At 33.1% G+C, this 55,104-nt stretch overlaps 5 protein-coding genes and 4 pseudogenes across 5 annotated transcripts; all 9 read right to left on the bottom strand.

Annotated features, from left to right (window-relative positions):
* Positions 1 to 2,283: 2,283 nt before the first annotated feature.
* On the bottom strand, positions 2,284 to 3,736 carry LOC137817559 (fasciclin-like arabinogalactan protein 12; annotated as a pseudogene).
* A 1,475-nt stretch (positions 3,737 to 5,211) lies between these two features.
* Positions 5,212 to 14,353, bottom strand: LOC137817553 (nucleolar complex-associated protein 3-like). The gene is made up of 10 exons (XM_068620840.1): positions 14,181 to 14,353; positions 10,289 to 11,359; positions 10,030 to 10,193; positions 8,698 to 8,836; positions 8,178 to 8,354; positions 7,969 to 8,105; positions 7,405 to 7,734; positions 6,550 to 6,689; positions 6,315 to 6,412; positions 5,212 to 5,815 (listed from the first exon to the last, which is right to left on the bottom strand). Exons 2-10 carry the CDS (start codon positions 10,427 to 10,429, stop codon positions 5,339 to 5,341), a joined length of 1,803 nt encoding a protein of 600 aa, XP_068476941.1. The 5' UTR covers positions 10,430 to 11,359; positions 14,181 to 14,353; the 3' UTR covers positions 5,212 to 5,338.
* LOC137817558 (uncharacterized) lies at positions 10,689 to 11,213 on the bottom strand. The gene has a single exon (XM_068620843.1). The coding sequence runs from the start codon at positions 11,211 to 11,213 to the stop codon at positions 10,689 to 10,691; it is 525 nt and encodes a 174-aa protein (XP_068476944.1).
* Positions 14,354 to 21,146: 6,793 nt separating the features above from the next.
* LOC137817560 (fasciclin-like arabinogalactan protein 12) lies at positions 21,147 to 22,423 on the bottom strand. Its single transcript, XM_068620844.1, has one exon. It carries the CDS (start codon positions 22,324 to 22,326, stop codon positions 21,322 to 21,324), a length of 1,005 nt encoding a protein of 334 aa, XP_068476945.1. The 5' UTR covers positions 22,327 to 22,423; the 3' UTR covers positions 21,147 to 21,321.
* Positions 22,424 to 23,076: 653 nt separating this feature from the next.
* On the bottom strand, positions 23,077 to 32,535 carry LOC137817561 (nucleolar complex-associated protein 3-like). Its single transcript, XM_068620845.1, has 10 exons — positions 32,367 to 32,535; positions 28,476 to 29,546; positions 28,217 to 28,380; positions 26,885 to 27,023; positions 26,365 to 26,541; positions 26,156 to 26,292; positions 25,592 to 25,921; positions 24,737 to 24,876; positions 24,502 to 24,599; positions 23,077 to 24,002 (listed from the first exon to the last, which is right to left on the bottom strand). Exons 2-10 carry the CDS (start codon positions 28,614 to 28,616, stop codon positions 23,526 to 23,528), a joined length of 1,803 nt encoding a protein of 600 aa, XP_068476946.1. The 5' UTR covers positions 28,617 to 29,546; positions 32,367 to 32,535; the 3' UTR covers positions 23,077 to 23,525.
* Positions 28,876 to 29,400, bottom strand: LOC137817555 (uncharacterized). Its single transcript, XM_068620841.1, has one exon. The coding sequence runs from the start codon at positions 29,398 to 29,400 to the stop codon at positions 28,876 to 28,878; it is 525 nt and encodes a 174-aa protein (XP_068476942.1).
* A 6,885-nt stretch (positions 32,536 to 39,420) lies between the features above and the next one.
* On the bottom strand, positions 39,421 to 40,427 carry LOC137817562 (fasciclin-like arabinogalactan protein 12; annotated as a pseudogene).
* A 1,169-nt stretch (positions 40,428 to 41,596) lies between these two features.
* Positions 41,597 to 44,461, bottom strand: LOC137817556 (nucleolar complex-associated protein 3-like; annotated as a pseudogene).
* Positions 44,462 to 47,009: 2,548 nt separating this feature from the next.
* On the bottom strand, positions 47,010 to 50,013 carry LOC137817557 (uncharacterized; annotated as a pseudogene).
* Between the last annotated feature and the right edge of the window lie 5,091 nt (positions 50,014 to 55,104).

Raw genomic sequence — 55,104 nt, forward strand, 5'->3', positions numbered from 1 at the left:
AGTTTCACATTATTAAGAGACCAAAACTCAAAAATATTGAAGATTAACTTACCCATGAGTACATATGTTTTTAGGACCATACCAATTTATGGCCAGAGAGGTTCTAATTATTAAAAGTTGACTAAGGTTTTTTTTTCTAATATTGAAGGTATATAAAAAAGTGGAAATCACATATGTAGTGAAGTTAACAAAATTAAGATGAAAGTCAAACCTGACTTTGACAAACTTGTAATTTTAAGGACACAAATTAACTTTAATGAAATTTGATAATCAATAAATTATGATTAAGAGATTGCTTTGTTAAACATGGACCAGACCAAAATAGTAGGAAAAATATGTAAAAAATACAAATAATTTAACTATTGAAAATAAATTATTACATTATATATTTGTCTATTATGCAAAACTAATACTAATGCAAGATGATATATTCATGATATATGAATCATGAAATGACACATCCAAATTAATTGATCATACCACCTCATTTAACGCATGAAAATAGACAAGATGAATAATATGTCTCTTCTTTATTGTATTTTAATAACTCATTTTACATCATGGATTTGACACTTTATGAAATCGAGTTTATTTCTGGTGGTCAAATTTATCTAGTGAAAGGTCTTTACAAAATTTGAATGTTATATGACATGTAATAAAACAAAATTATTAAATAAAAACTAATTTTAAAAAAAATTATTAAATAAAAATAATTTTAGAAAAAAAATAATTAATTATTATAGTAATTAAATTAAAATTATTTAAAGATAAAAAAATTATTAATTTTTAAATTAATTTTTATTATTAATAAATAATTTTTAAATATACCAATGTTTTAAATATTAATTTTTTAATATTAGTATCTAATTAGCTACCAATGTTTTAACTATCAATTATTTAGATTCTAAATTTGGTAGATTCTAATTTTGTAGCTATTTAATATTAATTTAAAAATTATTTTTAATAGAAACTAATTTAAAAATTAATAATTTTTTAATTTTTAAATAATTTTTAATTTAATCAATGTAAAAATTAATTTTTTATTTTTAAAATTAATTTCTATTAAATAATTTTTTATTTATTGCAGAGCTGTGGTACAACAACTAGATGGTAATAATGAACCATAAGTAGTAAATGAAGATAAAGATGATGGTAGAAGAGTACAAGAAACCCCCACAAAAATAAACATGCTTAGTTAAAATTGGATGAAATTCAAAATATACAAGATTGCATTTCCAATAAAAATGCTCCCAGAGAAGCCAGTGGTGCACATTAGAAAAATAATATGACTATTAACAAACAACAAGTTATTTGAAAAAAATACTATAAACTAAATAATCACCTTTTTTTAACTAAAACTATTCACTTAAGAAAAGGTATGGTTTCATTCACTTGAACCTAGACTGAACATAACATAAGGCAAATAACATTTGTAATGTTACTCCAGTCTTATAAGGTCTCAGCCTCTCGGTGGTCTCGGCCAAGCCTTCCTAGGTCTCGGCCTCTCGGCCAAGTCTTCTAAGGTCTCGGCCTCTCGGCCATACCGGTACACTTGCCCCCAGGCTCAAGGGCAGATGTGTTAGATATGTTCGATGAGTCTTTAATGATGGGTGTCGGTCGTTTCCATTGATCGTGCGGCTATTCCATTTCTCGAGTGTGACGTGACCCTAGGTGTGATCAAATAAGTTGGATTGGGCAGTCGGCCTTTTAATTGTGATTTTAATCGAACAAGAACGGGCGATCGGCCATTTAGTTGTGATCTTTAATCGAACAACTAGGATAGGTGGCCAGCTTACTTGCGATGTTAATCGAGCAAGTGTAGCGGGCGGCCGTCCATTACTTGCGTGATAGTCGAGCAAGAGGGCCGTCGGTCAGCCAATGCTTGCCGATGTTAATAAGCAAGTTTGGTTGGCGACCGGCCGACACTTGCGATGTTAATCGAGCAAATTTGGTGAGCGCTCGGCCGGCACTTGCGATGTTAATCAAGCAAGCGGGGGTTCGGCCAGTACTTGCGATGTTAATCAAGCAAGCGGGCGTTCGGCCAGTACTTGCGATGTTAATCGAGCAAGTTTGGTTGGCAATCGGCCGGCACTTGCGATGTTAATCGAGCAAGCGGGCGTCGATAAGAGCTCAACATTTGAAAATCAAGTCCAGCTCTACAAATAATCTAATCACTCCAAATCCAGAGCTGAGAAAATCAAATGTAAAACTATTCGAAGTAGACAAAAAGGTTAAATATGCATAACATTGAAGTAGCCAACACAGAAGATACACAATCTCAGATATATATACTGATAATTCACCACTATAGTACTCACTCAAGCCTTTCAATCATAGCACACTTGAATATTAACTGAGTAGTATGTAACGGCTGGGTGTTTGAAAATTCATCATGATGACAATGTAAGCACAAGAAGTACTCCAAGAACATGGAACACCCACTTTCCTTGTAAGTTGATTTTCACAGTGCCGGAGTTGTGTTTGTGGAATTAATCTCAGATGATTCTGAGGAATCTGGAGACACTGGCTTCTCCTTATCCGCTTTAGGAGCCTTTGCAGAAGGTTCTGGTGCCAAAGATGGTCCCTTTGCTGGTGCCTTCGCCACTGCAAAGAAGTCCATAGGAAGAAGCACCTTCCCCACCTTGTAAATAGCGAGATGTTTATCTGTGTATACAATGCCAGTGATGGTGGTGTTAACCTCACCCGTTGAGATGTTCACACTCCCTCCGTAACTTATCACATTCAGTTCCACTTTCCAGGTTTAGCCCCTGCAAGGGTTCTCACTGGGTTGGTTAGAGTATCAAAGTTGGAGCTTGACACGTAGTCAGAAAGAACATGGAACTGTAAGAGCTCCAGCTTTTGGCTGTCAGAAAGAGAGTTGAGGAAGCCTGCTTTGAGTTCAGAGAAGGAACTGTCATCAGGTGCAAGAATGGTGATGCCACCGGATTTAGTAGTGAGGAGCTGTGCATTGAGTTGGTTGATCAATTGGGTGGTTTTCATGAGGCGGATAAGGATGTTGAATGACTTGGCCTGCCTCAGGATTCCAACAATGTCAACAGCTGCAGTGTCAGGGGTGGAATCACTTGGTGACTGTGGCAATGAGGGAACCAAAGGTTGTTTAGGAGCCTCAGTTGGTGGGGTAGGGGTAGGTTGTGGTGGTTTGAGAGGGGCAGAAGTTGGAGATAATTGGGCTAAAGTGGTGGTGTAGTACAAGAATGAAAGTAGCAGTGCTAGTGAGAAGGACAAACCAAATTGCTTTTTCACCATTTTGGTCTTGTTAGATGATAATCGTGTAGAAGATATTGGAAAGGAATGCAAATGGTAGGATTTGTGTATGCAATGTGCACTTGATGCATTGATGGTATGGTGGAGGAGATGGTTTTTATATAGCATGTCTGAGAGTGGGAGACAATGAAAGGTAGGTGAGAGGTTTTGTTTGAAAATCTTGAAATGTGATTTGTGATCATACAATGAGTTAATAGCTGGCAAAGGAGATTGATGTGTTGCATCAGTGAAGATGTATGGATGTAAGTTACAAACTAAACTGTTAAAGGGTTACTTCATCAGATGCTTAACCTGCTGCATTTTTGGTTTTTCTTTTCTTAGTAATGAGATGGGAAGGTTAACAATGTGTATAAACTGTTCTTGCTAAGAACATTCTTGATCAGGTATTTAAGCTATATGAATAGGGCAGCAACAACTCTGTGAGAAGACATTTTAATCTCACCGGTGCATATTTTTCTTATGAATTTATCATAATAGTACAACTTTGAAAAAATTCTAAAAATGTTAGTTGTGGCTAGAATGAGATTAATTTTGTAAATGTTATTAAGCACTAATAATATAATTTACATGTTCTTTATGTATTACGTAACTCATTGATTTAGGTATTTTTAAGTCATTTATAATTCTTTCTAAAAAATTTTTTACGCAAAATTAATAAAGATACATGGTTTCATGATATGAAAAGCAAAAATGATAATGATCAATCATTTTATATAAAAAAAAAAAATAAAGTAAATGTAAAAGTCCATAAAAAAAAAAATATAAATTATCATGTTATCTTTTTCATAATATTCGTAATTTTTTTCATGGAATTTAAATAAATAAAGATTTATTATTACTATTTAAAAAAAAAAAATAAAATTAAATATGAAAAAAATATGATTAATTATTATAATATTTATTTTTATATTTTATCTTTTATAAGTTTAAATTTATTTTTTTTTTTTTTTTAAATATTAGAGTTATTTAAAGTTTATCATATTTAAATTTATTAAGCTCGGTTGCTCATTACTCTAAAAAAAATGTTAGAAAATCACATCAAGATATAAAAATTATAATAAATAGGTAAACACAAACCTAAATAAAAGTTCAATATACAAATGTCTAATCGTTATGAAAGTACACAAGGAGCATGGAATTATAAAATATTTCCCTTTAATTAAAAATAGCACATTAACTTTTATGGATTTGCTCATCAAGTTAACAAGTATATAGAACGAGAAAGTAAAGGTACATTCACCATTAATCATTAAAATACTTTATAAATTTAACTAAGAACCAAAATAGTAAATATACTTGACTTTCTCACTTCATAAACATTCCTTCAGAGTAGTCAACTCCAATTTTCATACAAAGAAAAGACAGTATTACAAAATTGATTGCGCCTTAAACAACTATCCATTCATGAAAGGCAGTGAATAATACAAGATCCCAAACACTCCTAAATAATGATAGCCTCTAATTGCAACTAGTAATTCAATTGAAAATGTATCTCCTCCCAATCAGGCACTCATGAGCAGTGTTGTCAAGATCGCGATTAATCGCCGATCTTCCGATTTACGATCTTTCCAGGCAAATCGCGTCAGATCGGAGATGGGATCGGACATTCTGGATCGGAGCGATCCAGCGATCCAAGGGCTGGATGGACGATTCATGGGCCCAGCGATCCATGAGCGGCCCAAATAGAAAACCCTAAATTAATAAAACCCTAATTTAAAAACTGAAACCTAATCTGAAACGAAACCTAATTTTTCTTAACTTGTGCGCTGATTGTGCTTGTCGCGCACTCTTCTCGTTCCCCTCCGCACCCGGACACCCACCTCTGCTCTCGCGCCTCCCCTCGCCTCTCCCCCGCCCCCGCAACACTGTTTCGTTTTTTTTTTTTTTTTTTTTTTTTTTTTTTGGCTTTTGGCCAATAATCTCCACTGGAAAATAACTGTAACTGCATAACATAAAAACTGGACACTATGGATGCAATAAAGATAAGATGCAACAATTGTTAGAACCTATAGGGCCGTAGACATCACAATGCAATGGCTGATCACCTCCTTGTCTATGATCGTTTCTTTTGTTTCTTTTGTTTCTTATATTGTTCATATAGCTGCAGCGATAGTGCAGTCCTGTCCAGCTCCTTTCTCAACCTTTCATTCTCCTTGATGTCATGATGAACCATAAAATGGGAAATAAGTTTCCTCTGCAACTCATTGTCATCAAATGAACTCATTACAGTAGTAGAACCAATGGAAGGTGATGTAGCAGGGCCATTTGTTCGTTTCCGCTTGTTATTTAATTTTATACTGCCACTTTGCTGTGTGAAACATAATTCCTGGTCCAGAGACATTTCCTTATAAGCTAGCTGAGGAGAGGTCTTGGATAAAAGGACCTGGTTATGTGCAGTACTCATACTTGAAATGCCCGAGGCCAGCGTTGATATAGCTGGATGATAATGGCTGGACAAAAGATTGAGTTCCCAAAGTACTGAGGCAAGGGCACCACTTAAATTGGGGTCTGTGGAATATGGTAGATATTTCTGCACACCAAAGTGGGAGAGACAGTCCATAAAAACACAAGAAAATGGTCCACAACAGAATATCTTGTCATCAAATTCACACGTTTTGCATTTTTTCCATAGACTGACTTCGACATTAATATTCACACATATAAAGGAATAGCTTCAGGAAGATGCAGGCTACTACTTACGAAGCATTCTCCACCTTTCCCATTTCCCTTTTAGTTTATACTAGGCTGTTGTTTTTTCATTATCATTTATCTCTATACAAAAGGTCTTATGCTTGGTATGTAAGGATTTTGCACTAATGCATAACTTTGTTGTATTATCACATTATTAGCCGATGCACAATCCACAAAAGAAATGATAGAGCACTTTACAATAATAGATCTTTTTAGTGTCACCTCTAGCCTCTTGTTTTGGCACACCCAGTTTAATTTCTTTTATTGTGACTGCTTGTAATAAATAAAGCAAAGAATCTGCACTTAATGCAAACAAATAATACACGAAAGATGCTTACAGGAATTGTGCCAGAAACAGAGCCCCCTCCAATGTCATTTTCCAACAAATTTCTGCACTTAACATTCTTCTGAAGGAGATTCTTTACGGTGACCAAGGCTGAAATGGGGGATTCAAAGGAAAACTAAATTTAAGTATGTCTCTCTTTTCATTTTAATTTCTATTTCCTGTGTTTTATTACAGAAGGTAGTGTTGCATACAAAATGGAAGGTTGATATAAGAATGCTAAAACATACCAGCCATGGAATCTGCTGATCCAACACACAGTGATATTGTTGCTAATCTTTTTATAAATGCAGCAGTCTTTTGCATGTCATGTTGCTTATCATCGCACAACATTATCTTCAAAGCTTCTGCTAAAACCTCTCCTTGATCTCTGTTTCATAAACAAAACACAAATTAACTGGAACAAGTTAAAAAAAATAAAAACAAACTGAGAAATTTGCTAATAAGGTGCATTTCCCTGTACAACATTAAAGTTGAAACAAGGAAAAATTAAAAAAAACAAAAATTTAATAGTACTTTATGTTTCCATGCTTCCATTTAATGCCATATATATACATGTGTATGTATGTGCACGCTATGGAACAAAATCAATTTTCGGACAACAGAACTAACTGATTCTAAAAGCACAAGATGTTAGGTGAAGGCCCGGTAATCATTTTTATCCCCATTTCTCTAATATATTCACCCATGACAAGGCCCCGGAGCTTTAGGTGTCAACATGTTTTTGGTTACAATATGTTTTTTCATGTGTCCATATATGCAAGCAAACTCTACATTGGGACAAATTAAATATTTAATTAGAAAAGTGAGAGCAGAAAAGTCTGAATTCCTACTTATTCTAAAACCTTAAGAGACCCACAGGATGTATTGCATCTCTAACAATACAATTTGTTCTTATAGTCACTAAATTTATATGCATACCTATGCATGTAAACTAGCATCTAAGACAACATACAAAAACAAGTACATCAATATCCACAAAAATTACCTATCCTGCAAGTCTGGTAGATTTTCAGCAACAGAAAATACTGGTCATAAGGAAAAACAAATTGAAAAGAAAAAGTAAATTGTATTTTAATACAAACCTTCCAGGATTGTATTCAAGTACAAGATTGTAAAGGTGGATAAAGAAATCCTGTAAATCAACATTTAAGGCATCAAGATTGTTCCGCATCACTTTAAAAGCAACTATGCAACATTGGAGACGTTCCGATACGGTCAAACATTTAGAACACTTGTCAGAAGTGTTGCCTGAGTAGCTACTTCCAGAAGCAAGTGCTTTCAGATGGTTCATTAAATCACCCATGAAATCAAGGTCAATAAGATGTGAAAATTTTGCCAGTCCTTTCAGACATGGAGCAAGCAAAGGGAGAGGTTCCACAGCAGTAGATAATGCCCCGGCATTTGCTTCAGGCCTGAGCAAGAATTATCATCCATCATGACAGAAAGTGATTAATTCTCATTCAAAAGCTACTTAGTATTCAAAACAAATAAAAAACTTAAGCAAGAAATATTAATAAAGAAAAATATAATCAATCAATAAATAAATAAAATATCTAATTCAATGGAGAACAGGGTTTATAAAATAAACCATAGAAAACTAATATTTCCTATGCATATATAGTAATACTTGTTATATAAAAACACACCTGACACGTATGGACTGCATTGTATGCTTCAAAATGCGAAAGTATGTCTCAAAGACAACTGAGAGTGTTGCAGTTTGCATCTGTCTCCTCTCCATAACATCTGGGGCAAAGGATGCAGCCTTGTAATCGGCTTCAACCTACAGAAGGCATAACTATAATATCATCTGAACAAAAAACCATAAGTGACTTTTATGGGGAAAAGTAATAACCTCCTCTCTTGTTTTGGAAATCGATTCTTGCCTACTTCTCTTTCTATCATTTTCCACCAACTGATTTGATGCCTCCATGTTTTTCCTTTTCTTACTATTCTTGTTTTTTAATTTCTGATCCTCTTCTTTCTTTTCATACTTCAAGAGATCCTCATTAAATGAAAGAGACAAGAAAACCTGGAAAGCCATTGCAACGAAGATACATTACTAAATAACTCTGTTAAACATTCCACGCAAATAAAATAAAATAAGTTTCACTAAAACAGGAACAGAACAAAACACAAGTTGTTGGTGCCTTTTTAAAAGAACTGTTTTAAATTAGAACATGTCTAAAATATTTATCATAAGTATTCAAGTTCTCTGCAGGAAAAGACTTAAAAAAAAACTACTTTAAACAAGCAGGCCCTTGATGATGTCACCACACAAAGTAAAGTAGAAATTTATTGGAAAAAGAAACAGAAAATTGACAAAATCTAGACTTCAAGAAAAAGATACAAATATCAGAGGAGCAGGGTTGTACATCAACAGAATCTGGGTGAAATTGGCAATTATGAGCTTTAACATGATCAGCAATCAATCGAACAGCCTCCAGGGTAACTTCACCCCCATGTTTCCCTTCATTTGTAAAGAGTGATTTAATTGTTGAACAACAAAGCTTCCTGTAAAATGAAAAAGGAAATTTCAAACAGATACATAGTAGTAACTGGTAAGTATCATGAAATAAAAATAAATAAATCACTATCCATATGCAAGAAGAAAGTAACTCATAACTTACAAGGTATTGTCTTACTAAAAGATTCAAGGGTCAATGTGACATGTGCACATTAAAGAGGGGCAAAACAGACCTTGGATAGGTCATCTGCAGGGAGACACATGGCTGCTGATCCAACAAAATGAGGGAAGGAGAAAAAGTGCAAGGCCCAAAATAACTAATTCTAAGCTGAAGGATTTCAAATGGTCTCAACACTATTATATAAAATTTGGTTATACATAGCGGAATTCTGATCTCTCTCTGGGACAATTCTATTCTCATATAGTATTTTCTATCTCTGTACTGCTACTATGAGGTAGCCTTCCTCATTGTAATTCATATCCATCTTAAGTAATAATATTCATTAGTACTGTTATAATATTCATTAGTACTGTTATATTGGTAATGTTAGTCAATGTTAAAAATATAAGCCATGTAAACAAAACTTTGTCTTTCCACCACTTAATAAACTGAAATTAGAATCATGCCTGACTTTCAGAACCCAGCTTCCACAGAAAAGTGAATGATGCCACAACTTACAATTATAAAATGAAATATTACTAATGAAACTTGGCAACAAGTTTCTGAGGCAAAGTTCATTACGACTACACACCTGAAGCATGTATTATTTTTAAACAATAGTCGTTTAAATGGAAAAAGACGATGATGTTACAAATTGCTAAGCCCTCAAAATCCAACTTCAAGAATATCGATATTCACATTCTACAATTCTTTTTTTACGAGGTATGCTTTCCAAAACATGGTAAAATATTTTGTATACTCTCCACTCCAACACTAGCTAAATGACAAGAAAACAATAGGCATACATTATTCCCCTCATAAATGATTTAAAGGAACATCCATAAAGAAAAGTTTTTTTTCTGTACATTTATAAATTCGAATGGCTAGTATATTATAAAAACTTTTATGCATACACTATAACTATACAAGGCAGTCAAGCACTTTTAGTTTTAATCCCATAAGAACCCCATTACCATAAACATTTTTCTTATGTCTCCAATGACAGCATACATACCCACAAAAATTCCGGAGAAAGCTTATTATAATGAAAAATGGTGAACAGAAAATATACACCAGAACCTTATAGCGTCATTAGTAGAGCTTATGTTTCTGACAGTAGCATCCAACAAACTTTCCCGGTAGTTGAAATGGGGATTAGCATCAAGCAAAGAACAAATACAACGAACCGCTACATGCTGAAATAGAGGCTTATTCTCTAAGGCCATCAATCTTTGCAAGTACACCTAACAACATGACAAAAGTAAAAAATAACACATCTTAGTCCCACAAATATTGAAAAAGTTAGTATTTTATAAGAATTTCAAATAACACATCTTACCTGATTGCTTTCAGCAGAAAGAATGGAATTTTTATCTGCTTGGAGAAACCTTCCAACTAAATCACAATCTCGAAGCACATGATCAATGATGGCATTAGATTTGCTCTCCAGACATGATGATATGATGCTTTCAATAGGCATTGATAGGGCATATTACACTCACCAAAATTGGGTGCAAATGGATGACACAGTGGCAAAGAAATAAGAAGATAAGTAAATGAGAAACATGTGATTCTACTTAAGCAGAAACAACAGAGTTTAAGTTAAAAATTTATTAGCATAATCACCACTAATGAACAAAACCCTATGAAACCCATCACACCTCACACCATTCTGTTACACTTAAACAGACCAAACATGTTAACAGCTACAACCAACACCTAGAAAACATCAATAACAACTATCTAGTAGAACTACTACCGGACCTCATGCTGGACCAGGGGAACTTAGCATGATCGGCACTCTCGTGGCGGCGGCCGAAACGTCCATTCTGTTGGGCCCTGAAGGGCTGTTGGGCCTCCTTCCTGTCATCGAGCCAGTGAGTACTGGCATGGGTCTCTTCCTCGACGACGCTGGACTTGGTTTGCTTGTTGAGCCTCTTCTTATCCTCCTCGATGATTCGGATCGGGTAGAGATCGGGCGAAATGGAGAGCGGGTTCTTGAGAGTGACATAGGCTTTTTTGTAATCGGGTTTGGCGATCAACACCCCGCCCCGTTTCTTCTTCTTACCCTCCATGTTCAGCGTCTGAACCTTCTCCACCTCGAACCCGTAGAGGGATTCGAGAACGCGCTTGATCTCGATCTTTGAAGCCGAAGGAATCGTCTTCAGCGCAATTTCATGGATGTTGGTGAACGTTTTCGGCATCAAAAGCTTTATGGGTAGGTTTGCGAACTGCACCACCCTTCCTCGCACTCTGCTTCCCATGCTCGCTCTCAACGTCTCTCACCACACCACCTGCGCAAAACTTTCCCCTCTTCTCTTTTGCCCTCAAATCAAATACTATTTTTCTGGCCGAAACCCAATTTTCACATTGGGCCTGATTTGTTCTTTCCAGACCCGCTAATTACTTCCTGCACATCATTTCACTCAATTAACTTTTGAATTTCCAATATTACCCTTTATTTCAGAATTAAAAATATGAAATTAGAAAATATATTATGGAAAAGGAGATCTGGAATATATTTTTTTAGAAAAAAAATTCAAAAAAAAATTCGAAAATAAGAAACTTATTCTATAACACAAAACATACATTTTTTAAAAACAAAATCCAAAAACATTATATAAAAGAGATTTCAGAATTCGTGTTCTGAAAACTTAAATCCAAAAATCCAAAATACATTTTGAGTTTAACTTTCCATGCCTATATAAAAACTAAATAGGATATTTTGATGATTTTGCGTGAATGATGAAGTGTAGATCTAAATTTATTTGGTGCAAGAAGCAATTGACTCCCAAGAAGAAGGCCCAGTGGTGCACATTAGAAAAATAAATATGACTATTAACAAACAACAAAGGTTATTTGAAAAAAATACTATAAACTAAATAAATCACCTTTTTTTAACTAAAACTATTCACTTAAGAAAAGGTATGGGTTTCATTCACTTGAACCTAAGACTGAACATAACATAAGGCAAATAACATTTGTAATGTTACTCCAAGTCTTATAAGGTCTCGGCCTCTCGGTGGTCTCGGCCAAGCCTTCCTAGGTCTCGGCCTCTCGGCCAAGTCTTCTAAGGTCTCGGCCTCTCGGCCATACCGGTACACTTGCCCCCCAGGCTCAAGGGCAGATGTGTTAGATATGTTCGATGAGTCTTTAATGATGGGTGTCGGTCGGTTTCCATTGATCGTGCGGCTATTCCATTTCTCGAGGTGTGACGTGACCCTAGGTGTGATCAAATAAGTTGGATTTGGGCAGTCGGCCTTTTAATTGTGATTTTAATCGAACAAGAACGGGCGATCGGCCATTTAGTTGTGATCTTTAATCGAACAACTAAGGATAGGTGGCCAGCTTACTTGCGATGTTAATCGAGCAAGTGTAGCGGGCGGCCGTCCATTACTTGCGATGATAGTCGAGCAAGAGGGCCGTCGGTCAGCCAATGCTTGCGATGTTAATGAGCAAGGTTGGTTGGCGACCGGCCGACACTTGCGATGTTAATCGAGCAAATTTGGTGAGCGCTCGGCCGGCACTTGCGAAGTTAATCGAGCAAGCGGGCAGTCGTCCGGCCAATACTTGCGATGTTAATCAAGCAAGCGGGGGTTCGGCCAGTACTTGCGATGTTAATCAAGCAAGCGGGCGTTCGGCCAGTACTTGCGATGTTAATCGAGCAAGTTTGGTTGGCGATCGGCCGGCACTTGCGATGTTAATCGAGCAAGCGGGCGTCGATAAAGAGCTCAACATTTGAAAATCAAGTCCAGCTCTACAAATAATCTAATCACTCCAAATCCAGAGCTGAGAAAATCAAATGTAAAACTATTCGAAGTAGACAAAAAGGTTAAATAAAGTCTTAAGAGTTGTTCTAGCCAAAGGTGTAAGGTACCCTTAAGCTAGAGCACTTCTAGTATATTTCAATGTAAAGGTATTTTCTTCTGTTCTGGTATTAAGGTTGCTCTTAGAAAGTAGCTATAGGTATTTTTTTCGTGTCCCCTTAATGATCTGTTAAATGCTATAAGTGTGGGAATGGTTTAAGTCTACATCCCCTTTTTTCGGATAGTGCTACATAGCATGCCAGGCAGTATGGCACACCCAAGGTTCGTGCCCCAAATTACCATTGTGTATGGAGGATCCTGCTATAAGCGACACTGCTTTTGGGGACAGTTACTGCTACCAGGTCTCAAACAAATGCTGACTTGGATAATATCGAGACTGTGAACCTCCATTTCACATTTTCAGGTAACCCTCGAGAACCTATCAGACCACGGACCAAATCATGGCAGGAAAATACTAAGCATTCGACATAGAGTGATGCATAACTTACCGAACAACCCAAGAATCTAAGTAAAATTTTTGAAATAACGAAATAAAAATAATTCATGGATTTTTAAAATCAAAAGTATAGAGAAAAAGTCTAATTTCAGTAGACCATCCTCGACAAGTAGACAATCTGCTAAAATAGAACAGATTTTTGAGAAAATTCATATCCTTAACAAAGATTGGAGACAAAAGACTAGATCTTGTAAAAAAAAAACTACTTTCATCAGCTTCAGTCCATGAATCAGAAGATCGATAGGGAATCCACACAATCTTATAACTCTTCCTCAACCACTCATTCAGAGGATGATCACATTCATATGTTTGCTGGTCAGTAAGAATATATCCACTGGGTTAATTAGTTATGGTTTTGTGATCAACAACAGAACTATCTTATTTTTCAGCTCAGACACACCTAACTGTAGACAGCAGAGGATTAATATTAGAAGATTAATTAGGCTAGAAAGAATACCTTCACAAGTTGCATCTTTAGAAATACTTTAGGGTTTAGGGTTTAGAGAGAGAGAGAGAGTTGTATAATTAATAAAATCAGAATTGTTTTTATTACTTATATCCCAATATGTACAGGGAGTTACTTAAGAAATACTTTAATATTGCGAGAAATGAGAATAGACTATTACGTTTTGTAGATGCAAAGGAGAAGAAATTGAATGTGTAATAAACCAAGACCTGTCTCTTCAAACATGAGTCAGATCAAACACGTATTCTGCAACAAGAAGATTCATGGAGGCCGCCAAATAAAAAACTAACTCTAACCAACAAAAAGCAACGGGGTGTCGGCAAGTTCAGACCAGCTAAAGCATTTACCACATTACATCCGCAACAACATTATAAACATTACAATTGTAGAGAGAAAACAATTCTATCTGTAAATATGATAAAGGAAAGCATGGAAAACTTACTGGATCAAAGTTTTCCCTCAAGATGGCCCTACTTGGTTATTGGTTCCTCATTTCAGCAATCAATCCCAACAGTTCAGTTCGTTCCTTCAATGCCCTCAGCGCACCAATAAATCCCTAGCATGACCTACATTTTAGAGAACTTTCTTGGGCAAAAGCAGCAAGAACTAGAACTACTTTTGTATCCCAGTTATACTTCCCTATCAAATCAAGCAAATTTATGATCCTTGAGTTAATATAACCTTCACCAGAGCATTTCAGAGTTAATAACATACGTGTAAGCGTAAATTGAACGCACTAACATTGCCTAAACAAGGAACATGAAGAAGCACCTTGCATATATCATTCTTCTGAAAGGAAGTGGAATATAAATTAGAAGTCACCTGAAACAGGCCAGTAGATTCATAATCCGAAAACTTCAATAAATGTGATGTCATCTACGCCAAACTCAGTTAATAGAAGTCACCTTGCATATATCATTCTTCTGAAAGGAAGTGGAATATAAATTAGAAGTCACCTGAAACAGGCCAGTAGATTCATAATCCGAAAACTTCAATAAATGTGATGTCATCTACGCCAAACTCAGTTAATAGAATTCCTCCTTTAGTTTAAATGTTCAAATTTGTTTCGCCTGGCTATCTAGATTTTACGAGTTCACGAAGTTATTCCGGTTGATTTTACAGCTTTTAACAACTAAATATTGTTTACTCCATTTTCAATCACTTCATGAAACTTTTGACAAATAGCACAGATATGAGGGGTTTTGGAAGGATAGAGAAGAGGGTATTATGAAGCTACACATGAAAAATACTATATGTATTTTGGTGTGGATTTGGACAACCCAATTCAAAGCTGTCCAGCTTCCATTCAGCCTTCAGAGATAACAAGATTCCTACAGATAAACTATATCACTGTATCAACTTTATTAAAATCAATGTTCAGTTGAAAATGGAGAAAACACAGCAACTGCAACCAGTAAGAGTTTAGGGTTTAGGGGACTTGATGCATCAAATAAGACAGGCCCTCTGAGCATATTTGCTTAAAAATACTGTAGCATGAATCTGAGACATTGTTGAGATCTGAGTAGTGATGTGTGGAAGGACAGCTTTAACTCCGTTTACCTCTGCATAAGACTGAACATGTACTGAATCTTTTATCGAGGTTACTAATGTACTGTGTACCTAAAAACAATATTTTGTAAGGTTGGCATCGTTGGTTTTTTTTGTGTACAAATAATGATGCTCTTATGATGGTCAACTATTATTGTAATAATCAAAACCAAGATTTGGACCCCATTTGCCAACTTGCTTTTTTTCCATGGTGCTCTCACATGCTGCTTTCTAGGTGTCTCCACGTCACCAGTTCTCAATAAATTGAAGAAAGGTATAATAATATATAGTGTGTTTGATGAGTGGACAAACACATTAACGCGTCACCAATTGTTGATAATGTCTGCCAATATTTATTGATCTCAGGCAATGTATCTGTCATTCGAATTTAACCACATTTGATCTTGTGCTACTCTTTTTGCTCCATTTCCTTCCACCCTCAACCAACTACTTCTTACTAGATAACATGCATCTACCCTCTACAGTTTTTTAGTCATTCATATACAGATCAGAAGAAAAATTTGTCATTGATTCAGCTTATTTTAACAAAAATAAGTTCTTTTCTGTCAACTTTATTGAAAAGCTTAGAGGGATTATTTCTTATAAATATCTAAACATGCACTTCATATTCATCCCAAAAAAAGTATATGAAAATTGTAGTGCAATGCAAATCATAAAATCCATTGTTACTTTGTTGCTGTTTAGTACTCCAACCCTGGAAAAGAAGAGATAGTTATACCTTCTACCAATACCCTCAAAAGCAAAGGGAAGCATATATTTAAATACTGGTATGTGTACTATACATATCAAAATAGCAGCAACAAAGACCTACGAAAAGACTTACAAAAAACTAAATGCAGATTTCAGCATTGCTCAGGACCTTGTTCAGCATTGCTATGTACCCTTACTTTGTTGTATTTAATACCCTCATAAGTATTAGGGTGCATACATACATATTTAATGTGAAATTAAAGAAAAACTTAATTAATATAAAATAAAATTATAGTATTTCAATTTTGAATACCAAAGGTATATTATAATTTTTAATAAAGTATTCTTATAAAAGTCTAATTAATATCTCACAAAGGAGAATTTTAATTAAATTTATAGAATATTTAAGTTTTGACTATGATACTCTTTGTTTTTCTTGGTGTTCTCTTTAATATAAAAAAGGATTACAATTAAATTAACGAGACGAAAGGTCTCAATGAAAATAGAAAAATTCAACTAATTTTTTTATAAAAAAAAATAATTTAATGATTAAAATTTTTTAAAACTACATTCAATTTTTTAAAAGTTTACAAAAATAAAGTTTATAAGTAAATTATTATTACTGTATATTAGAAAAAGTGTTATATATTTCTTTTACAAAACTTATATTTAAATAATATAAAGTGTTACATAATTTTTTAGTATAACTTTCGTTTTTCTGGCAAAGTCTGTAACACGTGTAACATTCAATTTGCATAAAAAAATTAACATAGCGAGTATCTTTTATTTCTAACGTATCAAGTAATTTTATTATTAAACTTTAAAATAATTAATATTATATATTAAAAATTTAATTTATTTTTATTGTGATTAAAATAGTTTTATTTGACTAAATTGAAGGATTCTATTAAAAATTAATTTATTGGAAATGTTAAAATATTAAAACAAAATGATATTCATGATTATATTAATAATTAAGGCAATTTTTTAATAATAAACTTTGAAGACTTTATAGTTATTATTGTTGAAAACGCATATCCTAATTTTAGATAATACAAAAAAAAGGTTTTTTTTTTTTCTTTAGAGCTAATTTTGTTTTTTTTTTCTTTAGAGCTAATTTGATTAAAGTATTACTATCTATCAAAATGATGAACATGTTCAATTGTCGATTTTAAGTATTTAATCAAGAAATTTCTCTGACTGCAAGTTAATATTGAATATTTAAATTTGTAAGTAACCATTTTCAACCATTAGAAAGTATTTAATCGTACTTACCTAGATTAATTGATATAAACATGCTCTATTGTACATAAAAAATTCTAGAATAAAAAAAATCATGGTTTTGAAAAAATTTCAAAAAGAATTTTTAAAACTATAATAGATATGCGTAAGTTACTTTACTTATTTCCAGAGATATATCTCTACTATTTTATTATTTATTCATATATTTTAATCATCAAATAGTTAAGTGAACTACTTTTGTGTTGTATTATATATCTTCTAGTCACAAAATTTAATTGAACTTCATTTACTCATCAGTTTAGTAATTAATTTGAAACAACATCATATAAGGATATGTATTAATTATTATATTTAATGTTTTGAAATATTCTAATTAAGTTATGATATATACTCATATATTATTGACCAAGAAAGGATATGTATTATTCGGAAAAAAAAATGTTGCTGAGTTCTAATATACATTTAATTTAGAGTAAATTATGAAAGAAAAGTTGAAGAAAAATATTTTCATTTAACATTGAAAATGATACAAACATATATATTATTTATTCTTAATCAACTGTATAATAATTATAACTATTAATTTTTAATATTTAATTAGCATTGTTATTGTCATGTTTTTAAATAATTTTTTTTCTAATCAAATTTTATATTATAAATATGTATAGCACCGGGTACTTGCTGTATTTATATAAGAAAAAGACATAATAATTAATAATTATGCTCATGAAATTATTATTTATGCATGGATTTATTTAAATCACATCCTTCATGACTCATTCTTGTTATCATATTATAATACTTCTATTTTTAGATTTAATTTTCTTTTTTATTTGATTTTCTATTATAATATTTTTATTTATTTCATATAATATCTAAATTAGTATCTATTATTGATAAGTAGTTTTTAAATTGATACCTAATTAGTTATCAAGATTTTAGCTACCAATTATTTAAATTTTAAAACTGGTAGTTAAAACCTAGGTAGCTAATTCGATACTAATTTATAAATTATTTATCAATAATAGAAAGTAATTTATTTATCAAAAAATTTCTTAGTGTCTAAAATAGTATTTAATTTAGTTAATATAACAACTAATTATTATTTTTTTCTAAAATTATTTTTTATTTAATAATTTTTTTTAGTGATTTTTTATAAAATTTATGTAAATTTTTCTTAATAATATAAATATTAATAATATTTACTAATAATATATGTTCAATAATCTCAAATTCTGAAGTTTTCTTTTTTTTATATATACTTTTTTTTTTGTCAAAGTTTGGTATATTTGTAACTTATCCCCAATCATTCTAATTTTCTTAATAGTATAATAGACTAACTTTGTTCTCGCAGGTTTTCATTTACTTACCCTAACTCAAAATAAAGGAGTCTTACACTTGCAAAAAAAAAATATTTGCAACAATTAAAGTATTATGTATGAAAAACATTGATAATATTGCATTTGAAGGATTTACACTTAACATTGCAATGATATAATTATATTTACAACAATTAATCACAGATGCATACTCTCCTGGTATCTCCTTTTCATCTAAAACACTCATTTTTTTCTTTTCAGAATCTAATACAAACATGTCATGATAGGTAAATTAATATAATTAAAGATAAAGATATAGTTAAAGTTAATCCAATATCAAGTTTCACATTATTAAGAGACCAAAACTCAAAATATTGAAGATTAACTTACCCATGAGTACATATGTTTTTAGGGACCATACCAATTTATGGCAGAGAGGTTCTAATTATTAAAAGTTGACTAAGGTTTTTTTTATTCTAATATGAAGGTATATAAAAAAGTGGAAATCACATATGTAGTGAAGTTAACAAAATTAAGATGAAAGTCAAACCTGACTTTGACAAACTTGTAATTTTAAGGACACAAATTAACTTTAATGAAATTTGATAATCAATAAATTATGATTAAGAGATTGCTTTGTTAAACATGGACCAGACCAAAATAGTAGGAAAAATATGTAAAAAATACAAATAATTTAACTATTGAAAATAAATTATTACATTATATATTTGTCTATTATGCAAAACTAATACTAATGCAAGATGATATATTCATGATATATGAATCATGAAATGACACATCCAAATTAATTGATCATACCACCTCATTTAACGCATGAAAATAGACAAGATGAATAATATGTCTCTTCTTTATTGTATTTTAATAACTCATTTTACATCATGGATTTGACACTTTATGAAATCGAGTTTATTTCTGGTGGTCAAATTTATCTAGTGAAAGGTCTTTACAAAATTTGAATGTTTATATGACATGTAATAAAACAAAATTATTAAATAAAAACTAATTTTAAAAAAAATTATTAAATAAAAATTAATTTTAGAAAAAAAATAATTAATTATTATAGTAATTAAATTAAAAATTATTTTAAAGATAAAAAAATTATTAATTTTTAAATTAATTTTTATTATTAATAAATAATTTTTAAATATACCAATGTTTTAAATATTAATTTTTTAATATTAGTATCTAATTAGCTACCAATGTTTTAACTATCAATTATTTAGATTCTAAATTTGGTAGATTCTAATTTTTGTAGCTATTTAATATTAATTTAAAAATTATTTATTAATAGAAACTAATTTAAAAATTAATAATTTTTTTAATTTTTAAAATAATTTTTAATTTAATCAATGTAAAAATTAATTTTTTTTATTTTTAAAATTAATTTCTATTAAATAATTTTTTATTTATTGCAGAGCTGTGGTACAACAACTAGATGGTAATAATGAACCATAAGTAGTAAATGAAGATAAAGATGATGGTAGAAGAGTACAAGAACCCCCACAAAAAATAACATGCTTAGTTAAAAATTGGATGAAATTCAAAATATACAAGAATTGCATTTTCCAATAAAAATGACTCCCAAGAAGAAGGCCCAGTGGTGCACATTAGAAAAATAAATATGACTATTAACAAACAACAAAGGTTATTTGAAAAAAATACTATAAACTAAATAAATCACCTTTTTTTAACTAAAACTATTCACTTAAGAAAAGGTATGGGTTTCATTCACTTGAACCTAAGACTGAACATAACATAAGGCAAATAACATTTGTAATGTTACTCCAAGTCTTATAAGGTCTCAGCCTCTCGGTGGTCTCGGCCAAGCCTTCCTAGGTCTCGGCCTCTCGGCCAAGTCTTCTAAGGTCTCGGCCTCTCGGCCATACCGGTACACTTGCCCCCCAGGCTCAAGGGCAGATGTGTTAGATATGTTCGATGAGTCTTTAATGATGGGTGTCGGTCGGTTTCCATTGATCGTGCGGCTATTCCATTTCTCGAGGTGTGACGTGACCCTAGGTGTGATCAAATAAGTTGGATTTGGGCAGTCGGCCTTTTAATTGTGATTTTAATCGAACAAGAACGGGCGATCGGCCATTTAGTTGTGATCTTTAATCGAACAACTAAGGATAGGTGGCCAGCTTACTTGCGATGTTAATCGAGCAAGTGTAGCGGGCGGCCGTCCATTACTTGCGATGATAGTCGAGCAAGAGGGCCGTCGGTCAGCCAATGCTTGCGATGTTAATAAGCAAGTTTGGTTGGCGACCGGCCGACACTTGCGATGTTAATCGAGCAAATTTGGTGAGCGCTCGGCCGGCACTTGCGATGTTAATCAAGCAAGCGGGGGTTCGGCCAGTACTTGCGATGTTAATCAAGCAAGCGGGCGTTCGGCCAGTACTTGCGATGTTAATCGAGCAAGTTTGGTTGGCAATCGGCCGGCACTTGCGATGTTAATCGAGCAAGCGGGCGTCGATAAAGAGCTCAACATTTGAAAATCAAGTCCAGCTCTACAAATAATCTAATCACTCCAAATCCAGAGCTGAGAAAATCAAATGTAAAACTATTCGAAGTAGACAAAAAGGTTAAATATGCATAACATTGAAGTAGCCTAACACAGAAGAATACAACAATCTCAGATATATATACTGATAATTCACCACTGTAGTACTCACTCATGCCTTTCAATCATAGCACACTTGAATATTAACTGAGTAGTATGTAACGGCTGGGGTGTTTGAAAATTCATCATGATGACAATGTAAGCACAAGAAGTACTCCAAGAACATGGGACACCCACTTTCCTTGTAAGTTGATTTTCACAGTGCCGGAGTTGTCGTTCGTGGAATTAATATCAGATGATTCTGAGGAATCTGGAGACACTGGCTTCTCCTTATCCGCTTTAGGAGCCTTTGCAGAAGGTTCTGGTGCCAAAGATGGTCCCTTTGCTGGTGCCTTCGCCACTGCAAAGAAGTCCATAGGAAGAAGCACCTTCCCCACCTTGTAAATAGCGAGATGTTTATCTGTGTATACAATGCCTGTGATGGTGGTGTTAACCTCACCCGTTGAGATGTTCACACTCCCTCCGTAACTTATCACATTCAGTTCCACCTTTCCAGGTTTAGCCCCTGCAAGTGTTCTCACTGGGTTGGTTAGAGTATCGAAGTTGGAGCTAGACACATAGTCAGAAAGAACATGGAACTGTAAGAGCTCCAGCTTTTGGCTGTCAGAAAGAGAGTTGAGGAAGCCTGCTTTCAGTTCAGAGAAGGAACTGTCATCAGGTGCAAGAATGGTGATGCCACCGGATTTAGTAGTGAGGAGCTGTGCATTGAGTTGGTTGATCAATTGGGTGGTTTTCATGAGGCGGATTAGGATGTTGAATGACTTGGCCTGCCTCAGGATTCCAACAATGTCAACAGCTGCAGTGTCAGGGGTGGAATCACTTGGTGACTGTGGCAGTGAGGGAACCAATGGTTGTTTAGGAGCCTCAGTTGGTGGGGTAGGGGTAGGTTGTGGTGGTTTGAGAGGGGCAGAAGTTGGAGATAATTGGCCTAAAGTGGTGGTGGAGTACAAGAATGAAAGTAGCAGTGCTAGTGAGAAGGACAAACCAAATTGCTTTTTCACCATTTTGGTCTTGTTAGATGATAATGGTGTAGAAGATATTGGAAAGGAATGCAAATGGTAGGATTTGTGTATGCAATGTGCACTTGATGCATTGATGGTATGGTGGAGGAGATGGTTTTTATATAGCATGTCTGAGAGTGGGAGACAATGAAAGGTAGGTGAGAGGTTTTGTTTGAAAATCTTGAAATGTGATTTGTGATCATACAATGAGTTAATAGCTGGCAAAGGAGATTTGAGGTGTTGCATCAGTGAAGATGTATGGATGTAAGTTACAAACTAAACTGTTAAAGGGTTACTTCATCAGATGCTTAACCTGCTGCATTTTTGTTTTTTCTTTTCTTAGTAATGAGATGGGAAGGTTAACAATGTGTATAAACTGTTATTGCTAAGAACATTCTTGATCAGGTAATTAAGCTATATAAAGAGGACATTTTAATCTCACCGGTGTATATTTTTCTTATGAAATTTATCAGAATAGTACAACTTTGAAAAAAATATATAAAATAATGTCCTCTTATATTATAATATCAATTTTGTGAAGTTAAAATAAATTTTCATATTATTTAAAGTTTATTATTTTTTAAGATAATATTAGAGTTATTTAAAGTTTATCATATTTAAATTTATTAAGCTCGGTTGCTCATTACTCTAAAAAAAATGTTAGAAATATCACATCAAGATATAAAAAATTATAATAAATAGGTAAACACAAACCTAAATAAAAGTTCAATATACAAATGTCTAATCGTTATGAAAGTACACAAGGAGCATGGAATTATAAAATATTTCCCTTTAATTAAAAATAGCACATTAACTTTTATGGATTTGCTCATCAAGTTAACAAGTATATAGAACGAGAAAGTAAAGGTACATTCACCATTAATCATTAAAATACTTTATAAATTTAACTAAGAACCAAAATAGTAAATATACTTGACTTTCTCACTTCATAAACATTCCTTCAGAGTAGTCAACTCCAATTTTCATACAAAGAAAAGACAGTATTACAAAATTGATTGCGCCTTAAACAACTATCCATTCATGAAAGGCAGTGAATAATACAAGATCCCAAACACTCCTAAATAATGATAGCCTCTAATTGCAACTAGTAATTCAATTGAAAATGTATCTCCTCCCAATTCAGGCACTCATGAGGTGAACTCGTTTGAGGAACACTTGTTGGCTGGCCAATAATCTCCACTGGAAAATAACTGTAACTGCATAACATAAAAACTGGACACTATGGATGCAATAAAGATAAGATGCAACAATTGTTAGAACCTATAGGGCCGTAGACATCACAATGCAATGGCTGATCACCTCCTTGTCTATGATCGTTTCTTTTGTTTCTTTTGTTTCTTATATTGTTCATATAGCTGCAGCGATAGTGCAGTCCTGTCCAGCTCCTTTCTCAACCTTTCATTCTCCTTGATGTCATGATGAACCATAAAATGGGAAATAAGTTTCCTCTGCAACTCATTGTCATCAAATGAACTCATTACAGTAGTAGAACCAATGGAAGGTGATGTAGCAGGGCCATTTGTTCGTTTCCGCTTGTTATTTAATTTTATACTGCCACTTTGCTGTGTGAAACATAATTCCTGGTCCAGAGACATTTCCTTATAAGCTAGCTGAGGAGAGGTCTTGGATAAAAGGACCTGGTTATGTGCAGTACTCATACTTGAAATGCCCGAGGCCAGCGTTGATATAGCTGGATGATAATGGCTGGACAAAAGATTGAGTTCCCAAAGTACTGAGGCAAGGGCACCACTTAAATTGGGGTCTGTGGAATATGGTAGATATTTCTGCACACCAAAGTGGGAGAGACAGTCCATAAAAACACAAGAAAATGGTCCACAACAGAATATCTTGTCATCAAATTCACACGTTTTGCATTTTTTCCATAGACTGACTTCGACATTAATATTCACACATATAAAGGAATAGCTTCAGGAAGATGCAGGCTACTACTTACGAAGCATTCTCCACCTTTCCCATTTCCCTTTTAGTTTATACTAGGCTGTTGTTTTTTCATTATCATTTATCTCTATACAAAAGGTCTTATGCTTGGTATGTAAGGATTTTGCACTAATGCATAACTTTGTTGTATTATCACATTATTAGCCGATGCACAATCCACAAAAGAAATGATAGAGCACTTTACAATAATAGATCTTTTTAGTGTCACCTCTAGCCTCTTGTTTTGGCACACCCAGTTTAATTTCTTTTATTGTGACTGCTTGTAATAAATAAAGCAAAGAATCTGCACTTAATGCAAACAAATAATACACGAAAGATGCTTACAGGAATTGTGCCAGAAACAGAGCCCCCTCCAATGTCATTTTCCAACAAATTTCTGCACTTAACATTCTTCTGAAGGAGATTCTTTACGGTGACCAAGGCTGAAATGGGGGATTCAAAGGAAAACTAAATTTAAGTATGTCTCTCTTTTCATTTTAATTTCTATTTCCTGTGTTTTATTACAGAAGGTAGTGTTGCATACAAAATGGAAGGTTGATATAAGAATGCTAAAACATACCAGCCATGGAATCTGCTGATCCAACACACAGTGATATTGTTGCTAATCTTTTTATAAATGCAGCAGTCTTTTGCATGTCATGTTGCTTATCATCGCACAACATTATCTTCAAAGCTTCTGCTAAAACCTCTCCTTGATCTCTGTTTCATAAACAAAACACAAATTAACTGGAACAAGTTAAAAAAAATAAAAACAAACTGAGAAATTTGCTAATAAGGTGCATTTCCCTGTACAACATTAAAGTTGAAACAAGGAAAAATTAAAAAAAACAAAAATTTAATAGTACTTTATGTTTCCATGCTTCCATTTAATGCCATATATATACATGTGTATGTATGTGCACGCTATGGAACAAAATCAATTTTCGGACAACAGAACTAACTGATTCTAAAAGCACAAGATGTTAGGTGAAGGCCCGGTAATCATTTTTATCCCCATTTCTCTAATATATTCACCCATGACAAGGCCCCGGAGCTTTAGGTGTCAACATGTTTTTGGTTACAATATGTTTTTTCATGTGTCCATATATGCAAGCAAACTCTACATTGGGACAAATTAAATATTTAATTAGAAAAGTGAGAGCAGAAAAGTCTGAATTCCTACTTATTCTAAAACCTTAAGAGACCCACAGGATGTATTGCATCTCTAACAATACAATTTGTTCTTATAGTCACTAAATTTATATGCATACCTATGCATGTAAACTAGCATCTAAGACAACATACAAAAACAAGTACATCAATATCCACAAAAATTACCTATCCTGCAAGTCTGGTAGATTTTCAGCAACAGAAAATACTGGTCATAAGGAAAAACAAATTGAAAAGAAAAAGTAAATTGTATTTTAATACAAACCTTCCAGGATTGTATTCAAGTACAAGATTGTAAAGGTGGATAAAGAAATCCTGTAAATCAACATTTAAGGCATCAAGATTGTTCCGCATCACTTTAAAAGCAACTATGCAACATTGGAGACGTTCCGATACGGTCAAACATTTAGAACACTTGTCAGAAGTGTTGCCTGAGTAGCTACTTCCAGAAGCAAGTGCTTTCAGATGGTTCATTAAATCACCCATGAAATCAAGGTCAATAAGATGTGAAAATTTTGCCAGTCCTTTCAGACATGGAGCAAGCAAAGGGAGAGGTTCCACAGCAGTAGATAATGCCCCGGCATTTGCTTCAGGCCTGAGCAAGAATTATCATCCATCATGACAGAAAGTGATTAATTCTCATTCAAAAGCTACTTAGTATTCAAAACAAATAAAAAACTTAAGCAAGAAATATTAATAAAGAAAAATATAATCAATCAATAAATAAATAAAATATCTAATTCAATGGAGAACAGGGTTTATAAAATAAACCATAGAAAACTAATATTTCCTATGCATATATAGTAATACTTGTTATATAAAAACACACCTGACACGTATGGACTGCATTGTATGCTTCAAAATGCGAAAGTATGTCTCAAAGACAACTGAGAGTGTTGCAGTTTGCATCTGTCTCCTCTCCATAACATCTGGGGCAAAGGATGCAGCCTTGTAATCGGCTTCAACCTACAGAAGGCATAACTATAATATCATCTGAACAAAAAACCATAAGTGACTTTTATGGGGAAAAGTAATAACCTCCTCTCTTGTTTTGGAAATCGATTCTTGCCTACTTCTCTTTCTATCATTTTCCACCAACTGATTTGATGCCTCCATGTTTTTCCTTTTCTTACTATTCTTGTTTTTTAATTTCTGATCCTCTTCTTTCTTTTCATACTTCAAGAGATCCTCATTAAATGAAAGAGACAAGAAAACCTGGAAAGCCATTGCAACGAAGATACATTACTAAATAACTCTGTTAAACATTCCACGCAAATAAAATAAAATAAGTTTCACTAAAACAGGAACAGAACAAAACACAAGTTGTTGGTGCCTTTTTAAAAGAACTGTTTTAAATTAGAACATGTCTAAAATATTTATCATAAGTATTCAAGTTCTCTGCAGGAAAAGACTTAAAAAAAAACTACTTTAAACAAGCAGGCCCTTGATGATGTCACCACACAAAGTAAAGTAGAAATTTATTGGAAAAAGAAACAGAAAATTGACAAAATCTAGACTTCAAGAAAAAGATACAAATATCAGAGGAGCAGGGTTGTACATCAACAGAATCTGGGTGAAATTGGCAATTATGAGCTTTAACATGATCAGCAATCAATCGAACAGCCTCCAGGGTAACTTCACCCCCATGTTTCCCTTCATTTGTAAAGAGTGATTTAATTGTTGAACAACAAAGCTTCCTGTAAAATGAAAAAGGAAATTTCAAACAGATACATAGTAGTAACTGGTAAGTATCATGAAATAAAAATAAATAAATCACTATCCATATGCAAGAAGAAAGTAACTCATAACTTACAAGGTATTGTCTTACTAAAAGATTCAAGGGTCAATGTGACATGTGCACATTAAAGAGGGGCAAAACAGACCTTGGATAGGTCATCTGCAGGGAGACACATGGCTGCTGATCCAACAAAATGAGGGAAGGAGAAAAAGTGCAAGGCCCAAAATAACTAATTCTAAGCTGAAGGATTTCAAATGGTCTCAACACTATTATATAAAATTTGGTTATACATAGCGGAATTCTGATCTCTCTCTGGGACAATTCTATTCTCATATAGTATTTTCTATCTCTGTACTGCTACTATGAGGTAGCCTTCCTCATTGTAATTCATATCCATCTTAAGTAATAATATTCATTAGTACTGTTATAATATTCATTAGTACTGTTATATTGGTAATGTTAGTCAATGTTAAAAATATAAGCCATGTAAACAAAACTTTGTCTTTCCACCACTTAATAAACTGAAATTAGAATCATGCCTGACTTTCAGAACCCAGCTTCCACAGAAAAGTGAATGATGCCACAACTTACAATTATAAAATGAAATATTACTAATGAAACTTGGCAACAAGTTTCTGAGGCAAAGTTCATTACGACTACACACCTGAAGCATGTATTATTTTTAAACAATAGTCGTTTAAATGGAAAAAGACGATGATGTTACAAATTGCTAAGCCCTCAAAATCCAACTTCAAGAATATCGATATTCACATTCTACAATTCTTTTTTTACGAGGTATGCTTTCCAAAACATGGTAAAATATTTTGTATACTCTCCACTCCAACACTAGCTAAATGACAAGAAAACAATAGGCATACATTATTCCCCTCATAAATGATTTAAAGGAACATCCATAAAGAAAAGTTTTTTTTCTGTACATTTATAAATTCGAATGGCTAGTATATTATAAAAACTTTTATGCATACACTATAACTATACAAGGCAGTCAAGCACTTTTAGTTTTAATCCCATAAGAACCCCATTACCATAAACATTTTTCTTATGTCTCCAATGACAGCATACATACCCACAAAAATTCCGGAGAAAGCTTATTATAATGAAAAATGGTGAACAGAAAATATACACCAGAACCTTATAGCGTCATTAGTAGAGCTTATGTTTCTGACAGTAGCATCCAACAAACTTTCCCGGTAGTTGAAATGGGGATTAGCATCAAGCAAAGAACAAATACAACGAACCGCTACATGCTGAAATAGAGGCTTATTCTCTAAGGCCATCAATCTTTGCAAGTACACCTAACAACATGACAAAAGTAAAAAATAACACATCTTAGTCCCACAAATATTGAAAAAGTTAGTATTTTATAAGAATTTCAAATAACACATCTTACCTGATTGCTTTCAGCAGAAAGAATGGAATTTTTATCTGCTTGGAGAAACCTTCCAACTAAATCACAATCTCGAAGCACATGATCAATGATGGCATTAGATTTGCTCTCCAGACATGATGATATGATGCTTTCAATAGGCATTGATAGGGCATATTACACTCACCAAAATTGGGTGCAAATGGATGACACAGTGGCAAAGAAATAAGAAGATAAGTAAATGAGAAACATGTGATTCTACTTAAGCAGAAACAACAGAGTTTAAGTTAAAAATTTATTAGCATAATCACCACTAATGAACAAAACCCTATGAAACCCATCACACCTCACACCATTCTGTTACACTTAAACAGACCAAACATGTTAACAGCTACAACCAACACCTAGAAAACATCAATAACAACTATCTAGTAGAACTACTACCGGACCTCATGCTGGACCAGGGGAACTTAGCATGATCGGCACTCTCGTGGCGGCGGCCGAAACGTCCATTCTGTTGGGCCCTGAAGGGCTGTTGGGCCTCCTTCCTGTCATCGAGCCAGTGAGTACTGGCATGGGTCTCTTCCTCGACGACGCTGGACTTGGTTTGCTTGTTGAGCCTCTTCTTATCCTCCTCGATGATTCGGATCGGGTAGAGATCGGGCGAAATGGAGAGCGGGTTCTTGAGAGTGACATAGGCTTTTTTGTAATCGGGTTTGGCGATCAACACCCCGCCCCGTTTCTTCTTCTTACCCTCCATGTTCAGCGTCTGAACCTTCTCCACCTCGAACCCGTAGAGGGATTCGAGAACGCGCTTGATCTCGATCTTTGAAGCCGAAGGAATCGTCTTCAGCGCAATTTCATGGATGTTGGTGAACGTTTTCGGCATCAAAAGCTTTATGGGTAGGTTTGCGAACTGCACCACCCTTCCTCGCACTCTGCTTCCCATGCTCGCTCTCAACGTCTCTCACCACACCACCTGCGCAAAACTTTCCCCTCTTCTCTTTTGCCCTCAAATCAAATACTATTTTTCTGGCCGAAACCCAATTTTCACATTGGGCCTGATTTGTTCTTTCCAGACCCGCTAATTACTTCCTGCACATCATTTCACTCAATTAACTTTTGAATTTCCAATATTACCCTTTATTTCAGAATTAAAAATATGAAATTAGAAAATATATTATGGAAAAGGAGATCTGGAATATATTTTTTTAGAAAAAAAATTCAAAAAAAAATTCGAAAATAAGAAACTTATTCTATAACACAAAACATACATTTTTTAAAAACAAAATCCAAAAACATTATATAAAAGAGATTTCAGAATTCGTGTTCTGAAAACTTAAATCCAAAAATCCAAAATACATTTTGAGTTTAACTTTCCATGCCTATATAAAAACTAAATAGGATATTTTGATGATTTTGCGTGAATGATGAAGTGTAGATCTAAATTTATTTGGTGCAAGAAGCAATTGACTCCCAAGAAGAAGGCCCAGTGGTGCACATTAGAAAAATAAATATGACTATTAACAAACAACAAAGGTTATTTGAAAAAAATACTATAAACTAAATAAATCACCTTTTTTTAACTAAAACTATTCACTTAAGAAAAGGTATGGGTTTCATTCACTTGAACCTAAGACTGAACATAACATAAGGCAAATAACATTTGTAATGTTACTCCAAGTCTTATAAGGTCTCGGCCTCTCGGTGGTCTCGGCCAAGCCTTCCTAGGTCTCGGCCTCTCGGCCAAGTCTTCTAAGGTCTCGGCCTCTCGGCCATACCGGTACACTTGCCCCCCAGGCTCAAGGGCAGATGTGTTAGATATGTTCGATGAGTCTTTAATGATGGGTGTCGGTCGGTTTCCATTGATCGTGCGGCTATTCCATTTCTCGAGGTGTGACGTGACCCTAGGTGTGATCAAATAAGTTGGATTTGGGCAGTCGGCCTTTTAATTGTGATTTTAATCGAACAAGAACGGGCGATCGGCCATTTAGTTGTGATCTTTAATCGAACAACTAAGGATAGGTGGCCAGCTTACTTGCGATGTTAATCGAGCAAGTGTAGCGGGCGGCCGTCCATTACTTGCGATGATAGTCGAGCAAGAGGGCCGTCGGTCAGCCAATGCTTGCGATGTTAATGAGCAAGGTTGGTTGGCGACCGGCCGACACTTGCGATGTTAATCGAGCAAATTTGGTGAGCGCTCGGCCGGCACTTGCGAAGTTAATCGAGCAAGCGGGCAGTCGTCCGGCCAATACTTGCGATGTTAATCAAGCAAGCGGGGGTTCGGCCAGTACTTGCGATGTTAATCAAGCAAGCGGGCGTTCGGCCAGTACTTGCGATGTTAATCGAGCAAGTTTGGTTGGCGATCGGCCGGCACTTGCGATGTTAATCGAGCAAGCGGGCGTCGATAAAGAGCTCAACATTTGAAAATCAAGTCCAGCTCTACAAATAATCTAATCACTCCAAATCCAGAGCTGAGAAAATCAAATGTAAAACTATTCGAAGTAGACAAAAAGGTTAAATAAAGTCTTAAGAGTTGTTCTAGCCAAAGGTGTAAGGTACCCTTAAGCTAGAGCACTTCTAGTATATTTCAATGTAAAGGTATTTTCTTCTGTTCTGGTATTAAGGTTGCTCTTAGAAAGTAGCTATAGGTATTTTTTTCGTGTCCCCTTAATGATCTGTTAAATGCTATAAGTGTGGGAATGGTTTAAGTCTACATCCCCTTTTTTCGGATAGTGCTACATAGCATGCCAGGCAGTATGGCACACCCAAGGTTCGTGCCCCAAATTACCATTGTGTATGGAGGATCCTGCTATAAGCGACACTGCTTTTGGGGACAGTTACTGCTACCAGGTCTCAAACAAATGCTGACTTGGATAATATCGAGACTGTGAACCTCCATTTCACATTTTCAGGTAACCCTCGAGAACCTATCAGACCACGGACCAAATCATGGCAGGAAAATACTAAGCATTCGACATAGAGTGATGCATAACTTACCGAACAACCCAAGAATCTAAGTAAAATTTTTGAAATAACGAAATAAAAATAATTCATGGATTTTTAAAATCAAAAGTATAGAGAAAAAGTCTAATTTCAGTAGACCATCCTCGACAAGTAGACAATCTGCTAAAATAGAACAGATTTTTGAGAAAATTCATATCCTTAACAAAGATTGGAGACAAAAGACTAGATCTTGTAAAAAAAAAACTACTTTCATCAGCTTCAGTCCATGAATCAGAAGATCGATAGGGAATCCACACAATCTTATAACTCTTCCTCAACCACTCATTCAGAGGATGATCACATTCATATGTTTGCTGGTCAGTAAGAATATATCCACTGGGTTAATTAGTTATGGTTTTGTGATCAACAACAGAACTATCTTATTTTTCAGCTCAGACACACCTAACTGTAGACAGCAGAGGATTAATATTAGAAGATTAATTAGGCTAGAAAGAATACCTTCACAAGTTGCATCTTTAGAAATACTTTAGGGTTTAGGGTTTAGAGAGAGAGAGAGAGTTGTATAATTAATAAAATCAGAATTGTTTTTATTACTTATATCCCAATATGTACAGGGAGTTACTTAAGAAATACTTTAATATTGCGAGAAATGAGAATAGACTATTACGTTTTGTAGATGCAAAGGAGAAGAAATTGAATGTGTAATAAACCAAGACCTGTCTCTTCAAACATGAGTCAGATCAAACACGTATTCTGCAACAAGAAGATTCATGGAGGCCGCCAAATAAAAAACTAACTCTAACCAACAAAAAGCAACGGGGTGTCGGCAAGTTCAGACCAGCTAAAGCATTTACCACATTACATCCGCAACAACATTATAAACATTACAATTGTAGAGAGAAAACAATTCTATCTGTAATATGATAAAGGAAAGCATGGAAAACTTACTGGATCAAAGTTTTCCCTCAAGATGGCCCTACTTGGTTATTGGTTCCTCATTTCAGCAATCAATCCCAACAGTTCAGTTCGTTCCTTCAATGCCCTCAGCGCACCAATAAATCCCTAGCATGACCTACATTTTAGAGAACTTTCTTGGGCAAAAGCAGCAAGAACTAGAACTACTTTTGTATCCCAGTTATACTTCCCTATCAAATCAAGCAAATTTATGATCCTTGAGTTAATATAACCTTCACCAGAGCATTTCAGAGTTAATAACATACGTGTAAGCGTAAATTGAACGCACTAACATTGCCTAAACAAGGAACATGAAGAAGCACCTTGCATATATCATTCTTCTGAAAGGAAGTGGAATATAAATTAGAAGTCACCTGAAACAGGCCAGTAGATTCATAATCCGAAAACTTCAATAAATGTGATGTCATCTACGCCAAACTCAGTTAATAGAAGTCACCTTGCATATATCATTCTTCTGAAAGGAAGTGGAATATAAATTAGAAGTCACCTGAAACAGGCCAGTAGATTCATAATCCGAAAACTTCAATAAATGTGATGTCATCTACGCCAAACTCAGTTAATAGAATTCCTCCTTTAGTTTAAATGTTCAAATTTGTTTCGCCTGGCTATCTAGATTTTACGAGTTCACGAAGTTATTCCGGTTGATTTTACAGCTTTTAACAACTAAATATTGTTTACTCCATTTTCAATCACTTCATGAAACTTTTGACAAATAGCACAGATATGAGGGGTTTTGGAAGGATAGAGAAGAGGGTATTATGAAGCTACACATGAAAAATACTATATGTATTTTGGTGTGGATTTGGACAACCCAATTCAAAGCTGTCCAGCTTCCATTCAGCCTTCAGAGATAACAAGATTCCTACAGATAAACTATATCACTGTATCAACTTTATTAAAATCAATGTTCAGTTGAAAATGGAGAAAACACAGCAACTGCAACCAGTAAGAGTTTAGGGTTTAGGGGACTTGATGCATCAAATAAGACAGGCCCTCTGAGCATATTTGCTTAAAAATACTGTAGCATGAATCTGAGACATTGTTGAGATCTGAGTAGTGATGTGTGGAAGGACAGCTTTAACTCCGTTTACCTCTGCATAAGACTGAACATGTACTGAATCTTTTATCGAGGTACTAATGTACTGTGTACCTAAAAACAATATTTTGTAAGGTTGGCATCGTTGGTTTTTTTGTGTACAAATAATGATGCTCTTATGATGGTCAACTATTATTGTAATAATCAAAACCAAGATTTGGACCCCATTTGCCAACTTGCTTTTTTTCCATGGTGCTCTCACATGCTGCTTTCTAGGTGTCTCCACGTCACCAGTTCTCAATAAATTGAAGAAAGGTATAATAATATATAGTGTGTTTGATGAGTGGACAAACACATTAACGCGTCACCAATTGTTGATAATGTCTGCCAATATTTATGATCTCAGGCAATGTATCTGTCATTCGAATTTAACCACATTTGATCTTGTGCTACTCTTTTTGCTCCATTTCCTTCCACCCTCAACCAACTACTTCTTACTAGATAACATGCATCTACCCTCTACAGTTTTTTAGTCATTCATATACAGATCAGAAGAAAAATTTGTCATTGATTCAGCTTATTTTAACAAAAATAAGTTCTTTTCTGTCAACTTTATTGAAAAGCTTAGAGGATTATTTCTTATAAATATCTAAACATGCACTTCATATTCATCCCAAAAAAAGTATATGAAAATTGTAGTGCAATGCAAATCATAAATCCATTGTTACTTTGTTGCTGTTAGTACTCCAACCCTGGAAAAGAAGAGATATTATACCTTCTACCAATACCCTCAAAAGCAAAGGAAGCATATATTTAAATACTGGTATGTGTACTATACATATCAAAATAGCCAGCAACAAAGACCTACGAAAAGACTTACAAAAAACTAAATGCAGATTTCAGCATTGCTCAGGACTTGTTCAGCATTGCTATGTACCCTTACTTTGTTGTATTTAATACCCTCATAAGTATTAGGGTGCATACATACATATTTAATGTGAAATTAAAGAAAAACTTAATTAATATAAAATAAATTATAGTATTTCAATTTTGAATACCAAAGGTATATTATAATTTTTAATAAATATTCTTATAAAGTCTAATTAATATCTCACAAAGGAGAATTTTAATTAAATTTATAGAATATTTAAGTTTTGACTATGATACTCTTTGTTTTTCTTGGTGTTCTCTTTAATATAAAAAAGGATTACAATTAAATTAACGAGACGAAAGGTCTCAATGAAAATAGAAAAATTCAACTAATTTTTTTATAAAAAAAAATAATTTAATGATTAAAATTTTTTAAAACTACATTCAATTTTTTAAAAGTTTACAAAAAATAAAGTTTATAAGTAAATTATTATTACTGTATATTAGAAAAAGTGTTATATATTTCTTTTACAAACTTATATTTAATAATATAAAGTGTTACATAATTTTTTAGTATAACTTTCGTTTTTCTGGCAAAGTCTGTAACACGTGTAACATTCAATTTGCATAAAAAAATTAACATAGCGAGTATCTTTTATTTCTAACGTATCAAGTAATTTTATTATTAAACTTTAAAATAATTAATATATATATTAAAAATTTAATTTATTTTTATTGTGATTAAAATAGTTTTATTTGACTAAATTGAAGGATTCTATTAAAAATTAATTTATTGGAAATGTTAAATATTAAAACAAAATGATATTCATGATTATATTAATAATTAAGGCAATTTTTTAATAATAAACTTTGAAGACTTTATAGTTATTATTGTTGAAAACGCATATCCTAATTTTAGATAATACAAAAAAAATTTTTTTTTTTTCTTTAGAGCTAATTTTGTTTTTTTTTTCTTTAGAGCTAATTTGATTAAAGTATTACTATCTATCAAAATGATGAACATGTTCAATTGTCGATTTTAAGTATTTAATCAAGAAATTTCTCTGACTGCAAGTTAATATTGAATATTTAAATTTGTAAGTAACCATTTTCAACCATTAGAAAGTATTTAATCGTACTTACCTAGATTAATTGATATAAACATGCTCTATTGTACATAAAAAATTCTAGAATAAAAAAATCATGGTTTTGAAAAAATTTCAAAAAGAATTTTTAAAACTATAATAGATATGCGTAAGTTACTTTACTTATTTCCAGAGATATATCTCTACTATTTTATTATTTATTCATATATTTTAATCATCAAATAGTTAAGTGAACTACTTTTGTGTTGTATTATATATCTTCTAGTCACAAAATTTAATTGAACTTCATTTACTCATCAGTTTAGTAATTAATTTGAAACAACATCATATAAGGATATGTATTAATTATTATATTTAATGTTTTGAAATATTCTAATTAAGTTATGATATATACTCATATATTATTGACCAAGAAAGGATATGTATTATTCGGAAAAAAAAATGTTGCTGAGTTCTAATATACATTTAATTTAGAGTAAATTATGAAAGAAAAGTTGAAGAAAAATATTTTCATTTAACATTGAAAATGATACAAACATATATATTATTTATTCTTAATCAACTGTATAATAATTATAACTATTAATTTTTAATATTTAATTAGCATTGTTATTGTCATGTTTTTAAATAATTTTTTTTCTAATCAAATTTTATATTATAAATATGTATAGCACCGGGTACTTGCTGTATTTATATAAGAAAAAGACATAATAATTAATAATTATGCTCATGAAATTATTATTTATGCATGGATTTATTTAAATCACATCCTTCATGACTCATTCTTGTTATCATATTATAATACTTCTATTTTTAGATTTAATTTTCTTTTTTATTTGATTTTCTTATAATATTTTTATTTATTTCATATAATATCTAAATTAGTATCTATTATTGATAAGTAGTTTTTAAATTGATACCTAATTAGTTATCAGATTTTAGATATCAATTATTTAAATTTATAAATTGGTAGCTAAAACTTAGGTAGTCAAATTCGATACCAATTTATAAATTATTTATCAATAATAAATAATTTATTTATCAAAAATGTTTTAGTTTAAAATAGTATTTAATTAGTTAATATAACAATTTTTTTTTTCTAAAATTGATTTTTATTTAATAATTTTTTTTAGTGATTTTTTAATAAAATTTATGTAAATTTTCTTAACAATATAAATATTAATAATATTTACTAATAATGTATGTTCAATAATCTCAAATTCTGAAGTTTTTTTTTTATATATACTTTTTTTTTGTCAAAGTTTGGTATATTTGTAACTTATCCCCAATCATTCTAATTTTCTGAATAGTATAATAGACTAACTTTGTTTCACAAGTTTTCATTTACTTACCCTAACTCAAAATAAAGGAGTCTTACACTTGCACACAAAAAAAATATTTGCAACAATTAAAGTATTATGTATGAAAAACTTTGATATATTGCATTTGAAGGATTTACACTTAACATTGCAATGATATAATTATTTTACAACGATTAATCACAGATGCATACTCTCCTGGTATCTCCTTTTCATCTAAAACACTCATTTTTTTTTCTTTTCAGAATCTAATACAAACATGTCATGACAGGTAAATTAATATAATTAAAGATAAACATATAGTTAAAGTTAATCCAATATCAAGGTTCACATTATTAAATAATATAGACAAAACTCAAAATATTGAAGATTAACTTACCCATGAGTACATATGTTTTTAGGGACCATACCAATTTATGGCAGAGAGGTTCTAATTATTAAAAGTTGACTAAGGTTTTTTTTTATTCTAATTTGAAGGTATATCAAAAAGTGGAAATCACATATGTAGTGAAGTTAACAAAATTAAGATGAAAGTCAAACCTGACTTTGACAAACTTGTAATTTTAAGGACACAAATTAACTTTAATGAAATTTAATAATCAATAAACTATGATTGAGATTGCTTTGTTAAACATGGACCAGACAAAATTGTAGGAAAAATATGTAAAAAATACAAATAATTTAACTATTGAAAATAAATTATTACATTATATATATATATTATGCAAAACTAAACTAATGCATGATGATATATTCATGATATATGAATCATGAAATGACACATCCAAATTAATTGATCATACCACCTCATTTAACGCATGAAAATAGACAAGATGAATAATATGTCTCTTCTTTATTGTATTTTAATAACTCATTTTACATCATGGATTTGACACTTTATGAAATCGAGTTTATTTCTGGTGGTCAAATTTATCTAGTGAAAGGTCTTTACAAAATTTGAATGTTTATATGACATGTAATAAAAAAAAATTATTAAATAAAAACTAATTTTAAAAAAAATTATTAAATAAAAATTAATTTTAGAAAAAAAATAATTAATTATTATAGTAATTAAATTAAAAATTATTTTAAAGATAAAAAATTATTAATTTTTAAATTAATTTTTATTATTAATAAATAATTTTTAAATATACCAATGTTTTAAATATTAATTTTTAATATTAGTATCTAATTAGCTACCAATGTTTTAACTATCAATTATTTAGATTCTAAATTTGGTAGATTCTAATTTTTGTAGCTATTTAATATTAATTTAAAAATTATTTATTAATAGAAACTAATTTAAAAATTAATAATTTTTTTTAATTTTTAAAATAATTTTAATTTAATCAATGTAAAAATTAATTTTTTTTATTTTTAAAATTAATTTCTATTAAATAATTTTTATTTATTGCAGAGCTGTGGTACAACAACTAGATGGTAATAATGAACCATAAGTAGTAAATGAAGATAAAGATGATGGTAGAAGAGTACAAGAACCCCCACAAGAAAAAATAACATGCTTAGTTAAAAATTGGATGAAATTCAAAATATACAAGAATTGCATTTTCCAATAAAAATGACTCCCAAGAAGAAGGCCCAGTGGTGCACATTAGAAAAATAAATATGACTATTAACAAACAACAAAGGTTATTTTGAAAAAAATACTATAAACTAAATAAATCACCTTTTTTTAACTAAAACTATTCACTTAAGAAAAGGTATGGGTTTCATTCACTTGAACCTAAGACTGAACATAACATAAGGCAAATAACATTTGTAATGTTACTCCAAGTCTTATAAGGTCTCAGCCTCTCGGTGGTCTCGGCCAAGCCTTCCTAGGTCTCGGCCTCTCGGCCAAGTCTTCTAAGGTCTCGGCCTCTCGGCCATACCGGTAACTTGCCCCCCAGGCTCAAGGCAGATGTGTTAGATATGTTCGATGAGTCTTTAATGATGGTGTCGGTCGGTTTCCATTGATCGTGCGGCTATTCCATTTCTCGAGGTGTGACGTGACCCTAGGTGTGATCAAATAAGTTGGATTTGGGCAGTCGGCCTTTTAATTGTGATTTTAATCGAACAAGAACGGGCGATCGGCCATTTAGTTGTGATCTTTAATCGAACAACTAAGGATAGGTGGCCAGCTTACTTGCGATGTTAATCGAGCAAGTGTAGCGGGCGGCCGTCCATTACTTGCGATGATAGTCGAGCAAGAGGGCCGTCGGTCAGCCAATGCTTGCGATGTTAATAAGCAAGTTGGTTGGCGACCGGCCGACACTTGCGATGTTAATCGAGCAAATTTGGTGAGCGCTCGGCCGGCACTTGCGATGTTAATCAAGCAAGCGGGGGTTCGGCCAGTACTTGCGATGTTAATCAAGCAAGCGGGCGTTCGGCCAGTACTTGCGATGTTAATCGAGCAAGTTTGGTTGGCAATCGGCCGGCACTTGCGATGTTAATCGAGCAAGCGGGCGTCGATAAAGAGCTCAACATTTGAAAATCAAGTCCAGCTCTACAAATAATCTAATCACTCCAAATCCAGAGCTGAGAAAATCAAATGTAAAACTATTCGAAGTAGACAAAAAGGTTAAATATGCATAACATTGAAGTAGCCTAACACAGAAGAATACAACAATCTCAGATATATATACTGATAATTCACCACTGTAGTACTCACTCATGCCTTTCAATCATAAGCACACTTGAATATTAACTGAGTAGTATGTAACGGCTGGGGTGTTTGAAAATTCATCATGATGACAATGTAAGCACAAGAAGTACTCCAAGAACATGGGACACCCCTTTCCTTGTAAGTTGATTTTCACAGTGCCGGAGTGTCGTCGTGAATTAATATCAGATGATTCTGAGGAATCTGGAGACACTGGCTTCTCCTTATCCGCTTTAGGAGCCTTTGCAGAAGGTTCTGGTGCCAAAGATGGTCCCTTTGCTGGTGCCTTCGCCACTGCAAAGAAGTCCATAGGAAGAAGCACCTCCCCACCTTGTAAATAGCGAGATGTTATCTGTGTATACAATGCCTGTGATGGTGGTGTTAACCTCACCCGTTGAGATGTTCACACTCCCTCCGTAACTTATCACATTCAGTTCCACCTTTCCAGGTTTAGCCCCTGCAATGTGTTCTCACTGGGTTGGTTAGAGTATCGAAGTTGGAGCTAGACACATAGTCAGAAAGAACATGGAACTGTAAGAGCTCCAGCTTTTGGCTGTCAGAAAGAGAGTTGAGGAAGCCTGCTTTCAGTTCAGAGAAGGAACTGTCATCAGGTGCAAGAATGGTGATGCCACCGGATTTAGTAGTGAGGAGCTGTGCATTGAGTTGGTTGATCAATTGGGTGTTTTCATGAGGCGGATTAGGATGTTGAATGACTTGGCCTGCCTCAGGATTCCAACAATGTCAACAGCTGCAGTGTCAGGGGTGGAATCACTTGGTGACTGTGGCAGTGAGGGAACCAATGGTTGTTTAGGAGCCTCAGTTGGTGGTAGGGTAGGTTGTGGTGGTTTGAGAGGGGCAGAAGTTGGAGATAATTGGCCTAAAGTGGTGGTGGAGTACAAGAATGAAAGTAGCAGTGCTAGTGAGAAGGACAAACCAAATTGCTTTTTCACCATTTTGGTCTTGTTAGATGATAATGGTGTAGAAGATATTGGAAAGGAATGCAAATGGTAGGATTTGTGTATGCAATGTGCACTTGATGCATTGATGGTATGGTGGAGAGATGGTTTTTATATAGCATGTCTGAGAGTGGGAGACAATGAAAGGTAGGTGAGAGGTTTGTTTGAAAATCTTGAAATGTGATTTGTGATCATACAATGAGTTAATAGCTGGCAAAGGAGATTTGAGGTGTTGCATCAGTGAAGATGTATGGATGTAAGTTACAAACTAAACTGTTAAAAGGTTACTTCATCAGATGCTTAACCTGCTGCATTTTTGTTTTTTCTTTTCTTAGTAATGAGATGGGAAGGTTAACAATGTGTATAAAACTGTTATTGCTAAGAACATTCTTGATCAGGTAATTAAGCTATATAAAGAGGACATTTTAATCTCACCGGTGTATATTTTCTTATGAATTTATCAGAATAGTACAACTTTGAAAAAAATATATAAAATAATGTCCTCTTATATTTAATATCAATTTTGTGAAGTTAAAATAAATTTTCATATTATTTAAAGTTTTATTTTTAAGATAATATTAGAGTTATTTAAAGTTTATCATATTTAAATTTATTAAGCTCGGTTGCTCATTACTCTAAAAAAATGTTAGAAATATCACATCAAGATATAAAATTATAATAAATAGGTAAACACAAACCTAAATAAAAGTTTCAATATACAAATGTCTAATCGTTATGAAAGTACACAAGGAGCATGGAATTATAAAAAATATTCCCTTTAATTAAAAAATAGCACATTAACTTTATGGATTTGCTCATCAAGTTAACAAGTTATATAGAACGAGAAAGTAAAGGTACATTCACCATTAATCATTTAAAATACTTTATAAATTTAACTAAGAACCAAAATAGTAATATACTTGACTTTCTCACTTCATAAACATTCCTTCAGAGTAGTCAACTTCCAATTTCATACAAAGAAAAGACAGTATTACAAAATTGATTGCGCCTTAAACAACTATCCATTCATGAAAGGCAGTGAATAATACAAGATCCCAAAACACTCCTAAATAATGATAGCCTCTAATTGCAACTAGTAATTCAATTGAAAATGTATCTCTCCCAATTCAGGCACTTCATGAGGTGAACTCGTTTGAGGAACACTTGTTGGCTGGCCAATAATCTCCACTGGAAAATAACTGTAAACTGCATAACATAAAAACTGGACACTATGGATGCAATAAAGATAAGATGCAACAATTGGTTAGAACCTATAGGGCCGTAGACATCACAATGCAATGGCTGATCACCTCCTTGTCTATGATCGTTTCTTTTGTTTCTTTTGGTTTCTTATATTGTTCATATAGCTGCAGCGATAGTGCAGTCCTGTCCAGCTCCTTTCTCAACCTTTCATTCTCCTTGATGTCATGATGAACCATAAAATGGGAAATAAGTTTCCTCTGCAACCATTGTCATCAAAATGAAACTCATTACAGTAGTAAGAACCAATGGAAGGTGATGTAGCAGGGCCATTTGTTCGTTTCCGGCTTGTTATTTTAATTTTATCATGACTGCCACTTTGCTGTGTGAAACATAATTCCTGGTCCAGAGACATTCCTTATAAGCTAGCTGAGGAGAGGTCTTGGATAAAAGGACCTGGTTATGTGCAGTACTCATACTTGAAATGCCCGAGGCCAGCGTTGATATAGCTGGATGATAATGGCTGGACAAAAGATTGAGTTCCCAAAGTACTGAGGCAAGGGCACCACTTAAATTGGGGTCTGTGGAATATGGTAGATATTTCTGCACACCAAAGTGGGAGAGACAGTCCATAAAAACACAAGAAAATGGTCCACAACAGAATATCTTGTCATCAAATTCACACGTTTTGCATTTTTTCCATAGACTGACTTCGACATTAATATTCACACATATAAAGGAATAGCTTCAGGAAGATGCAGGCTACTACTTACGAAGCATTCTCCACCTTTCCCATTTCCCTTTTAGTTTATACTAGGCTGTTGTTTTTTCATTATCATTTATCTCTATACAAAAGGTCTTATGCTTGGTATGTAAGGATTTTGCACTAATGCATAACTTTGTTGTATTATCACATTATTAGCCGATGCACAATCCACAAAAGAAATGATAGAGCACTTTACAATAATAGATCTTTTTAGTGTCACCTCTAGCCTCTTGTTTTGGCACATCCCAGTTTAATTTTCTTTTATTGTGACTGCTTGTAATAAATAAAGCAAAGAATCTGCACTTAATGCAAACAAATAATACACGAAAGATGCTTACAGGAATTGTGCCAGAAACAGAGCCCCCTCCAATGTCATTTTCCAACAAATTTCTGCACTTAACATTCTTCTGAAGGAGATTCTTTACGGTGACCAAGGCTGAAATGGGGGATTCAAAGGAAAACTAATTTAAGTATGTCTTCTTTTCATTTTAATTTCTATTTCCTGTGTTTTATTACAGAAGTAGTGTTGCAATACAAATGGAAGGTTGATATAAGAATGCTAAAACATACCAGCCATGGAATCTGCTGATCCAACAACAGTGATATTGTTGCTAATCTTTTTATAAATGCAGCAGTCTTTTGCATGTCATGTTGCTTATCATCGCACAACATTATCTTCAAAGCTTCTGCTAAAACCTCTCCTTGATCTCTGTTTCATAAACAAAAACAAATTAACTGGAACAAGTTAAAAAAAATAAAAACAAACTGAGAAATTTGCTAATAGGTGGCATTTCCCTGTACAAATTAAAGTTGAAACCAAGGAAAATTAAAAAAAACAAAAATTTAATAGTATTTATGTTTCCATGCTTCCATTTAATGCCATATATATACATGTGTATGTATGTGCACGCTATGGAACAAAATCAATTTTCGGACAACAGAACTAACTGATTCTAAAAGCACAAGAGTTAGGTGAAGGCCCGGTAATCATTTTTATCCCATTTCTCTAATATATTCACCCATGACAAGGCCCCGGAGCTTTAGGTGTCAACATGTTTTTGGTTACAATATGTTTTTTCATGTGTCCATATATGCAAGCAAACTCTACATTGGGACAAATTAAATATTTAATTAGAAAAGTGAGAGCAGAAAAGTCTGAATTCCTACTTATTCTAAAACCTTAAGAGACCCCACAGGATGTATTGCATCTCTAACAATACAATTTGTTCTTATAGTCATAAATTTATATGCATACCTATGCATGTAAACTAGCATCTAAGACAACATACAAAAACAAGTACATCAATATCCACAAAATTACCTATCCTGCAAGTCTGGTAGATTTTCAGCAACAGAAAATACTGGTCATAAGGAAAAACAAATTGAAAGAAAAAGTAAATTGTATTTTAATACAAACCTTCCAGGATTGTATTCAAGTACAAGATTGTAAAGGTGGATAAAGAAATCCTGTAAATCAACATTTAAGGCATCAAGATTGTTCCGCATACTTTAAAAGCAACTATGCAACATTGGAGACGTTCGATACGGTCAAACATTTAGAACACTTGTCAGAAGTGTTGCCTGAGTAGCTACTTCAGAAGCAAGTGCTTTCAGATGGTTCATTAAATCACCCATGAAATCAAGGTCAATAAGATGTGAAAATTTTGCCAGTCCTTTCAGACATGGAGCAAGCAAAGGGAGAGGTTCCACAGCAGTAGATAATGCCCCGGCATTTGCTTCAGGCCTGAGCAAGAATTATCATCCATCATGACAGAAAGTGATTAATTCTCATTCAAAGCTACTTAGTATTCAAAACAAATAAAAACTTAAGCAAGAAATATTAATAAAGAAAAATATAATCATCAATAAATAAATAAAATATTAATTCAATGGAGAACAGGGTTTATAAAATAAACCATAGAAAACTAATATTTCCTATGCATATATAGTAATACTTGTTATATAAAAACACACCTGACACGTATGGACTGCATTGTATGCTTCAAAATGCGAAAGTATGTCTCAAAGACAACTGAGAGTGTTGCAGTTTGCATCTGTCTCCTCTCCATAACATCTGGGGCAAAGGATGCAGCCTTGTAATCGGCTTCAACCTACAGAAGGCATAACTATAATATCATCTGAACAAAAACCATAAGTGACTTTTATGGGGAAAAGTAATAACTCTCTCTTGTTTTGGAAATCGATTCTTGCCTACTTCTCTTTCTATCATTTTTCCACCAACTGATTTGATGCCTCCATGTTTTTCCTTTTCTTACTATTCTTGTTTTTTAATTTCTGATCCTCTTCTTTCTTTCATACTTCAAGAGATCCTCATTAAATGAAAGAGACAAGAAAACCTGGAAAGCCATTGCAACGAAGATACATTACTAAATAACTCTGTTAAACATTCCACGCAAATAAAATAAATAAGTTTCACTAAAACAGGAACAGAACAAAACACAAGTTGTTGGTGCCTTTTTTAAAAGAACTGTTTTAAATTAGAACATGTCTAAAATATTTATCATAAGTATTTCAAGTTCTCTGCAGGAAAAGACTTAAAAAAAAACTACTTTAAACAAGCAGGCCTTGATGATGTCACCACACAAAGTAAAGTAGAAATTTATTGGAAAAGAAACAGAAAATTGACAAAATCTAGACTTCAAGAAAAAAGATACAAATATCAGAGGAGCAGGGTTGTACATCAACAGAATCTGGGTGAAATTGGCAATTATGAGCTTTAACATGATCAGCAATCAATCGAACAGCCTCCAGGGTAACTTCACCCCATGTTTCCCTTCATTGTAAAGAGTGATTTAATTGTTGAACAACAAAGCTTCCTGTAAAATGAAAAAGGAAATTTTCAAACAGATACATAGTAGTAACTGGTAAGTATCATGAAATAAAATAAATAAATCACTATCCATATGCAAGAAGAAAGTAACTCATAACTTACAAGGTATTGTCTTACTAAAAGATTCAAGGGTCAATGTGACATGTGCACATTAAAGAGGGGCAAAACAGACCTTGGATAGGTCATCTGCAGGGAGACACATGGCTGCTGATCCAACAAAATGAGGGAAGGAGAAAAAGTGCAAGGCCCAAATAATAATTTCTAAGCTGAAGGATTTCAAATGGTCTCAACACTATTATATAAAATTTGGTTATACATAGCGGAATTCTGATCTCTCTCTGGGACAATTCTATTCTCATATAGTATTTTCTATCTCTGTACTGCTACTATGAGGTAGCCTTCCTCATTGTAATTCATATCCATCTTAAGTAATAATATTCATTAGTACTGTTATAATATTCATTAGTACTGTTATATTGGTAATGTTAGTCAATGTTAAAAATATAAGCCATGTAAACAAAACTTTGTCTTTCCACCACTTAATAAACTGAATTAGAATCATGCCTGACTTTCAGAACCCAGCTTCCACAGAAAAGTGAATGATGCCACAACTTACAATTATAAAATGAAATATTACTAATGAAACTTGGCAACAAGTTTCTGAGGCAAAGTTCATTACGGACTACACACCTGAAGCATGTATTATTTTTAAACAATAGTCGTTTAAATGGAAAAAGACGATGATGTTACAAATTGCTAAGCCCTCAAAATCCAACTTCAAGAATATCGATATTCACATTCTACAATTCTTTTTTTACGAGTATGCTTTCCAAAACATGGTAAAATATTTTGTATACTCTCCACTCCAAACTAGCTAAATGACAAGAAAACAATAGGCATACATTATTCCCCTCATAAATGATTTAAAGGAACATCCATAAAGAAAAGTTTTTTTTTTGTACATTTATAAATTCGAATGGCTAGTATATTATAAAAACTTTTATGCATACACTATAACTATACAAGGCAGTCAAGCACTTTTAGTTTTAATCCCATAAGAACCATTACCATAAACATTTTTCTTATGTCTCCAATGACAGCATACATACCACAAAAATTCCGGAGAAAGCTTATTATATGAAAAATGGTGAACAGAAAATATACACCAGAACTTATAGCGTCATTAGTAGAGCTTATGTTTCTGACAGTAGCATCCAACAAACTTTCCCGGTAGTTGAATGGGGATTAGCATCAAGCAAAGACAAATACAACGAACCGCTACATGCTGAAATTAGAGGCTTATTCTCTAAGGCCATCAATCTTTGCAAGTACACCTAACAACATGACAAAAGTAAAAAATAACACATCTTAGTCCCACAAATATTGAAAAAGTTAGTATTTTATAAGAATTTCAAATAACACATCTTACCTGATTGCTTTCAGCAGAAGAATGGAATTTTTATCTGCTTGGAGAAACCTTCCAACTAAATCACAATCTCGAAGCACATGATCAATGATGGCATTAGATTTGCTCTCCAGACATGATGATATGATGCTTTCAATAGGCATTGATAGGGCATATTACACTCACCAAAATGGGTGCAAATGGATGACACAGTGGCAAAGAAATAAGAAGATAAGTAAATGAGAAACATGTGATTCTACTTAAGCAGAAACAACAGAGTTTAAGTTAAAAATTTATTAGCATAATCACCACTAATGAACAAACCCTATGAAACCATCACACCTCACACCATTCTGTTACACTTAAACAGACCAAACATGTTAACAGCTACAACCAACACCTAGAAACATCAATAACAACTATCTAGTAGAACTACTACCGGACCTCATGCTGGACCAGGGAACTTAGCAGATCGGCACTCTCGTGGCGGCGGCCGAAACGTCCATTCTGTTGGGCCTGAAGGGCTGTTGGGCCTCCTTCCTGTCATCGAGCCAGTGAGTACTGGCATGGGTCTCTTCCTCGACGACGCTGGACTGGTTTGCTTGTTGAGCCTCTTCTTATCCTCCTCGATGATTCGGATCGGGTAGAGATCGGGCGAAATGGAGAGCGGGTTCTTGAGAGTGACATAGGCTTTTTGTAATCGGGTTTGGCGATCAACACCCGCCCCGTTTCTTCTTCTTACCTCCCATGTTCAGCGTCTGAACCTTCTCCACCTCGAACCCGTAGAGGGATTCGAGAACGCGCTTGATCTCGATCTTTGAAGCCGAAGGAATCGTCTTCAGCGCAATTTATGGATGTTGGTGAACGTTTTCGGCATCAAAAGCTTTATGGGTAGGTTTGCGAACTGCACACCCTTCCTCGCACTCTGCTTCCCATGCTCGCTCTCAACGTCTCTCACCACACCACCTGCGCAAAACTTTCCCTCTTTCTTTTGCCCTCAAATCAAATACTATTTTTCTGGCCGAAAACCCAATTTTCACATTGGGGCCTGATTTGTTCTTTCCAGACCCGCTAATTACTCCTGCACATCATTTCACTCAATTAACTTTTGAATTCCAATATTACCCTTTATTCAGAATTAAAATATGAAATTAGAAAATATATTAGGAAAAGGAGATCTGAATATATTTTTTTAGAAAAAAAATTCAAAAAAAAAATTCGAAAAATAAGAAACTTATTCATAAACACAAAAACATACATTTTTTAAAAACAAAATCCAAAAACATTATATAAAAGAGATTCAGAATTCGTGTTCTGAAACTTAAATCCAAAAATCCAAAATACATTTGAGTTTAACTTTCCATGCCTATATAAAAACTAATAGGATATTTTGATGATTTTTGGCGTGAATGATGAAGTGTAGATCTAAATTTATTTGGTGCAAGAAGCAATGACTCCCAAGAAGAAGGCCCAGTGGTGCACATTAGAAAAATAAATATGACTATTAACAAACAACAAAGGTTATTTGAAAAAAATACTATAAACTAAATAAATCACCTTTTTTTAACTAAAACTATCCTTAAGAAAAGGATGGGTTCATTCACTTGAACCTAAGACTGAACATAACATAAGGCAAATAAATTTGTAATGTTACTTCCAAGTCTTATAAGGTCTCGGCCTCTCGGTGGTCTCGGCCAAGCCTTCCTAGGTCTCGGCCTCTCGGCCAAGTCTTCTAAGGTTCGGCCTCTCGGCCATACCGGGTACACTTGCCCCCCAGGCTCAAGGGCAGATGTGTTAGATATGTTGATTGAGTCTTTAATGATGGGTGTCGGTCGTTTCCATTGATCGTGCGGCTATTCCATTTCTCGAGGTGTGACGTGACCCTAGGTGTGATCAAATAAGTTGGATTTGGGCAGTCGGCCTTTTAATTGTGATTTAATCGAACAAGAACGGGCGATCGGCCATTTAGTTGTGATCTTTAATCGAACAACTAAGGATAGGTGGCCAGCTTACTTGCGATGTTAATCGACAAGTGTAGCGGGCGGCCGTCCATTACTTGCGATGATAGTCGAGCAAGAGGGCCGTCGGTCAGCCAATGCTTGCGATGTTAATGAGCAAGGTTGGTTGGCGAACGGCCGACACTTGCGATGTTAATCGAGCAAATTTGGGTGAGCGCTCGGCCGGCACTTGCGAAGTTAATCGAGCAAGCGGGCAGTCGTCCGGCCAATACTTGCGATGTTAATCAAGCAAGCGGGGGGTTCGGCCAGTACTTGCGAATGTTAATCAAGCAAGCGGGCGTTCGGCCAGTACTTGCGATGTTAACGAGCAAGTTTGGTTGGCGATCGGCCGGCACTTGCGATGTTAATCGAGCAAGCGGGCGTCGATAAAGAGCTCAACATTTGAAAATCAAGTCCAGCTCTACAAATAATCTAATCACTCCAATCCAGAGCTGAGAAAATCAAATGTAAACATTCGAAGTAGACAAAAAGGTTAAATAAAGTCTTAAGAGTTGTTCAGCCAAAAGGTGTAAGGTACCTTAAGCTAGAGCACTTCTAGTATATTTCAATGTAAAGGTATTTCTTCTGTTCTGTATTAAGGTTGCTCTTAGAAAGTAGCTATAGGTATTTTTTTCGTGTCCCCTTAATGACTGTTAAATGCTATAAGTGTGGGAATGGTTTAAGTCTACATCCCCTTTTTTCGGATAGTGCTACATAGCATGCCAGGCAGTATGGCACACCCAAGGTTCGTGCCCCAAATTACCATTGTGTATGGAGGATCCTGCTATAAGCGACACTGCTTTTGGGGACAGTTACTGCTACCAGGTCTCAAACAAATGCTGACTTGGATAATATCGAGACTGTGAACCTCCATTTCACATTTTCAGGTAACCCTCGAGAACCTATCAGACCACGGACCAAATCATGGCAGGAAAATACTAAGCATTCGACATAGAGTGATGCATAACTTACCGAACAACCCAAGAATCTAAGTAAAATTTTTGAAATAACGAAATAAAAATAATTCATGGATTTTTAAAATCAAAAGTATAGAGAAAAAGTCTAATTTCAGTAGACCATCCTCGACAAGTAGACAATCTGCTAAAATAGAACAGATTTTTGAGAAAATTCATATCCTTAACAAAGATTGGAGACAAAAGACTAGATCTTGTAAAAAAAAAACTACTTTCATCAGCTTCAGTCCATGAATCAGAAGATCGATAGGGAATCCACACAATCTTATAACTCTTCCTCAACCACTCATTCAGAGGATGATCACATTCATATGTTTGCTGGTCAGTAAGAATATATCCACTGGGTTAATTAGTTATGGTTTTGTGATCAACAACAGAACTATCTTATTTTTCAGCTCAGACACACCTAACTGTAGACAGCAGAGGATTAATATTAGAAGATTAATTAGGCTAGAAAGAATACCTTCACAAGTTGCATCTTTAGAAATACTTTAGGGTTTAGGGTTTAGAGAGAGAGAGAGAGTTGTATAATTAATAAAATCAGAATTGTTTTTATTACTTATATCCCAATATGTACAGGGAGTTACTTAAGAAATACTTTAATATTGCGAGAAATGAGAATAGACTATTACGTTTTGTAGATGCAAAGGAGAAGAAATTGAATGTGTAATAAACCAAGACCTGTCTCTTCAAACATGAGTCAGATCAAACACGTATTCTGCAACAAGAAGATTCATGGAGGCCGCCAAATAAAAAACTAACTCTAACCAACAAAAAGCAACCGGGGTGTCGGCAAGTTCAGACCAGCTAAAGCATTTACCACATTACATCCGCAACAACATTATAAACATTACAATGTAGAGAGAAAACAATTCTATCTGTAAATATGATAAAGGAAAGCATGGAAAAACTTACTGGATCAAAGTTTTCCCTCAAGATGGCCCTACTTGGTTATTGGTTCCTCATTTCAGCAATCAATCCCAACAGTTCAGTTCGTTCCTTCAATGCCCTCAGCGCACCAATAAATCCCTACATGACCTACATTTTAGAGAACTTTCTTGGGCAAAAGCAGCAAGAACTAGAACTACTTTTGTATCCCAGTTATACTTCCTATCAAATCAAGCAAATTTATGATCCTGAGTTAATATAACCTTCACCAGAGCATTTCAGAGTTAATAACATACGTGTAAGCGTAAATGAACGCACTAACATTGCCTAAACAAGGAACATGAAGAAGCACCTTGCATATATCATTCTCTGAAAGGAAGTGGAATATATAATTAGAAGTCACCTGAAACAGGCCAGTAGATTCATAATCCGAAAACTTCAATAAATGTGATGTCATCTACGCCAAACTCAGTTAATAGAAGTCACCTTGCATATATCATTCTTCTGAAAGGAAGTGGAATATAAATTAGAAGTCACCTGAAAACAGGCCAGTAGATTCATAATCCGAAAACTTCAATAAATGTGATGTCATCTACGCCAAACTCAGTTAATAGAATTCCTCCTTTAGTTTAAATGTTCAAAATTTGTTTCGCCTGGCTATCTAGATTTTACGAGTTCACGAAGTATTCCGGTTGATTTTACAGCTTTAAACAACTAAATATTGTTTACTCCATTTTCAATCACTTCATGAAACTTTGACAAATAGCACAGATATGAGGGGTTTGGAAGGATAGAGAAGAGGGTATTATGAAGCTACACATGAAAAATACTATATGTATTGGTGTGGATTTGGACAAACCCAATTCAAAGCTGTCCAGCTTCCATTCAGCCTTCAGAGATAACAAGATTCCTACAGATAAACTATATCACTGGATCAACTTTATTAAAATCAATGTTCAGTGAAAAATGGAGAAAAACACAGCAACTGCAACCAGTAAGAGTTTAGGGTTTAGGGGACTTGATGCATCAAATAAGACAGGCCCTCGAGCATATTGCTTAAAAATACTGTAGCATGAATCTGAACATTGTTGAGATCTGAGTAGTGATGTGTGGAAGGACAGCTTTAACTCCGTTACCTCTGCATAAGACTGAACATGTACTGAATCTTTTATCGAGGTTACTAATGTACTGTACCTAAAAACAATATTTGTAAGGTTGGCATCGTTGGTTTTTTTGTGTACAAATAATGATGCCTTATGATGTCAACTATTATTGTAATAATCAAAACCAAGATTGACCCCCATTGCCAACTGCTTTTTTCCATGTGCTCTCACATGCTGCTTTCTAGGTGTCTCCACGTCACCAGTTCTCAATAAATTGAAGAAAGGTATAATAATATATAGTTGTTTGATGAGTGGACAAACACATTAACGCGTCACCAATTGTGATAATGTCTGCCAATATTATTGATCTCAGGCAATGTATCTGTCATTCGAATTTAACCCACATTTGATCTTGTGCTACTCTTTTGCTCCCATTTCCTTCCACCCTCAACCAACTACTCTTACTAGATAACAGCATCTACCCTCTACAGTTTTTAGTCATTCATATACAGATCAGAAGAAAAATTTGTCATTGATTCAGCTTATTTTAACAAAAATAAGTTCTTTTCTGTCAACTTTATTGAAAAGCTAGAGGATTATTTCTTATAAATATCTAAACATGCACTTCATATCATCCCAAAAAAAGTATATGAAAATGTAGTGCAATGCAAATCATAAAATCCATTGTTACTTTGTTGCTGTTAGTACTCCAACCCTGGAAAAGAAGAGATAGTATACCTTCTACCAATACCCTCAAAAGCAAAGGGAAGCATATATTTAAATACTGGTATGTGTACTATACATATCAAAATAGCAGCAACAAAGACCTACGAAAAGACTTACAAAAAACTAAATGCAGATTCAGCATTGCTCAGGACCTTGTTCAGCATTGCTATGTACCCTTACTTTGTTGTATTTAATACCCTCATAAGTATTAGGGTGCATACATACATATTTAATGTGAAATTAAAGAAAAACTTAATTAATATAAAATAAAATTATAGTAATTTCAATTTGAATACCAAAGGTATATTAAATTTTTAATAAAAGTATTCTTATAAAAGTCTAATTAATATCTCACAAAGGAGAATTTTAATTAAATTTATAGAATATTTAAGTTTTGACTATGATACTCTTTGTTTTTCTTGGTGTTCTCTTTAATATAAAAAAGGATTACAATTAAATTAACGAGACGAAAGGTCTCAATGAAAATAGAAAAATTCAACTAATTTTTTTATAAAAAAAAATAATTTAATGATTAAAATTTTTTAAAACTACATTCAATTTTTAAAAGTTTACAAAAATAAAGTTTATAAGTAAATTATTATACTGTATATTAGAAAAAGTGTTATATATTTCTTTTACAAAACTATATTTAAATAATATAAAGTGTTACATAATTTTTAGGTATAACTTTCGTTTTTCTGGCAAAGTCCTGTAACACGTGTAACATTCAATTTGCATAAAAAAATTAACATAGCGAGTATCTTTTATTTCTAACTTATCAAGTAATTTTATTATAAACTTTAAAATAATAATATTATATATTAAAAATTTAATTTATTTTTATTGTGATTAAAATAGTTTTATTTGACTAAATGAAGGATTCTATTAAAAATTAATTTATTGGAAATGTTAAAATATTAAAACAAAAATGATATCATGATTATATTAATAATTAAGGCAATTTTTTAATAATAAACTTTGAAGACTTTATAGTTATTATTGTTGAAAACGCATATCCTAATTTTAGATAATACAAAAAAAAAGGTTTTTTTTTTTTCTTTAGAGCTAATTTTGTTTTTTTTTCTTTAGAGCTAATTTGATTAAAGTATTACTATCTATCAAAATGATGAACATGTTCAATTGTCGATTTTAAGTATTTAATCAAGAAATTCTCTGACTGCAAGTTAATATTGAATATTTAAATTGTAAGTAACCATTTTCAACCATTAGAAAGTATTTAACGTACTTACCTAGATTAATTGATATAAACATGCTCTATGTACATAAAAATTCTAGAATAAAAAAAATCATGGTTTTGAAAAAATTTCAAAAAGAATTTTTAAAACTATAATAGATATGCGTAAGTTACTTTACTTATTTCCAGAGATATATCTCTACTATTTTATTATTTATTCATATTTTAATCATCAAATAGTTAAGTGAACTACTTTTGTGTTGTATATATATCTTCTAGTCACAAAATTTAATTGAACTTCATTACTCATCAGTTTAGTAATTAATTGAAACAACATCATATAAGATATGTATTAATTATTATATTTAATGTTTGAAATATTCTAATTAAGTTATGATATATACTCATATATTATTGACCAAGAAAAGGATATGTATTATCGGAAAAAAAAATGTTGCTGAGTTCTAATAACATTAATTAGAGTAAATATGAAAGAAAAGTTGAAGAAAAATATTTTCATTTAACATTGAAAATGATACAAACATATATATTATTTTCTTAACAACTGTATAATAATTAAACTATTAATTTTTAATATTTAATTAGCATGTTATTGTCATGTTTTAAATAATTTTTTTTTCTAATCAAATTTTATATTATAAATATGTATAGCACCGGGTACTTGCGTATTTATATAAGAAAAAGACATAATAATAATAATTATGCTCAGAAATTATTATTTATGCATGGATTTATTTAAATCACATCCTTCATGACTCATTCTTGTTATCATATTATAATACTTCTATTTTTAGATTTAATTTTCTTTTTTATTTGATTTTCTATTATAATATTTTTATTTATTTCATATAATATCTAAATTAGTATCTATTATTGATAAGTAGTTTTTAAATTGATACCTAATTAGTTATCAAGATTTTAGCTACCAATTATTTAAATTTTAAAACTGGTAGTTAAAACCTAGGTAGCTAATTCGATACTAATTTATAAATTATTTATCAATAATAGAAAGTAATTTATTTATCAAAAAATTTCTTAGTGTCTAAAATAGTATTTAATTTAGTTAATATAACAACTAATTATTATTTTTTTCTAAAATTATTTTTTATTTAATAATTTTTTTTAGTGATTTTTTATAAAATTTATGTAAATTTTTCTTAATAATATAAATATTAATAATATTTACTAATAATATATGTTCAATAATCTCAAATTCTGAAGTTTTCTTTTTTTTTATATATATTTTTTTTTGTCAAAGTTTGGTATATTTGTAACTTATCCCCAATCATTCTAATTTTCTTAATAGTATAATAGACTAACTTTGTTCTCGCAGGTTTTCATTTACTTACCCTAACTCAAAATAAAGGAGTCTTACACTTGCAAAAAAAAAATATTTGCAACAATTAAAGTATTATGTATGAAAAACATTGATAATATTGCATTTGAAGGATTTACACTTAACATTGCAATGATATAATTATATTTACAACAATTAATCACAGATGCATACTCTCCTGGTATCTCCTTTTCATCTAAAACACTCATTTTTTTCTTTTCAGAATCTAATACAAACATGTCATGATAGGTAAATTAATATAATTAAAGATAAAGATATAGTTAAAGTTAATCCATATCA

This window comes from Phaseolus vulgaris, unplaced genomic scaffold, assembly GCF_000499845.2.
Source record: "Phaseolus vulgaris cultivar G19833 unplaced genomic scaffold, P. vulgaris v2.0 scaffold_138, whole genome shotgun sequence".
Lineage (NCBI taxonomy): Eukaryota > Viridiplantae > Streptophyta > Magnoliopsida > Fabales > Fabaceae > Phaseolus > Phaseolus vulgaris.

What these genes read in the sequence shown, in the direction of transcription:
- LOC137817553 (XM_068620840.1), bottom strand. Translation starts at nt 10,429, where the DNA reads ATGCCTATTGAAAGCATCATATCATCATGTCTGGAGAGCAAATCTAAT. An exon ending in TTCACCCAGATTCTGTTGAT is followed by an intron (nt 8,355 to 8,697) that starts GTACAACCCTGC and finishes ATGGCTTTCCAG; the next exon opens with GTTTTCTTGTCTCTTTCATT. An exon ending in CTTGAATACAATCCTGGAAG is followed by an intron (nt 6,690 to 7,404) that starts GTTTGTATTAAA and finishes TTTATGAAACAG; the next exon opens with AGATCAAGGAGAGGTTTTAG.
- LOC137817558 (XM_068620843.1), bottom strand. Translation starts at nt 11,213, where the DNA reads ATGGGAAGCAGAGTGCGAGGAAGGGTGGTGCAGTTCGCAAACCTACCC.
- LOC137817560 (XM_068620844.1), bottom strand. Translation starts at nt 22,326, where the DNA reads ATGCTATATAAAAACCATCTCCTCCACCATACCATCAATGCATCAAGT.
- LOC137817561 (XM_068620845.1), bottom strand. Translation starts at nt 28,616, where the DNA reads ATGCCTATTGAAAGCATCATATCATCATGTCTGGAGAGCAAATCTAAT. An exon ending in TTCACCCAGATTCTGTTGAT is followed by an intron (nt 26,542 to 26,884) that starts GTACAACCCTGC and finishes ATGGCTTTCCAG; the next exon opens with GTTTTCTTGTCTCTTTCATT. An exon ending in TTTCCAAAACAAGAGAGGAG is followed by an intron (nt 26,293 to 26,364) that starts GTTATTACTTTT and finishes TGCCTTCTGTAG; the next exon opens with GTTGAAGCCGATTACAAGGC.
- LOC137817555 (XM_068620841.1), bottom strand. Translation starts at nt 29,400, where the DNA reads ATGGGAAGCAGAGTGCGAGGAAGGGTGGTGCAGTTCGCAAACCTACCC.